The sequence below is a fragment of the Lolium perenne genome, chromosome 2 (assembly GCF_019359855.2).
Source record: "Lolium perenne isolate Kyuss_39 chromosome 2, Kyuss_2.0, whole genome shotgun sequence".
NCBI lineage: Eukaryota > Viridiplantae > Streptophyta > Magnoliopsida > Poales > Poaceae > Lolium > Lolium perenne.
Genome location: NC_067245.2, coordinates 285,019,928 through 285,081,838, shown reverse-complemented (window position 1 = coordinate 285,081,838; position 61,911 = coordinate 285,019,928). Strand labels below are relative to the sequence as shown.

At 50.2% G+C, this 61,911-nt stretch overlaps 1 protein-coding gene across 1 annotated transcript; it reads left to right on the top strand.

Moving 5' to 3' along the window:
• Positions 1-12,906: 12,906 nt before the first annotated feature.
• Positions 12,907-25,361, top strand: LOC139835827 (uncharacterized). Its single transcript, XM_071825697.1, has 3 exons — positions 12,907-13,855; positions 13,972-14,077; positions 25,195-25,361. Exons 1-3 carry the CDS (start codon positions 13,244-13,246, stop codon positions 25,359-25,361), a joined length of 885 nt encoding a protein of 294 aa, XP_071681798.1. The 5' UTR covers positions 12,907-13,243.
• Positions 25,362-61,911: the final 36,550 nt, after the last annotated feature.

The following is a 61,911-nucleotide window of genomic DNA, read 5'->3' as shown; positions in this document are numbered from 1 at the left end:
ACCTGACCTCCGGGAAGTTCATTTCGTGGCGCGGCCGGCCAAACCTCCAAGCCGCAACGTCGTATGCGCGGGCAGCAGCCTCCTTCGTGTAGAAGGTGCCGAGCCACACACGCGTTCCACCGGCGGTGATTTCAGCCGCGAAATGCCCCGCAGGCCGCCGGCGAACGCCGATGAAGCCCGTGTTGCTACGGCGACGAGGAGCCATCTCAGCGGCAGCTCAACTCAGAGGATTTTGTGGTGCTGTTGGATGAGAGAAGTGATGAGAGGAGAAATGTTGCTGGTGCTGTTAGTGGAGAAGACATGGCTATATATAGGCCGACGAGGGGCTGAAACGGCGGGAAAACTTGGCGGGAGAAAATGGGCGGGAAAGGGTGGGCGGGAAAACTTGGCGGGAGAGAATGAGCGGGAAAGGGTGGGCGGGAAAACTTGGCGGGAAATCATGGCGGGAAAAAAGGGCGGGAGAGAAGCAGCGGGAAAGGGTGGGCGGGAAAAAAGGGCGGGATTCCTACACTTAGGCAGATTCTGCATGTATAGGGGGGAACTCCCTCGGAGGTGAACCGGAGAGAAACTTGAGATCATATGGGATGATCCTTGTTTCCACATGTACCTATGACCTAACCAAGCTCAAATGGAGGCATATGCCCACCGGGGGACCCCCGATGGGATGCAGTCAAAGGGGTAGACCGCGCGGTCAACAGAACTAGGGTTTCGTCGGAAATCGAGCATCGGATGCAGGGAAATGGCCCCAAAACTTGTGTGTGCCCACATGGAATGCACAAAAGTGATTTGAGATGGTTATATATCCAAGGCTACACCCCCCAGGTGTGTCCGGCTTCTCGGACAGGGGGTTCCTACACTTAGGCAGATTCTGCATTTATAGGCGGGAACTCCCTCGGAGTTGAACCGGAGAGAAACTTGAGATCATATGGGATGATCCTTGTTTCCACATGTACCTATGACCTAACCAAGCTCAAATGGAGGCATATGCCCACCGGGGGACCCCCGATGGGATGCAGTCAAAGGGGTAGACCGCACGGTCAACAGAACTAGGGTTTCATCGGAAATCGAGCATCGGATGTAGGGAAATGGCCCCAAAACTTGTGTGTGTCCACATGGAATGCACAAAAGTGATTTTAGATGGTTTTATATCCAAGGCTACCCCCCCAGGTGTGTCCGGCTTCTCGGACAGGGGGTTCCTACACTTAGGCAGATTCTGCATGTATAGGGGGGAACTCCCTCGAAGTTGAACCGGAGAGAAACTTGAGATCATATGGGATGATCCTTGTTTCCACATGTACCTATGACCTAACCAAGCTCAAATGGAGGCATATGCCCACCGGGGGACCCCCGATGGGATGCAGTCAAAGGGGTAGACCGCGCGGTCAACAGAACTAGGGTTTCATCGGAAATCGAGCATCGGATGTAGGGAATGGCCCCAAAACTTGTGTGTGTTCACATGGAATGCACAAAAGTGATTTTAGATGGTTTTATATCCAAGGCTACCCCCCCCCAGGTGTGTCCGGCTTCTCGGACAGGGGGTTCCTACACTTAGGCAGATTCTGCATGTATAGGGGGGAACTCCCTCGTACGTGAACCGGAGATAAACTTGATATCATATGGGATGATCCTTGTTTCCACATGTACCTATGACCTAACCAAGCTCAAATGGAGGCATATGCCCACCGGGGGACCCCCGATGGGATGCAGTCAAAGGGGTAGACCGCGCGGTCAACAGAACTAGGGTTTCGTCGGAAATCGAGCATCAGATGTAGGGAATGGCCCCAAAACGTGTGTGTGTCTACATGGAATGCACAAAAGTGATTTGAGATGGTTTTATATCCAAGGCTACCCCCCCCCCCCAGGTGTGTCCGGCTTCTCGGACAGGGGGTTCCTACACTTAGGCAGATTCTGCATGTATAGGGGGGGACTCCCTCGGAGTTGAACCGGAGAGAAACATGAGATCATATGGGATGATCCTTGTTTCCACATGTACCTATGACCTAACCAAGCTCAAATGGAGGCATATGCCCACCGGGGGACCCCCGATGGGATGCAGTCAAAGGGGTAGACCGCGCGGTCAACAGAACTAGGGTTTCGTCGGAAATCGAGCATCGGATCTAGGGAATGGCCCCAAAACTTGTGTGTGTCCACATGGAATGCACAAAAGTGATTTGAGATGGTTTTATATCCAAGGCTATCCCCCCAGGTGTGTCCGTCTTCTCGGACAGGGGGTTCCTACACTTAGGCGGTACGCATGTATAGGGGGAACTCCCTCGGAGTTGAACCGGAGAGAAACTTGAGATCATATGGGATGATCCTTGTTTCCACATGTACCTATGACCTAACCAAGCTCAAATGGAGGCATATGCCCACCGGGGACCCCGATGGGATGCGATCAAAGGGTAGACCGCGCGGTCAACAGAACTAGGGTTTCGTCGGAAATCGAGCATCGGATGTAGGGAAATGGCCCCAAAACTTGTGTGTGTCCACATGGAATGCACAAAAGTGATTTGAGATGGTTTTATATCCAAGTCTACCCCCCCAGGTGTGTCCGGCTTCTCGGACATGGGGTTCCTACACTTAGGCAGATTCTGCATGTATAGGGGAGAACTCCCTCGGAGTTGAACCGGAGAGAAACTTGAGATCATATGGGATGATCCTTGTTTCCACATGTACCTATGACCTAACCAAGCTCAAATGGAGGCATATGCCCACCGGGGGACCCCCGATGGGATGCAGTCAAAGGGGTAGACCGCGCGGTCAACAGAACTACGGTTTCATCGGAAATCGAGCATCGGATCTAGGGAATGGCCCCAAAACTTGTGTGTGTCCACATGGAATGCACAAAAGTGATTTGATATGGTTTTATATCCAAGGCTACCCCCCCATGTGTGTCCGGCTTCTCGGACTGGGGGTTCCTACACTTAGGCAGATTCTGCATGTATAGGGGGGAACTCCCTCGGAGTTGAACCGGAGATAAACTTGAGATCATATGGGATGATCCTTGTTTCCACATGTACCTATGACCTAACCAAGCTCAAATGGAGGCATATGCCCACCGGGGGACCCCCGATGGGATGCAGTCAAAGGGGTAGATCTGCGGGGCTCCCAGATTAGGGTTTCTTCTACCGGTGGGAATATTGATGTAAGATAGGGTAGCTATTGATACTACATGTTCCGATGACCTAACACAACACAAAGGAAGAGAAAAGTCCATGGGTCAGCTGTCATCGGAGGTCGGTCAAAGGGGTAGATCTGCAGGGCTACCGGATTAGGGTTTCGTCTACGGGAGAAAATATTAAGTTAAGATGGTAATTTTTTTATGCGCATAGCTTGGGAATGTAGAAGATTAAAACAAATTTATACGGACCTATATTAATATATTTTATAATATAATTGACATTAAGAAAATTTAAATAAAAAATAATTTGAAAAAGAAAAAAAGGGGGCTATGCCGAGGGCTGCCGTCGGCATAGCCTGGCCCTCGGCATAGGCTTTGGGTAGGGTTTGGTCGAGCCGGACCACGCTCCCGAGCCCGAGCCAGACCACTTCTCCCCCGCGCCTGAGCCGGCCGCCACCCATCTCTGCTCCTCCCCCCGCCCGCCGCCGCGCTTCCCGCCGCCTGCAACCACCTCCCCGCCGCCCGCCGCCCTCCCCTGCTCCCCCTCCACCTCTCCCGAACTCCCCTCCACCTCGCGCCGCCGCCAGCAGCCGCGCGCCGCTCTCCTCCTCGCGGCCCTGCCCCACCGCCGCCGGCAGCCGCCACCACCGGCCCTCTCAACTCACCGCGCCGCCGCGCCGCCCCCACCCGCAGCCGACCGCGCCGCCAGCCACACCTGCCGCAGCGCCGCCCCCGCAGCCCACTGCACTGCCAGCCCCACCGCCACACCTGCCGCCACGCCACCACCCGCCGCAGCCCCCTCACCGCACCGCCGCGCTAGCTCACTGCGCCGCCGCGCCCGCCCCCAGCCCCTGTCCGGCCCCAGCTGCTCACCCGCCCCGGCCCCGTCTCCTCCACCAAAACCCGCCGGCTCCATGCATGGTGAGTTAGTTAGTTAGTTGTTAGTTAGGATAAAATGGTTAATTTAGTTAATTAGTTAGTTAGTTGTTAGTTAGGACAAATTGGTTAATTTAGTTAGTTTGTTTGTTGTTAGTTAGGATAAATTGGTCAATTCAGTTAGTTAGTTAGTTAGTTATCTTAGTTAGGATAAATTGTTATTTTGTAGTTAGCTTAGTTTGTTAGTTAGTTCGTTATTTATTGAGTATTTTGTTTATTGTTTTAAATAGGCACCGGCGTGAGGACCCCGACGTGACGACTCGGGATCTTGACGCGATTCGCTCCGGCCATCGACCTTGCCACGCGGTTGTTCAACATCGCCACGCGATTCTCTCCATCCGCCGAGGGTGAGCTAAAACATCGCCTCCCCTTCTCCGCATTTTCTTATGTCACTAGATTCATTTTCCAAGTCCAGTTGCGTAACCTAGGTGTCACTTCCCGTCCGCGAGCGTTACGCGGATAAATATGCATTAGTGGTCCGCATATTTTGAACCGTAACGCTTGGGGCATTTACGGGACAGTCGGCGGATGCGTAGTTGTCTACGTTTTCCATGTTCTACTCCGGTTCGAGTCAGGATTTCGGCGGCGCCTCCCCGTTGTTCTCCGGATGCACATCCTCTCGGCTTTTTGCCGAGACGTGTATCGGGAGAGCAGCGGGGAGGTGCTGCCGAAATCCTGACTTGGACCGGGGTAGAGCATGGAGAACGTAGCCAACTACGGATCCGGCGGCTGCTAGGAGCCCACCTAGTAGAGATGTAGGTTGATGCATGCGTTTCGCCCGGTAAAATAAATAAAAATATGATGCATTTAATTTTCTATTTGATATAAATGCTATGTCTGTGGTTTGGCTCCCAATAAAGCAGAGGATGGCTGATAATGGATGGATGTACAATGAGCGTGTTAGTGCGACAGAGAAAACAGATGAGTGGACAAGGAAGATCCATTTTCTAGTGAATGAGTTAGCGCGTGGTACAAAGGGGCTGGTTCAGGCACTTTGCCCTTGTGTTCGCTACGTGAAGCGTCTCCGTCGTGGAAAGGATGAAATGTATAAACACCTTCTGCAATATGGGTATATGCATGGGTACGTCCCGGAAGTCGACTTTGATGAGCGCGAACGTGACAGAGGTGAGGTGATGCGGCAGCGGCTCAATGGCAATGAGTACGATGGAATTAGAGACTTTCTAGATGATCTCGTCCATGCCACCTCCAGAACCGGAGGCGCCGCCAGAACCGGAGGAACCTCCAGAACCGGAGGAACCAGAGCCAACCGCGAAGGCCTTCTATGGTATGATTGCCGCGGCTAAGAAGCCTCTGTACGAGGGCGCCGCGATTTCTCAGCTCGATGCCATCTCCCAATGTCTAGCCGACAAGACCCGGTACAACACCACCCGTGAGGGCTTTGAAGCAAGTCTGAAAACAACTGGTAACATGTTGCCCAAAGATCATTGTCTGCCTCAAAGCCTGCACGCGACGAGGAGAATGATGAAGGACCTAACATGGATTATCAAAAGATAGACTGTTGTCTGAAAGGGTGCGTTCTATTTTGGAGACAGTATGCGGAGGAGAAGTACTGTCCCATCTGTAAGCAGTCTAGGTATGAAGAGGTAACGGGAAAGGATGGTCAGGTGAGGCAGTCAAGCACCGCAAAGTCGATTCTTCGATATCTCCCATTCATAAAAAGAATCCAGCGGCTTTACATGCACGAGGAGACAGCCAAACAGATGACGTGGCACAAGTATGGGAAGAGATTCGTGGACGAAAACAAGAAGTTGAAGATGGGACATCCATCCGATGGTACGGCATGGAAGAACTTCGATACAAAACACCGCCTTAAGGCAGCCGAGGCTCGGAATGTCAGAATTGCGATAGCAACAGATGGCTTCAATCCATATGGTATGTCCAATGCCAATTACAGTTGCTGGCCCGTGTTTGTTATTCCGCTCAATCTCCCTCCCGGAGTCCTAATGACGAGGAAGACCATGTTTCTGTCGCTGATCATTCCAGGCCCTCATTACCCGGGGAAGAATTTGAGTGTCTACATGCAGCCGATTGTGGAAGATTTGAACCACTCTTGGCACCACGGGACATTGACATACGACCGAGCATCGAAGACAAACTTCTACATGAGAGTTTGGTTGCAGTATACCATGCATGACATGCCCGGGTACGCCCTAACATGCGGAAGGTGTACAGCTGGTAAGTGGCCATGCCCAGTGTGCAGGCATCGGCTTGAGTTCCTTTGGCTACAGAAGGGTCGCAAGTATGTTGCGTTTGACACGAATCGACAGTTCCTCAAAAGGAGGCATCCGTTTAGAGAAGACAAAAAGAACTTCAAGAAGGGCAAAGTTGTGCATGAAAAAAAAGATGTGCCGAAGTTTGATGGTACACTTGTTGAAGCCGAGCTACGTGCTCTCGTGCCGGCAGCGACGCCAACTGGCCATCAATTTGAGGGATATGGTGTAACGCACAACTGGACTCACGAGGCGGCCTTAACGAAGCTCGAGTATTACAAGGACCTCGAACTTCCCCATAACATCGATGTGATGCACACTGTAAAGAATGTCGCGGAGTCCGTCTTTCACACATGCCTGAACATTCCCGGGAAGTCAAAGGATAATGTCAAGGCTAGAGTCGATGTTGAGATCCTCTGTGATAGGGAAAAATTACACATGAAGCGTCCTATTGGCCGTCAAAAGAATTGGTTCAAGCCGCATGCCAACTTCTGCCTTGATTCCATCCAAAAGAAGGAGGCATTCAGGTGGCTCAAATACGTCATGATGTTCCCTGATGGTTATTGCTCGAATATGAGTAAGGGAGTTAATCTTTCGACGGGAAAAGTCACCGGCCTCAAGAGTCACGACTATCATATATGGATTTAGCGGCTCATGCCGGTGATGCTTCGAGGGTATATCCCCGAGAAAGTCTGGCGAGTGCTTGCGCAGTTGAGCCATTTCTTCCGCACGCTCTGTGCTAAGCAGATATGTCCCAAGGTTATTGCAAAGCTACAAGATACAGTGCCGGAGTTGCTATGCAATTTGGAGATGATATTTCCGCCAGGCTTCTTTACTCCGATGGCACATCTCATTGTGCACCTCGCCAACGAGGCACTCTTGGGTGGCCCGGTGCAGTTTCGTTGGCAGTTCTGTATTGAGAGAGAGTTTAAGTATATTCAAAAGATAACTGGAAACAAGGCCAAGATTGAAGCATGCATAGCTGAGGCAATATGCCTTCGGGAGATGGCAGATGCCGCGACAACGTACTATCCCGATGATGTTCCCACTCAGCATAACCCGGTCACTCGTTACAATGTCGACGTGCCCGAGAATGACCCCAAGCTACAACTATTCCAATTCCCCGGTGGCAAGGCTGGTAAAGGAACAAAATATAAATTGGATAACGAAGAGAAGGATTGTATAATGCTATATGTGCTTATGAACATGGAGGAAGTGATCCCATTCGTAAGGTAAAATGGTGAACAAATTACTTTGCAGCTAGTAACCTCGTCTCGGTCTAATGCTTATTTTCTCCTTTCAGCGAATTCACGGATGAAATGTGGCCGTATGATGAATTGCCCCAAACCTCGGAGATGGACACTCTACTGAAAGAGGGTGCTCCCGGAATTAATAAAAACTTTGTGACATGGTTCATGGAAAGAGTAATTTCTAATCTTTCCTCTTACATTGCAACATGTGACTTGTCCCTCTTATTACACGTAACTAATGCACACAACAAATTTGAAATGTTCTTGTAGGGCCGTGAGAGAAACGTTGATATGATAGATGAGTTGAAATGTGTTTCCCAAGGTTGTAGCCGTGAGGTGACCAAGTATGAGAAGTATGATGTGAATGGGTTTCGCTTCCACACAGAGACGCACCAGAAGGGTCGGCCGAATCCCAAAACGATAAATACTGGGGTCTTCACCAAAGGAGCCAACAAGTTTGATTACTATGGAAGGTTACAAAGTGTATACGAGTTGACATTCAATCGTACGAACGTGCAACTCAATATCGTCGTGTTCAAGTGTCATTGGTTCGACCCAATAGGTGGACAGAGAAGTGATAAGTCCATTGGGTTAGTTGAAGTTAAGCCTTCAACCACCTGTAGCGGAGCCGATGTCTTTGTTGTGGCTCACCAAGCCAAGCAAGTTTATTATTTGCCCTACCCATGCCAGAAAGCGGAACTCAAGGGTTGGGAAGTCGTCTTCCAGGTATCGCCACATGGTAACCTACCGATTCCCTCTGAGGATAATTACAACAACATTGACCCCGTGACATACGAGGGGATTTTCTATCAAGAGGAACAGGACGACGGGGAATATATTTTAGAACCGTTTGTTCAAGAGGACCTCGGGAACGATGCAGAAACTCGTGGTGAGTCAGTGGTGGATCTAAAGGACATATCTATGCTCGAGATGTTACTTGAGGCGAATGACAATTATGATGAGCCTCCACCCGTCGACCCTTCAACTTTGTACTCACAAGATAGTGATAGTGAGCCAGAGAAAGAGAAAGAGAAAGAGAAAGAGACGGAGTATGAGAGTGAGCGTGAGAGCGATGATGGCTGGTGAGGGTCTTTTATTCTTACTATTTATTTGTCAACATGCTTCTTAATTGCATTGTGCCTTTTATTCTTAGTATCTTCATTTTATTATGTCAACATGATTCTTAATTGCATTGTGCGTTTTATTCTTAGTATCTTCATTTTATTATGTCAACATGCTTCTTAATTGCATTGTGCCTTTTATTCTTCGTATCTTCATATAATATGTCTTTGTGCTTAACTATTTTATTCTTCTCAATGCAGGTGACTGGACAATATGAGCAGCGGCAAGGCAGACTCCGAGAGCTTGCTTAAGACGCTGGCGCAGGTGAAGAGGAATATTCCTAGACCCACTAGACGGAGTGATCGAGCCCCGGTGCAAAATCCGCGTTACGCCGATGGTACCGATGGAGGACGAGGATGACGAGGTGGAGGACGAGGACGAGGAGCACGAGGTGGAGGACGAGGTGGTGGTGGGGTACACATGGACTTTGACGAGCCACCCTCCGCTTCTGGTGACGTGGCTCCTGAGTTGTACCTAGAGGGTCCGTCTAGTGGGGACGTGGAGATGGAGACGGAGTCTACACACGAGTTGGACTCTAGGGCTGAGTTGGAGGTGATGGAGGATGGGGGTGCACCGAAGCCCTTGAAGATTCGTGGAGAAGCTAGAGTCCCCGATGCGAGGAAGGAGCCGAAGACCCATGATGACAAGGCCCTTATCATTCCTTCGAGCGATGAGTAAGTGTACTACTTCGGAAATTTCGAACATGTATTTTCATCTTGGGCATAATAAAAAATTTGGCATGTGTACTAATGTGTGATTTATTTGCAGCAACTGGACATGGGATGCCAAGCCCCCCGCATGCCTAACAGCTTGCTTGGGGCTCTGATTAAGAAGTTCTGGCCCGGCAAATACACTCCCCTTAGCACGGTCCCCGGTGGCGAGACGAAGCTAGCCACTACTTGGGCGGACTATGAGGATGCCCCTGCCGTAGGCTTCGCTACAGCTGCTGAGGCTGTGACCACCAAGTTCTGGGTAAGGCATATATTTCTCGAGCACCGTTCATAGTTAATGACCCTAATGTGCTAACTCATGACTTTCACAACTGATTTATGCATGATTGAAGTGCTTCTATCGTGTGGACCCGGAGCATGAGACGAAGGCGCGTCTCACTTTGCGTGGCGCTTGCGAGAGGTTGACACCGCAGCAGTGGTACAACCAAAAGTTCACCAGCGCTAGTGCCTTCTGGGCTAACAAGGGTAAGAGGGTCAAGAAGGAGTACTATGTTTGTCATGGTATCGTCACGGCATATGCCATAGGGTGGCTAATCGAAGTGGTTCCTGAGGGATCTCACGGCGGTATCCGGATGCGGGTATGGGCACGAGCGACACGGCGACGTACCCAGGTTCGAGGCCCTCCGATGGAGGTAAAACCTCTACTCCTGCTATGAGTGTATATGATGATCACACAATACAACGGTGCTCCTAGAGCTGTGTCCGGCTGCTCCTGAGAGGCTAAGGGAGACGATGGTCTCTCTTTCTCCGGGCAGCTCTGTAGGTGGGTGGAAGCAATAAATGATCGATCCCCTGCACGAGAGGGGGTAGTGCGGCTTATATAGGCGCCGGCACTTTACATATAAGACCCTATAGTTTACTGGCCGGCTTGGCCGGCTCCGGCTTCCGCTCCTTCCCGAGGCGGTGACGTCAGGAGCCGTTGAGGCATCGTGGCCTGTCCCATCCGGTCGCCTGCGGTCAGCGGTATGGAGAGGAGGTGTCCCTGTCGCCGTCAGCCACTGTAGCCAGTACGGATTGTCGTAAGCTCTGACGGCCTGTCCGGCGCGTGGCACTATTGCTCCACAGTGCCCCGCGCTTTACGGAAGATGGAGTCAGCGTGGACTTTAGGAACCCGGACGACCAACCCGGTTCCTTCCAGTGCAAGACTCGCCAGCCTCGAGTCGGTCTGAGGTACAAACCCCAGTCGGATATGGCTTGTAGAAGCCGGCCCAGCTACAGCATTGGTGGCCGTAGCCAGGCCGACTAGGACCTAGAGCCAGCCGGCTTCCGGACCAGCCGGCCACGGCGCCAGCCGGCTGCTCCTCAGCCGGCCTTTGCCGCGAGCCGGCCAGCGGCCAGCCGGCTGCTCCGCGTCCATTGCCCTATCCGGGGTCTTCCCCCCGACATTAGCCCCCGAAGCTGGCAAGGTCCTGCGTTTAGAAGGACCTAGGCAGGTTTTCCTGGCTTCTCGAATATATTTGACGGCACTTGGAGGGGCCGACTGAGAATTTCCATTCAGCCGGCTGCGCCCTCATCCGGCTCGTTCCTGCCGGCTGCTCCTAGCCGGCCGCTTTTCATACTTGTACAGTTTTTGCTTTCTCGCAAGATCTGATGGCGTCTCCGCCTCGCTAATGAATTTTGGTTCGAGCGGAACTTGTTGTCCGACTCCGGCTTGCGGCGCGCCGGAGTCTCCGCCGCCTCGGGCCCTGCGCCCGACTTGACCGGTCTGACGCCTGGCCTGGCGGTCGGTTCGTCTGGTCACATCAATGTTCCTCCGGATCCGGTGCGGTAGTGGGCGACGTGGTGTGGCCGTTTTCGGTAACCGTCGTGGTCGTGGGAGGAGTTACGGCGCAGTAAATCCTGATCGTGGCCCACGATCGCCACGTGGCCGCGTAACGGGTGCGCCAGGCGGCTATAAATGCCCCCGGTAGCGGTACCGAGGCGCCCTTCTTCTTCCTCGCGTGCTTTGCTCTCTCGCTCAAACTTTCTCTGTCGCACGCCCACGCTTCTCCTCCAGCAACCTCCTGGCGAACTCCGGCGAGCCGCTGCCCCGACGATCTTCCGCTGGGCCGCCGCCGCCACTCCATCAATCCGGCGCCACGGGGCCGCGTGTTTCGACGGAGCGTCCTCAGCCGCCGTTGTCGCCGCCGCGGTCGCAAGGCTCTTCCTCGCCGTTTCGCCTCTCTTGGTCATCTTCTTCCTCAACCTCGACAATGGCGTCTCCCAGCGGATCGTGGAGGGGCTCGTATATGCGGGAGGACGACATCGAACGACTGGTGCGCCTCCGGCGGATCCCGCAGTCGGTGGTCACGCGGGTGCCCGGCGAGGAGACGGAGCCCGCGCCGGAGCCCGGCGAGCGCGTCGTCTTCGGCGCGCACCTCGATCGCGGGCTGGGCCTGCCGGCTTCGACATTCTTCCGGCAGTTCCTCGACAACTTTGGCCTGCAGCCGCACCACCTGCCGGCCAACGCGTGCGTCCTCCTGAGCTGCTTCGTAGCGTTCATGGAGGCTTACGCCGGCTTGTGGCCCGACATCGACTTTTGGAGCCGGCTCTTCTACTTGAAGGCGCAAACCACCGACGGCCACCTGCGAGCCTGCGGCGCCGCCTCGATCTACACTCGGCCCGGTAAGCCTTTCCCCAAAATCCCCACCGTTGACTCGGTGAAGAACTGGCAAATGTCGTTCTTCTATGTGCGCAACGAGGGGCAGCTCGTCGACCGGATCAACTTGCCGGAGTTCAACCCGGCCCCTCCAGTCGGCCGGATCAACTGGAGCTATAACGCCCGCTCGACGGATCCGGACGCTGAGGTGAACCTACTCTGGGACCTCCTGGCGACAGCCGTTCACAATGGGCTGACAGCCGAAGACCTCCTCTGCACCATCGCCGAGCGCCGGGTGCTGCCGCTCCAGATGCGCACCCACAAAATCGGGCACATGTCCGGCCGGTTCGATCCGAACCGGACGTCCAAGGCGGTGCTCACCAAGGGCCAGGTGGCCAGCCGGGTGAATAACATCACCAAGGCGAACCTGTCGGAAGACTGGAACTACGGGCTGGCGCCCCACGACAGGGACCATCCGCCGGAGCGGGTAAGCCTCGTGTCTTTGCCAATTTCCGGCTTGCGGCTGCGAGGCCGACTTCCTTTTTCTTCTGCCGACTTCCGGCTTGTTATTTGCTCATGCTTTTTCTGTCTTTCTAGCTCTTTGAGCGCCAGAACGCTGAGGACGGCGACCTGGCAACGAGGAGGTGGACGCCGAATCACGTCGATCCGGCTGACCAAGCCGGCGACCAGGCCGGCGACGATGACCTGCTGCAGGCGCCTGATCTAGGCGGCCAGGGGGAGCACAATCCGCCCCCTTCACCAGAGCAGCAGGAGGAGGAGGAGCCGGCGACGTCCGCCACGGGGCCAATCCCCGCCGTGCCCCTTCGCACGAGGCCGCCCAGCACCACGGCGACTTCGGCGCCCAAGGGCACAAAGCGAGCCGGCTCCACCGCCGCCTGGGAGGCGAAGGCGAAGAAGCAGCGCCGGCTGCAGCCGAAGAAGGTTCCGGAGCAGGCCGGGTGAGTTCTCCTTCTTTTTCTTGTTTGATTCCTTTTCTTTCCTTACTTTTATGCTTATCTTTTCTCTGTTTATCCGGCTAGGGCCCCTATCAAGTTTGCCCAGGGCGGCGGCTCCCGGCAAGCTCCACGCGTTGTGTCGCCGCTTCCGCGCCAGAGGAGGGAGCAGACGCCGCAGCCTTCCTCGCGCGCACCTACGCCGCCGCCGCCTGCGGGTACTCCGCCTCCCGCGAGGCACCTTCCTTTGCCGTGCCGCTGGCCTCAGCGCCTGATCGCGGCACGCGGGCCGACCCGCCGCGGCAGCCGACGCTGGACGATATGTTCCCGCGCCGGACACGTCTTCTGGACCCAGCCGCAGGGGCCGGGCGGGGCATGCCGCCTTCAACCGGAGCCGGAGCCCGTGGGGCTGCTCCTGGAACTGGAGCCGGCAGGGCTGCGCCGCCTGCGGCCGGAGCCGGCACCCGGCCCAGCGTGGTGGAGCTGGATGAGAGCCCGGAGGGGGCGCCCCAAGCGCCGGAGATGACTGCGCCGGCTGGGCCATCCGCTGCGCCCGGAGCGACGCCACCGCCGCAGCCGACGACAGAGGAGCCGGCCAGGCAGGGACTGGCGAGGGACGAGCCGGCGCGCATGGAGGGCGCCGACTCGCGTGCGCTGGTGAGGACGGAGACCCCATCGGCGTCGCCGCAGGGCCTGCATGTGGCCAAGGGCGCACTTCTTCTTCAGGTGCCGTCCGCCTCCGACTCCAGCCTCGGCTCGGCTGCCACCATGGAGCAGGCGTGGCTCCGCGCCGACTCCTACGAGGTGACCAGCCGGGAGGGGAACCCCGGCCAGGCGTCGGTGGAGATGTTCTTCTCCAGCCTGCAGGCCAACCTCAAGGCCAGGGCAGCCGAGGCCGCGGCTAATGTTGCCAAGGTGGAGGAAGCCGGCAAGGTAAGCCTCGTTTGTTTTTGATCTGATTATTATCCTGGTAGCCCTCCGAGGCATGGGCCGGCTGCTTGAAGCCGGCACGGGTTTCGCCTGTGCGACTGACTTTCTCTTTTCCTTAGGCTGTGATGGACCGGCGCACCACTCTGTATAATCGCGCCGTCACCCATTACCATAAGGCCAAGCTGGACCGGGCCGACTTGGCCCGCGAGCTGGAAGCCGCCAAGGGTAAGCTCTTGCTTCTTTCGACTCGATGTCTTATTTTCTTTTTAGTCTTGGTTGGCTGACATTTCTTTCCGGCCGCCTCGCAGTTGAAGCCGCCAAGGTCCCGCAGCTGGAGTCGGATCTCCGAGCCGCTCGCGCCCAGTGCGCCGAGAGCGAGGAGGCGGGCCGATCCGCCGCCGGCAAGCTCAAGCTGGCTGAGCAGGAGTTGACGCGGCTGCGCCTGCTGGAGCAGAACCATCTCGCCGAGCTCAACTCCCTCAGGACGGCGGAGAAGGAGAAGGTGGATGATTTGAGCCGGCGGCTGACGGAGGTGGAGAAGCAGCGGCTTGTGCTGCAGGAGGAGGTCACCGCTAAGTCCACGGAGCTGACGGCTACCGCCAAGCGCTGGACCGACGAGTTTAGCGCGCTTGATTGCGGCTTGGCGGGTGAGTGCATCTCTATGTTCCTTTCCCCTTTGCCGGCTTTCGGCTGTCGGCTGCCGGCTTTCGTTGGCAGTCGGCAGCAGAAACTTCTTTCTTCGCTATCGCCATCTTCGGGCTGGTGGCAGTCGGTTCTTGCCGGCTGCCGCCAGGCTTTTCCTTTTGGCTTAGGACTTCGAAAATTTGCATTTTTCAGCTTATTTCGGCTTTGATGGTTTCTGACTTGCTCCTTCTTGCAGCGGCCTTCCCGGAGACGCAGGACGCGGCTTTAGCAGCCGTTGGCGTCGCGCGCGACTCCAGGAGGCGGGAGACTGGCGAGGGCAGCTCAGAGTACTTCTCCATGGAGGACCACATGGCGTCCATGGCTGCCCGCATCGAGCCCATCACCAAACTCGGCTGGGAGCTTCGGAAGGCGGCTGAAGAGCTGGTGCCGATGCTGTGGCCTGAAGAGGCGGTGCCGCAAGATATCTCCGGCCTCATCTCCTCGATGGAGCGGGCGCCGGACCGCTTCCTCGACTGGAAGGAGTCGGCCACGCGCGCTGGTGCCGACATGGCGCTGTCCTTCGTCCTCTCTTGGTACAACGAGGTGGACCTGGGGCAGCTCCAGTTCCGGCGAGCCGGCGTGGAGGACAAGCTCCCAGCCGATCTCAAGGCTGCCCGCCTTGCCCGAGCCAGCGCCATCGCCGACTTCGTCGACAAGGGCGCCTTCGTCGCGGACCCGAACCCTCCTCCATCCGATGAAGATTACATGGAAGATGAGGAGGCAGAAGACGCGCCCGAGGACGACCCGGCAGCCGGCTCCGCTGACGCCCCTCCGGCTTAGATTACCTGCTTTTCAGTTGTTCTTTTGCCAAGACAATTTATTAAATCCCCGGGATGCCGGGTGCAGATGTATGAATATTATCGCCCTTTAATTATGTCACACTTTAATGTGTTGGTTATTCATTTGTGTGCCGAGTTGCTTTCTTTCGACTCGTTCGCTTTTTCCCATCTGCCCCACTCTTTGGCTGTGCTCTTGCCGGTCATACGTCCGACTTGCGATCCGTCGCCGGATCAAGAGCGGGCCGCTGGGTGAGGCCGACAGTATTTCGGTCGAACGAGCTGAATTCGGCAATCCGGCACTTATATGAAAAGTTGCAAGTCAACTCGCTCTTACTCTTTCCCTTAGTCGTTTTTCGCGTGCCGGCTCCCTAGGCCTTACTCCCGCCAGCTGGACAGCCGGGTTGCGGTCTGTAGCTGGATCGGAAGCCGGCTGTCGGAAACCGGATCACGTTACAGAGCCGACCGCGTGAGAGGGTTCAAGCCAATTGGCGAAACAAGGTAAAGTGTGCGAAAAACTTGTTGGAAACGGCGCTCTTGGCGCATGCTTTTTCATAGCTTACAAAAGGGATACAAGGGATACATACATTCCTGCTCTCATGTGTAAAATGGGCGGAGTAACCTGACATTCCAGGGACGTTTAGTCTCCTCGTCAGCCTTGTCCGGCTTGTTTTCTCTAGCCTCTTGGGCATCTATGAGATAGTAGGAATCATTGCCTACTGCCTTGCTCACGATGAAGGGACCCTCCCATGGGGATGACAGCTTATGCTGTCCGGCTGTCCGCTGGATCAGCCGGAGCACTAGGTCTCCTTCTCGGAATGCTAAGGGCTGGACCTTCCGGCTGTGATAGCGTCGGAGGCTTTGCTGGTAGATAGTAGATCTAGAAGCAGCCAGCAGCCGGGCCTCTTCGACCAGGTCAACTCCATCTTCGCGAGCTTCTTTGGCTTCGGCTTCTGTGTAGAGCTTGATCCTTGGCGCGTCGTGCTCGATATCAGTCGGCAGGACGGCTTCGGCCCCGTATACGAGGAAGAATGGTGTGAAGCCGACTGAGCGGTTTGTCGTTGTGCGCAGGCTCCACAGCACATTGGGCAACTCTTCAATCCAGCAGCCGGCTGTTCGCTCGAGCGGCTCCACCAGCCGGGGCCGGATGCCGGCTAGGACTAAGCCGTTAGCCTTTTCCACTTGTCCGTTGGACTCTGGGTGCGCCACAGAAGATAGGGCCATCCGGATCCCCATTTCCCCGCAATAGCGAGAGAAGATGCCTTGGGAGAAGTTGCTGCCATTGTCAGTGATGATGGTGTGGGGGTAGCCGAATCTTACAATGATTTCCTTGAGGAATGTGACGGCTGTGGACCCGTCCAGTTTCTTGATTGGCTTGGCTTCGATCCACTTGGTGAATTTGTCAATCATCACCAAGAGATGTGTCATGCCGCCTCGCGCCGTTCTGAATGGGCCTACCATATCCAAGCCCCATACGGCAAATGGCCATGTGATGGGGATGGTTTTCAAGGCGGAAGCCGGCTGGTGTCTCTGCTTTGCGAAGCGCTGACAGCCGTTGCACTTCTTCACCAACTCTTCTGCGTCTCTGAGCGCAGTCGGCCAGTAAAAACCGTGCCGGAAGGCTTTGGCCACTATGGCTCTGGATGAGGCGTGATGTCCGCACTCTCCTTGATGGATTTCCCGTAGGAGTTCAATCCCTTCAGCCGGCTCGACGCACCGCTGGAACACCCCACTTACGCTGCGTTTGTACAGCTGGTGGTTGATGATGGTATAGGCCTTGGCCCTTCTCTCAATCTGCCTGGCCTGGACTCTATCATCAGGCAGCACACCGTCGGTGAGGTAGGAGAGGAATTCTTGTGCCCATGAAGGTACGCATCTTATCTCGAATACGCTGACCAACAGGGCCTCCTGCGTGGGAGCTTCCGGATTCGACTGTATGGTCGCCGGGTTCGGCTTGCTAGCCGGCGGGTTCGGCTTGCTAGCCCCCGAGTTTGGCGATGAAGCCCCCGGGTTGGACTGAGAAGTCCCCGGGTTCGGCGTGGTAGCCGGCGGGTTCGGCTTGTTAGCCCCCGACTTGGGCGATGAAGCCCCCGGGTTGGACTGAGAAGTCCCCGGGTCAGCCGGCACGAATATTGAATCCGAGTCCGGTGACGGTATGATGGACGGCTTCTTGAGGACCGCCAAGGCGACACCCGGCGGAATGGCTTGCCGGGTTGAGCCAATCTTGGACAAGGCGTCAGCCGCCTCGTTGTTTGCCCGTGGCACGTGGTGGAATTCGCAGCCGTCGAAGAAGCCGGATAACTGCTGGACATGGAAGCGGTATGAGGCCATGTTGGCGTCCTTCGCGTCCCAGTCGCCAGATGCTTGCTGTATGACCAAGTCGGAGTCGCCGAAGCAAAGTATGCGACGCACGCCAATCTCCTTGGCCAGCTTCAGCCCATGAATGAGCGCTTCATACTCCGCCACATTGTTGGATGCGGCGAAGTGGATCTGCAGGACGTAGTCCAGCCGGTCTCCCTTAGGAGAGGTGATGACGATGCCGGCTCCCAAGCCGTTGCGCATCTTCGAGCCGTCGAAGTGCATCTTCCAGTGTGTGGAATCCGGCACAGGCGGCAGGTACTGCATCTCAGCCCAGTCGACGAAGAAGTCCGCGAGGATCTGCGACTTGATGGCTGTGCGTGGCTCGTAGAGGATGGTGTGGGCGGCTAGCTCCAGGGCCCACTTGGCAACCCGGCCGTTGGCATCCTTGCTGCCTATGATTTCCGCCAAGGGCGCTGTGGCAACCACCTTGATGGGGTGCTCTTGGAAGTAGTGCTTCAGCTTCTTGGCTGCCATGTAGACGCCGTAGGTGACCTTCTGGTAGTGGGGGTAGTTTTGCTTCGACTGGGAGAGTACTTCGCTAAGGTAGTAGACTGGGCGTTGGACCAGCTGCTCCCTGCCGGCTTCTTTGCGCTCCACCACCAGGACGACGCTAACCACTCGGTTGGTGGCTGTGATGTACAACAGCATCGGCTCCATTGAAGCCGGCGTTGCAAGGATTGGCGCGGTTGAGAGCACGCGCTTCAAGTCACGGAAGGCCTCATCCGCCTGCGGTGACCAAACGAATTTGTCCGCCTTCTTCATTAGTTGATACAGGGGCAGTGCCTTCTCCCCCAGCCGGCTGACGAAGCGGCTCAAGGAAGCCAGGCAGCCAGCAAACTTCTGGACGTCCTTGAGGCACTGCGGCAGTTCCATCTTCTCCAGGGCATTGATCTTGTCCGGGTTGGCTTCGATCCCTCGCTGAGAGACGAGGTAGCCAAGGAGCTGGCCAGACGGCACGCCGAATGTGCACTTGGCCGGGTTGAGCTTCATCCGGAATCTTCTCAGATTGGTGAAGGTTTCTCTCAGGTCATCAAGGAGGGTAGTCGTCTCCTTGGTCTTTACAACGACATCATCCACATATGCGTGAACGTTTCTGCCGATTTGATCCTGCAAGCATTTTTGCATGCACCTTTGGTAGGTGGCGCCTGCATTTTTCAAGCCGAACGGCATAGTCGTGTAGCAGTAAGCCCCATACGGGGTAATGAACGAAGTCTTTATTTGATCATCCGGATTCAAAGGAATCTGGTGGTAGCCTGAATAGGCATCTAGGAAAGACAACAGTTCACAGCCGGCAGTCGAGTCTATAACTTGATCTATGCGCGGCAGGGGGAAGGGGTCCTTCGGGCACGCCTTGTTCAGGCTGGTGTAGTCGATACACATGCGCCAGGAGCCATTCTTCTTCAAGACCAGGACCGGGTTCGCCAACCAGTCCGGGTGCAGCACTTCCATGATGAAGCCGGCAGCTAGGAGCCGGGCGATTTCTTCACCGATGGCCTTCCTTCGTTCTTCGGCGAAGCGCCTGAGAGGCTGCTTCACCGGCTTGGCTTCAGGCCGGACGTGGAGGTGGTGCTCAGCCAACTCCCTCGGCACACCCGGCATGTCTCTTGGAGTCCATGCGAAGATGTCCCGATTCTCACGGAGGAAGCTGGTGAGCTCGCTTTCCTATTTCTTGCTCAAGCCGGCACCGATGGTGACGAACTTGTCCGGCTGCGCCGGGTCCAGCAGGATCTTCTTGGTGTTGTCGGCCGGCTGGAAGTGAGTCGTCCCAGCCGGGTTGCCCGCAGCCGGCATGTCTGTCTGCGCGGCTTTGGCGAGGGCGACGGCGTCGTGGATGAGCTGCTTCTCGGTGGCGATGACCAGCGTCTGGGCCATCTTGGAGCTCTGCGTGGCGCAGTCCATGGAGCGGCGATAGTCGCCGGCTACGGTGATGACCCCCTTGGGGCCGGGCAGCTTCATCTTCAGGTACCCATAGTGGGGCACCGCCATGAACTTGGTCAGGGCCGGCCTGCCCAGGAGCGCGTGGTAGGGACTCACGAGGTCCACCACCTCGAACTCGATTCTCTCGGTGCGGAAGTGGTCCGGCTTCCCGAACATCACCTCCAGCGTGATCCGGCCGATCGGCTGGCAGCAATGGCCTGGCACGATGCCATGGAAAACGGTGGGGGTGGGGCGCAACTCGGCCTCCTGGATGCCCAGCTTGCGGGCGGTGTCGCGGTAGAGGATGTTGATGCTGCTGCCGCCGTCGATGAGGACGCGCGAAAAACGCACGCTGCGCCGGGTTGTGCCGATGGTGGGGTCGAGGACCATGGCGTAGCTGCCCGGCCCGGCAGGACAGCCGGTGTATCGCGGCGATCAAAGGTGATGGCCTGCTCTGACCAGTTTAGGTACTGGGGGACCGGCGGTATGACCGCGTTGACCTCAAGGGAACGGCGCTCTTGGCTCGTCCTGTCCTCGGGCTCGGAGGTGAAGATGATGTAGGTGGCGTCTTCGGCCAGATATCGGCCGCCATGGTGCACTTGGTTAGCCTCGTGGTGCTCGAGGTTGGCGTTCTCTGCGCCGGCTTGGCCACCCGGCCCGCCAGCTGGTGGGGGCGGGGGGGGAGGCGGGAGGGGTTCACCGCTTGTCAGCCGCTTCATGAAGTGGCAGTCGCGGGTGAGGTGGTTGGAGGGGTTCTTGCCGCTGTGGTACTTGCACGGCGAGTCGAGCATCTGCTCAAAGGTGTACTTCGGCTTCCACTGCCGGTCTTGCTTCTGGCGGCGGCTGCCGCCTGCCGCGTTGTCTGCCACGGCGGCTACGTGGGCGGAGCCGTACCGGCGGTCCGGCTGGTCGCTGTGACGCTTGCCGCGGTAGTTATCCCGCCGGCTGCCATGAGAGGCGCCGTCTGCCGGCTTGTGCTCAGCCGACTTGTGATGGTCCCGCTTGGAGGGAGCCGGTGCTGGGTCAGCCGGCGCCTTGCCGGCTTCTTCAGCCAGCGCGTATTTGTCCGCGATGGCCATCAAGGCGGCCATCGACTTGGGGTCACTGCGGCGCAGCTTGTGCCACAGCATGGTGTTTGGCCGGCAGCCTCCCATGAAGAAGCTGATGGCCTGGATCTCGTGCACGCCCTCGCAGGAGTTGCGCATCTCGCACCAGCGCGTCAGGTACGCGCGATCCGTCTCGTCCGGGCCCTGCTTGCACATCTCCAGCTGCTGAGGGCGACCCGGCCGGCGGTAGGTGCCGGTGAAGTTGCTGACGAAGGCCTCTTCGAAATCCAGCCAGCCGTTAATGCTGCCGGCTGGCAGGTTGTTGAGCCAGGTGCGGGCGGAGCCGACTAGCATCAGGGGGGAGTAGCGTACCGCCCACCGCTTGTTGCCCCGCGAGATGCCGACTGCGGTGGAGTAGTCCAGCAGCCAGTCCTCCGGCTTGGCGGTGCCGTCGTACTTGGGCGTGTCGCGGGGGAGCTGGAAGCCGTCGAGCACGGGCTCGTTGGCGATGCGGGGCCCGAAGCACTTGGGGCAAGCCGGCGCTTCCTCTTCCGCGATGCGGGATTCGACCAGCCGGTCGAGGCGGTCTCTGGCGTCGGTGGGCTCGATGCGGGGGCCCAGCCAGGAACGTGCCGGCTGGCGTGTGCCTGCTGCTTCTGGAGCCGGCCGGTGCTGGCGGCGGGGCTCGGAGTCTTGCTCCTGGTATCGGCTTGGTGGAGGCCGGCTGCGGCTGCTGCCGCTCGGCTGGTGGCTCGGCCGGCCCGAACTTGCGTGCGTGGCCCGGGAATCATGGCGCCGGCTTGGTGCTGGGGAGGCGGACTCGGCCGTGTCCCTGGCGCCTTCCCTGTCGTTGCCTGCGGCGCCACGAGCGTGAGAAGCTCTGGGGGCATTGACATACCTGGGGTCGGCGATCTGCCTGTTGGCTGCATTGAGCAGCTCAGTCACCCGCTTGGTCTGGCGGCGTAACTCTTCGCCTTCAAGGCGGTTCAGCTCTTCTGCGGCGGCTTCTGCCGCGCGCATGTTCTTGTCGGGGGTGTTGTAGACGGGCAGCTCTGCGGACGGAGCCGGCGAAGGAGCGCCGTCGCGGGCGATCTCGGCGCCAAGGTCGCGGCCCCTGCGGCGGACGTGACCGGCTCGGCTTGGCTCGTCGCCGCCTGGAGTGAGGCCGTGGGCGCGGTTGTACTCGCGCTGGGTGATCTCCATCTGGCGCTTAGCAGCAGCCAGTTCTTCGGTTTGCTTGAGGAGGAGCTGGCGGTGCGCCTCCAAATCCGCCTCGATAGCGGTGGGGTCTCCGCCAGGCGTGAGCGGCGTGCTCAGCTTTGCCCGGACTTCGTCCAGCCGGGACGGTGGCGGTGGCGGCCTGGCGCCTGAGCCGGAGGCGTTGGGGTCGATGTTGCGCTCCAGGCCGGGGCCACGGATGCGCGGGTTCTTGACGGGGGGCTCCTCGCCAGCCATCATGACTTGCACGACGGCGGGGCTGGTGGGAGTGCTGCTGCCGGCTCGCGGAGGAGGGCTAGCGCAGCGCAGCACCTGCCGCGGGTAGCGCGGCGGCGCGATGGTGACGACGTAGACGTCGTGGCCGCCGAAGGAGATGACGCTGCCGCCGGCTGGGAAGGGCCGGTCAGCGAAGCAGCCAGCGTTGTCGCTGACGCAGTCGAGGGAGCCGAATCTCCAGATCAAGCCTGAAGCGACTCGCTCGCCGGTGGTGATGGTGAGGCCCGTCCGGATGAAGACACCGGCCGAGGATGCTGAAGGCCCCACGGTGGGCGCCAAATGTCGTGGTATCGTCACGGCATATGCCATAGGGTGGCTAATCGAAGTGGTTCCTGAGGGATCTCACGGCGGTATCCGGATGCGGGTATGGGCACGAGTGACACGGCGACGTACCCAGGTTCGAGGCCCTCCGATGGAGGTAAAACCTCTACTCCTGCTATGAGTGTATATGATGATCACACAATACAACGGTGCTCCTAGAGCTGTGTCCGGCTGCTCCTGAGAGGCTAAGGGAGACGATGGTCTCTCTTTCTCCGGGCAGCTCTGTAGGTGGGTGGAAGCAATAAATGATCGATCCCCTGCACGAGAGGGGGTAGTGCGGCTTATATAGGCGCCGGCACTTTACATATAAGACCCTATAGTTTACTGGCCGGCTTGGCCGGCTCCGGCTTCCGCTCCTTCCCGAGGCGGTGACGTCAGGAGCCGTTGAGGCATCGTGGCCTGTCCCATCCGGTCGCCTGCGGTCAGCGGTATGGAGAGGAGGTGTCCCTATCGCCGTCAGCCACTGTAGCCAGTACGGATTGTCGTAAGCTCTGACGGCCTGTCCGGCGCGTGGCACTATTGCTCCACAGTGCCCCGCGCTTTACGGAAGATGGAGTCAGCGTGGACTTTAGGAACCCGGACGACCAACCCGGTTCCTTCCAGTGCAAGACTCGCCAGCCTCGAGTCGGTCTGAGGTACAAACCCCAGTCGGATATGGCTTGTAGAAGCCGGCCCAGCTACAGCATTGGTGGCCGTAGCCAGGCCGACTAGGACCTAGAGCCAGCCGGCTTCCGGACCAGCCGGCCACGGCGCCAGCCGGCTGCTCCTCAGCCGGCCTTTGCCGCGAGCCGGCCAGCGGCCAGCCGGCTGCTCCGCGTCCATTGCCCTATCCGGGGTCTTCCCCCCGACAATGTTGGTAACCAGCCTACGGAGGAATGGGCAATGACGATTGAGGAGTACATGTCGGTGAGTAAAATGTCAATGAGATTCTACATTGCTGCTAAGTTTTCATTGAATTATCTTGAGCTGAGTATTGCGTTTTCAGGTTTGTCCCGAGTGGGCCGAGCAGCATAGGGAGGCATGGGAGGAGCTGATTAGGGCGATGTGGCTCAGGCAGGACGAGGAGTTTGCAGCCGTGTCGAGGCGTAACATGGAGAACCGAGGCACCGGTGGCACACACTGCACGGGAAACTGCGACTACACCCGCTTCAAGGGGAAAAAGGTATGTATATACATGGAACGACCTTCTTTCATTTCCCTTCATGTCTCATTTGTGGTACGCATAACTTTTCTTTTCGCTATGCAGGTGGCCGAGGCAGCACCTGGGGTGGTGCTTCATGATGCCCATATATATGACATGATGCGGACGAAGCAGAAGCCCAATCCCGCATTGCCTCAGCCACAATACTACGGCAATGCCAAGGCCGCCAAGGAGGACTACTGCGACATGGTCAAGTCTCATCACCCCGAGGTGGATGACCCCTTGAGCATTCCGGTCGACGAGGAGTCGTTGGTCCTGTCGGGGCACGGGCGTCCGCATGGCCGTTTCCCCTTTCTGAATAAGGCGGTCAAGCCTACCCCAGCCACGAGCTACACGCGTCTCAAGCATACCCTCACCGCCGACAGCCCCCAGCCTCGTCCACGGCCTGCTCGTCCACCCACCTACGATGTAAGTTTTCCTCATTTTCATCCTCTTTCCGGTTTTCCTTCCTACATGGCTAAGTGTTGACGAGATTCATTGTTTCTGAAATTGTAGCCTGAGTTTGAGGCGGCCTTCGAAGCCTGTAATGAAGCGTATCAGCAGGCCGCTGCGCAGTGGAATAGGCAGAATACGGCCTACATGGCGTATATAGGAGTAAGTCTGAATCTTTCTTCTCGCGCAAGTAGATGACAAGTCTCAGTTTGATGCTTTATTTCTGCAAAGCCTAGCTTGTAACCTATCTTGCAGGAAATGATGATCTCTATGTCTACTGGTACACCGCCACCGGCTCGAGTTACCGTGGCGGGGGACATGCCTATCATGCCATTGAGGGCAGCTTTCGCTGCGACTTACTACGGATCCACACCGGAGGTAAGTTCTTTGCCAAACCGGTAGTTACCACTTGTCTTTGCCTCGCAAGTTGCTAACATGTAGGGAACGGGATGGTCCGGGAACCAGGCATCGCCGGGTGGGCGCGAGGTCACACCGGTTCATGAAGGTGGTCGGTCTCCTGGGTGTTCTGCTGGTGCCTCTCCGTCGACTACTCCTGGGACTACTCCCGGTGCCTCTCCGTCGACTTCTCCTGGGCGTAGCACCGGTCCTTCTCCAGGTGGTTCTTCTGCAGCTTCTACCGGAGCGCAACCCCGGGCTGCTCGTTTCGCCAACGATGTGGGCGGACACACCCCGCCCGGTTCCTTCCTCCGCTAGTCAGCTTAGAACTAGGGTTTGCTTGCTACTACTATGTATTTGGATGACATGGCACTCTCCGCTCTCCGCTTGTATGCTATTATGTGCACCATGTATGGTATTATATGGATTATATGATATTTATGTGAATTATGACGAATTTGGATGAACTAGACCTGCTGAACTGAATTTGAAATGCAACAGGGAACAGAAAATGAAACTGGGAAAAGAAAAAAAAAATTGTGCAAGGCCTACGCCGACGGCATTGCCGTCGGCATAGACTCTGACATGGACCATATGGTCAGGTCTATGCCGACGGCAATGCCGTCGGCGTAGGCCTTGCGTCTGGATGGCCGCCATGTGGCCATGCATGCACGTCGATATGCCGAGGGTGAGGCCGTCGGCGTACCAGCACAGGTGGTGTCGCCAGCTCGCGCCACGTCGCCCCGCTCCTCGCCAGGTCGCTGACCTACGCCGAGGGCCTGGCCGTCGGCGTCTGCCGATGCGCCGTTAACGGCGACGGCGCGCCGCCAGGAGACGCCGAGGGCGGCGACGCCGAGGGGCTCACCTGGCCGTCGGCGTAGCGCGCATACGCCGAGGGCCGGCCGTACGCTGACGGCGCACCTGGCTACGCCGAGGAGGCTATACGCCGAGGAGCTAGGCCGAGGGCTGCCGTCGGCGTAGCCTACGCCGAGGGCAAGGCATGGCTACGCCGAGGGCAGCTGGCCGTCGGCGTAGACGACGATTCCTTTAGTGACTTATTGAGGAGGTCTTCTGTTATAAAAGCCACAAGCAAATAACGAAAAACGATAAAGATAAACGCAGCGGAGATACAAGATTTAACGTGGAAAACCCCTTCCAACATAGAAGGGGAAAACCACGGGCATCAGCCAGCAAAATTTCACTATATCGGGGAGTGTTTACAAACATCGTGGGTTATCTTATAATCTGATAAATCCTAGCCGACGGCTTACAAGATGTATATATAGGCGGTGCCAACGATATACCAACCAGAAACATGAACTGGCTTTATCATCATATCAGCAGATTTATCATGAGTACTTATCTTGCATACTTTCAGTTTACCTTGAGCAACAATGTCGTGCACATAATGGTACTTGATATCAATGTGCTTTGTCCTCTCATGGAACATTTGATCATTAGTAAGGTATATTGTACGTTGACCGTCAGAAAACAAGTTAATGAAAGAATCATCGATCTCCACAAAGCTCAGCATACAAATCTTTCAACCAAACAGACTCTTTGCAAGCTTCATTAATTGCTACATATTCTACTTCGGTCGTAGATTGGGCAACAATAGGTTGTAAAGTTGCCTTCCAACTCACCGCACATCCACCAATAGTGAACACATAACCTGTGTGGGATCTTCTCTTATCCAAATCGGCAGCAAAATCTGAATCCACATAGCCTACGAGTCCCTCACCGGTCTTGCCAAACTTCAAGCAAGCTTTGGATGTGCCACGAAGGTACCTAAAAATCCACTGAATAGCTTTCCAATGTTCTTTACCAGGATTAGCCATGTATCGACTGACCAAACTCATAGCATATGACAAATCCGGGCTAGAATAGACCATGACATACATCAAGGAACCAACATCACTAGAATATGGAACTCATGACATGTACTCAATATTTCCATCAGTACTAGGATATTGCAATGCTGACAATTTAAAGTGAGGAGCAATAGGTGTACTAACAGACTTTGCATCATGCATATTAAAACGATGAAGAACTTTCTGAATGTAATTTTGCTGACTAAGAAATAACACACTAGATTTTCCGTCTCTTGTAATTTCCATACCTAGTATTTTCTTAGCAGCACCAAGATCCTTCATCTCAAACTCACTACTTAATTGTGACTTTAAAGTAGTGATCTCTTTCTTGCTCTTGGCAGCACTCAACATATCATCAACATATAACAACAAGTATATATTGGTGATCCATTAACAAACTTGATATAAACACAACTATCATATTGAGATCTCTTAAACTTATGTGCAATCATAAACGAATCAAACCTTTTATACCACTGTCTTGAAGACTATTTCAAACCATAAAGGGACCTCTTTAGCTTGCATACAAGATCCTCCTTACCAGGCACAACAAAACCTTCAGGTTGTTCCATGTATATCTCCTCCTCAAGCTCACCATGCAGAAAAGCAGTCTTTACATCTAGCTGCTCAAGCTCAAGATCATGCATAGCCACAATACCAAAGAATGCACGAATGAAACTATGCTTCACAACCGGAGAGAATACATCATTATAATCAATACCTGGAATTTTGCTGAAACCTTTTGCTACTAACCTTGCCTTAAACCTTGGAGGCTCATTAGGAGAAAAACCTTCATTTCTTTTAAATATTCACTTACAGCGAACACCCTTCTTTTGTTTAGGCAAGGGCACAACATCCCATGTGCCATTCTTGTCAAGCGATTGCATCTCCTCTTGCATAGCAGAAATCCACTTCACGTGGTCAACGGATGCAACGGCCTCGGCATATGTAGCAGGTTCAGTATCATGCTCCAACTGTTCAGCACAACTCAAAGTATGATGAATAAGATTACATTCTTCAATTAAACGAGGACATGGACCTTTGTTACGCCTCGGTCTATCAGCAGCAATGGAACTATTTGTTTGCTGCAAAACAGGTGGTGAGTGCTGAACAACAGTGTCATCATTTTCAACAACATTATTTTCTTTCTCCTCCACGTGTTCCACCTGCACGCTAATCCTCTGTTGTTCATCATCAGAATTATCAGAAAAATCAACAACATCAGTAACATCTATAGATGAACTCTTATAAAACATGACAGCCTCTTAAAGACTACATTCCTGCTATGCAAACCTTTCTTAGTTTCGGTATTCCATAACTTGTATGCCTTAACTCCTGAACCAAAACCAAGAAACACACACTTAACAGCCCCAGGCTCTAGCTTTCTATTATCAACATGAGCATAAGCAGTGCAACCGAAAACTCTGAACTGTGAATAATCAGCAGATGAACCAGACCATACCTCAATAGGAGTTTTCTTATCAAGCGGAATGCAAGGTGACCTGTTTATCAAGTAATAAGCGGTGGAGGCTGCTTCAGCCCAAAAATGTCTATGCATACCAGCATTGGACAACATGCAATGAGTGTGACGCCCCGGAACCGGTACCATGAGGATTCCAGTGACCCCGCTGAAATCCGCACGATATTGATCCAGAGACGCCCTCCGACACGACGTGAGCGACAAATCACACACGTGATGCCAGAGGAATTAACACGGGCGGTAACATTGCAACATGATTACAATAGAACCCACAAGAAACATATATTACAACAACGACTGCAAGGAGTCAAGATACAAATGTTCCATACAAGATCCAAATCATACAGAAGATCAAAAACATTCGAGTACGAACAAGATACAAATTGGACTAAGAGTCCTGAAGATAACCAGTGGCGTCCATAACCCTGCCCAGGCCAAGCCAGAAGGGTAACCTTGCTAACATCGTCTTCATCGAACATAAGTTCATACCAGCCCGATTATGTCCCAAAGAAGCAACAATAAGTACGGGTTCGTACTTAACAAGACTTCAAGACGTATAAGCATTCGTCAACCAGTCGTCCTTTGTATTTGAGGCACGCAAGGGACTTAGCGGACGCAAGAGGAACTTCATAGACAATATGGTGGGGTTAAGCGGCAGCGCGCAAGCACTAAAAACGTATAGAGACACTCTACAACATTCGTCTATCAGAGAAGATGAGAGAGCGCATAAGCTAACAATTCTATACTCTGCGAACATAACTCGACCGATGTGTTCCCCCCTCACAAGGAAGTACTTGCAAAGGCACTCACACGGTGGACAAGTTTTATTAAGTAACCGTTGTAGTAATGCTAATTTACTACGCAAGTTATTATCAAATTATTAACATCAGCATAAAGGTGTAAGTTGTTCTATGATCGAGCTATACAATTCCAAGTCGTCCATAACCGCGGACATGGCTTATCGATAAGATGTACACCCTGCAGGGGTTGCCCAAAAATAACCATATGCATGCTCGATCTGGGGCTTCGCTGTCTCCGGCAACCTCTTGCTGATCCGGGGCGTCGCTGTCTCCGGTAGCTTCGACCTGCATGGGTCCAGCTCCTTCCTGAGGAGGGGTGGTCCCTGCGGTATGTGCGAGGAAGTGCACAAAGTGGCACCTTTGCTTCTCTAACACCTGGGAGACCCAGGCGGATCTGCATTGGTCTTCCACCGTAATTTCCTGCTCAGGGGTGGATTGGGTGGGCTTTGAAATCTCTAGATCTATGGCGGAATCCTCCTTAGGAAGCTCCTGCAGCTCAGATCGGATCTTCGCGACGTGTCCTACTCAGCGGCGGTCGCGTCAACGTTACTTACCAGGGCGTTTCCGTCGGAATCGACGGTCTCGCCGATTAAGACGTGAATGCCGCCAATTGGGACGATGGAGAGCTTGATGGGGTTGGTCCTAGCCGGAATCCAACAATCGTCCTGCGGGACGATCGGAAAGTTCCCGGCGTAAAGAACACACCCCACAGCGATGGATTCGTCGTAGCTTCCCGTGGCGGAACCCTCCCGGTTCTAGCCTCCTGACGCCGCAGGCCCCACGGTGGGCGCCAACTGTCGTTGCCTAATCGACGGTACCTCGGAGGAGGGATCCTCACGAGGGGGAGAAGAAGTAGGGGCCATAGGGCGGAGAGTCCTCGGGGCGGTGGTACGCGATTTACCCAGCTTCGGAACACCTGCTCGATGATAGGACCTACTGCTGCTTGTCTGGAATTATCTGGGCGCTTTCTTGTTGTTACAATAAGTTGTCGTTGTGCCTCTAGGGCTCCCAAGATCCGGCTTATAAAGGTGCACGGATCTAGGGTTTACATTGGAGAGTCCTAGCCGGAATACAAGTTACCTAACTACGATACAATATCTTGCCGTGTACGTCAAGGATCCGCCTTTCTGCAAGGTCGTACTGGATCCGGATACTTCATGGGACTTCACGGATCCGGCCTCCTTCGTAGGTCGGTTGAGATCCGGCTCCTTGCTCCTGGGCTGGACTTCATCCATCTTGATCTACAGCAACTGGGCCGCCCGATGGGCCACATGCCACATCACCGTCTGTGGGCCACCCGGGCTTGCCGGATCTAGGCCATGCCGTTGATATACCCATAAAGTATACCCACAACAGCCGGGGAGCAGTTGCCCCGATCGGAAGAGATGGCCGGGGAGAGAGGTTGGGGATGTTCAACCACGAAATCTTTTATAAACCATTCACCACTTTCCATAGACATCCCGATCTCCATCCGAGGACCACATCCACAACGCGACGGTGGACGAGGTGTTCGTTTTTGTTTAGTTTTTTCAAAGTGCTTCCTTGCCCGGTATCCTTCTTTAGAGCACACGTAAATACGCCAGAAAGCTATGTCCGTGCCTGGCTACTTAGTCAGATCTTCTTTTCTAACACCAAACCCCTTGGTCTTAGCATATGCATTGTAGTACTTGTAACCTTCTTCCTCGCTACTAAAAGTTTCATTAACCACCATGTCGTGCTCTTCATTGTCCTCCATGCCCTCCATGACGTAAACTGCTGTTATGAATCAAAGCCATATTATGACAAGTCTGGTAGTAAAATTAACACATGTTTCAGTATGAATAATGTAGTATCTGTACTATTCAGTGCTTGAATAATTTGCTTCAGGATTATCCTTCTAAACTGAACAACCTAGCCCATACTTAATTTAACAATGATTCTGACTTGACAAAAAGTATATGCAACACATTACAAATCACCATATACATTCAGCTTCAAGTGCTTTTATCAGCATCTGGGCAAAAAGTAAAGAAGAAAACTATTCACATGGTTTGCAACATGTTGTCTGGCACATCCAGTTATTCTATTATGTTGAAGTTATGCTCTATAGTTTTTAATGCGAGAATAAACTGTTGGCAAAAAAATGTAATGCTAGACCACTCATGCTGCTACCCTTACATGATGTCATGAATTAAATGTTCCTAAAACATTGCGGCTACTTATGGAAAATAGCAATTGTTAAATTCTCAAGGTTTCAATTGGTCACACCATACTAATCTCAAGTGAATTTGTTGTCAGATACCCTGGTTGAATATTTGAAAATGGTTTATGTTCCTCTTTTTGTGGCATTCCTATACAATTTTTCTGGGTGTGTGACAGAAGGATAGATTGATTAGGGTATGAACCGTGCTCCTCTAGGGCCGGCGTGTATTGATATATATAGGGTAGTTACATGGGTATATACGGTAGGTTTATACATGACCTAACCGTATGTATACAAGTTAGGTATTAGACTAGATTACATAGTTTATCACCCTCCCTCAATCTCAACCGTTCCAGAGAGATTGAGATTGCGTTTACAAGCTTCAAATAATGGCAATGGTAATGGCTTGGTGAATATATCAGCTAGCTGATCCTTGGAGGAAATAAACCTGATTTGGAGCATCTTCTGAGCAACCCGTTCTCTCACAAAGTGAAAATCAATCTCAATGTGTTTAGTACGTGCATGAAACACCGGGTTGAAAGAGAGATACATAGCTCCAATATTATCACACCATAGCACATGTGGATTCTTCTGTATTATGCCAAGTTCACCAAGGAGAGCTTGTACCCAAATAATCTCAGCAGTAGCATTAGCAAGTGCCTTGTACTCAGATTTTGTACTGGAGCGGGAAACTATAGCTTGCTTCCGAGCACTCCATGAGATGAGGTTACCTCCATAGAAGATGGCAAAACCCCCCGTGGATCGGCGGTCATCAACATCACCAGCCCAATCCGCATCTGAGAAGGCAGACAAGAGAGGTGTAACTGTAGGGGAGTAAGGAGACAAGAGTAAGCCATGTGACAATGTAGCCTTCACGTAGCGTAGAATACACTTGATCGCCGACCAATGAGTGCAGCGAGGAGCATGAAGGTATTGACAAACCTTATTGACAGCAAAGGACAAATCTGCCCGTGTCATAGTGAGGTATTGAAGGCCTCCTACAATACTGCGATAGCGAGTAGAATCTGCGGCTGAAAGAGGAGAACCATCTGTAATGGAGAGCTTATCTGTAGAGGCCAGAGGGGTGGACACAAGAGTGCACTTGTGAAGCCCCGCTCGATGCAACAGTTCGGTAGCATACTTCTTTTGACTCAAGAGAAGACCAGGTCCTTTAGTGTATACCTCAACACAAAGGAAATAATGAAGAGGACCAAGATCTTTGAGGGCAAAGGAAGCACCAAGTTGAGCAACCAGGCGATCAGCAGGAGTAGTCGAGGAGCTCACCAATATGATATCATCCACATAAACCAGCAGGTAAACAGTAATACTGGGACACCGCAGAATAAACAGAGACGTATCAGCTGTAGAGGGAGTAAACCCAAAGCCAGTGAGAACAGAATGGAGTCGAGCATGCCAGGCACGAGGAGCTTGCTTAAGCCCATAGAGAGCTTTGTCCAGTCGACACAAGTAACCAGAACGAGAGGGATCATCAAAACCTGGAGGTTGTCGCATAAACACCTCCTCCTCAAGAACTCCATGGAGAAAGGCGTTCTGAATATCAAGCTGACGAACATGCCACCGCAGCGAGAGAGACATGGACAACAACAAACGAATGGTAGTAGGCTTGACCACCGGACTGAACGTGTCCTCATAGTCCAATCCATAGCGTTGCTTAAACCCCTTGGCAACCAAACACGCTTTGTATCTGTCAATAGACCCATCAGCTTTACGTTTGATCTTGAAAACCCACTTACAGTCAATTATGTTGATGCCAGACTGAGGAGGAACAAGGCGCCAAGTCCGATTATGCTGAAGAGCATTGAACTCATTCTCCATCGCAGTACGCCAATGGGGCGAGGAGAGCGCAATACGGTAATCGGACGGTTCGGTAGTGAGCATCATAGGATCAGACTTGCGCATAGTATTCCAAGCGACCGTACCATCTGCGCGGATCTTCTCTTTGCGTATACCACACTGTAGGCGTGTCGTGACTCCTGTTGGAGCAGCAGGATGGGACGGTGCAGCAGGAGAGTCCGTGGTGGTAGCGGATGATGAGGTGCTGTCGATCACGTCCGTAGTAGACGAAGCCGAGCCAGGTGTAGGCGCTGGCGGCGACGAGGCTGGCCCAGGCGAGGATGGGCCGCCAGAGAAGCGAACGGGGCTGAGAGGAGACCCAGGCGACGGGGGGTTGCTCTCTGCATGATTCCCGTCCGATCCATGCATGCGATCGACGTGAGCATCGGCGGGACCCGGATCACCAGTAGGCGAGGCACTAGGAGGAGCATCCATGTCATCAAGTAACTCAAGACGAGCGCCACGCCCCGAACCTGCACCATGGTTAGCAAAAAGCAATGGAGTATATGCAGCATCAACAAATTGGTCAGGATTTGGTGGAGAGGTGGATGACGACGGAGCGGTAGAGGAGGATGGAGTTTGAGAGAAAGGAAAGACAGTCTAGTCAAAAACAACATCACGAGAAATATAGACTCGATTGGTAGGAATGTGGAGACACTTATAACCTTTGTGTAAGGACCTATAGCCAAGAAAAGCGCACTGTTTGGAGCGAAACTGTAGCTTGCGATTATTGTATGGTCTAAGATGTGGCCAACAGGCACACCCAAACACTTTAAGAAATGTGTAATCAGGGATTTCGCCTAGTAGACGTTCTAGAGGTGTTTGCATGTTGATGACACGACTAGGTAGGCGGTTTATAAGAAAGCAAGCAGTAGTGAAAGCATCGCTCCAAAAACGTTAAGGCGCACTGGCATGAGCTAATAGAGTAAGACCAGTCTCAACGATATGGCGGTGTTTGCGTTCAGCAGTTCCGTTTGGTTGATGTGTATGGGGGCATGAGACTCGGTGTGTGATGCCAATGTCAGCAAATTTTTTATTGAGGCGATGGTATTCACCACCCCAGTCACTTTGAACATGTATGATCTTCCTACCTAGTAAGCGCTCAACATGTTGCTGAAACTGAAGGAAGACTTTGAAGACATCAGATTTATGCTTTAATAAATAGAGCCAGGTAAACCGACTATAAGAATCAACAAAGCTCACACAAAATTCATGACCACTAACTGAAACTTGGGCTGGACTCCAAACATTTGAATATATAATCTCAAGAGGTGCAGTGGTTACACGAGTGGATAAAGAAAAAGGTAACTGATGACTTTTGCTTTGCTGACAGGCATCACAAACTAAATCTTTATTAACTGACATCGATGGAAGCTCATGACGGTGTAAAATATGCTGAACAATGGGATTAGCGGGGTGTCCTAGACGCGAGTGCCACTGAGCTCGTGACACCTTGAGACTGCTGAAGACTTGCTTTATTGAAGACATATCAAGATTATAGAGACCACCACGACATCCCCCTCTAAGAAGAACCTCCCTGGAATCCCGATCCTTAACAAGAAAGTACCAAGGATGAAATTCAAAGTAAACATTATTATCATAGCAAAAACGTTTAACTGACAGGAGATTGCGAGTAACAGAGGGTACATGGAGGATATCTCTAAGACGTAGGGAATGTGATGAAGTAGGAATTGTATATTGACCAATATGTGTAATGTGCATACCTGTACCATTGGCAGTTTGGACATTGTCCTTGCCATGATATGGTTCCCTCATAGTAAGATTGTTGAGGTCGTTGGTGAGGTGATCGGTTGCTCCAGTATCGGCATACCACGCAGGGTCGACGGGAAAGGATGAAGCAGATCCCGTGGTAGAGGTAGAAAACGCAGCAAGTTGGCGCTCCTTGTTACGGCCATCATTGCCAACACCGAGGTAGTTCTTGTCGTATCGCTTGAAGAAGCAGGAGGCGACGTGACCTTGTGATATGTCTCCAACGTATCGATAATTTCTTATGTTCCATGCTACTTTATTGATGATATCTACATGTTTCATGCATACTTTATGTCATATTTATGCATTTTCCGGCACTAACCTATTAACAAGATGCCGAAGAGCCAGTTGCTGTTTTCTGCTGTTTTTGGTTTCAGAAATCCTAGTAAGGAAATATTCTCGGAATTGGACGAAATCAACGCCCAGGATCTTATTTTTCCACGAAGCTTCCAGAAGTCCGGAGAGGAAACGAAGTGGGGCGACGAGGCATCCACACACCAGGGAGGCGCGGCCCAGGCCTTGGCCACGCCGGCCTGTGGTGTGGGCCCCTCGTGGCGCCCCCTGACCTACCCTTCCGCCTACTTAAGCCTTCGTCGAGAATAACTCCAGTACCGAGAGCCACGATACGGAAAACCTTCCAGAGACGCCACCGCCGCCAATCCCATCTCGGGGGATTCAGGAGATCGCCTCCGGCACCCTGTCGGAGAGGGGAATCATCTCCCGGAGGACTCTTCACCGCCATGGTCGCCTCCGGAGTGATGTGTGAGTAGTTCACCCCTGGACTATGGGTCCATAGCAGTAGCTAGATGGTCGTCTTCTCCTAATTGTGCTATCATTGTTGGATCTTGTGAGCTGCCTAACATGATCAAGATCATCTATTTGTAATGCTACATGTTGCGTTTGTTGGGATCCGATGAATAATGAATGCTATGTTATGTTGATTATCAATATCATCTATGTGTTGTTTATGATCTTGCATGCTCTCCGTTGCTAGTAGAGGCTCTGGCCAAGTTTTTGCTTGTAACTCCAAGAGGGAGTATTTATGCTCGATAGTGGGTTCATGTCTCAATTAAATCTGGCGGAGTGACAGAAACCTCTAAGGTTGTGGATGTGCTGTTGCCACTAGGGATAAAACATCAATGCTATGTCTAAGGATATATTCGTTGATTACATTACGCACCATACTTAATGCAATTGTCTGTTGTTTGCAACTTAATACTGGAGGGGGTTCGGATGATAACCTGAATGTGGACTTTTTAGGCATAGATGCATGCTGGATAGCGGTCTATGTACTTTGTCGTAATGCCCAATTAAATCTCACAATACTCATCATAATATGTATGTGCATGTTCATGCCCTCTTTATTTGTCAATTGCCCAACTGTAATTTGTTCACCCAACATGCTTATTCTTATCGGAGAGACACCACTAGTGAACTGTGGACCCCGGTCCATTCTTTTACATCGAATACAATCAACTGCAATACTAGCTCTACTGTTTTCTGCAACAATCTTCATCCACACTATACATCTAATCCTTTGTTACAGCAAGCCGGTGAGATTGACAACCTCACTGTTACGTTGGGACAAAGTATCTTGGTTATATTGTGCAGGTTCCACGTTGGCGCCGGAATCCCTGGTGTTGCGCCGCACTACACTCCGCCGCCATCAACCTTCAACGTGCTTCTTGGCTCCTACTGGTTCGATAAACCTTGGTTTCTTACTGAGGGAAAACTTGCCGCTGTACGCATCACACCTTCCTCTTGGGGTTCCCAACGGACGCGTGCTGTACGCGTATCAAGACCGTTTTCTGGCGCCGTTGCCGGGGAGATCAAGACACGCTGCAAGGGGAGTCTCCACCTCCAATCTCTTTACTTTGTTTTTGTCTTGCTTTATTTTATTTACTACTTTGTTTGCTGCATTATATCGAAAACACAAAAAAATTAGTTACTTGTTTTACTTTACTTAATATCATGCATGTTTTTATTTCACTAGTTAAGCATAATGGAAAGTAACAGTGAGCTTTTGAAGCTATTTCCTGAGTTAAGACATGGATTGTTTGATGCGAAAATTAAAAAACCTATTGAACCTTATTTGCATGCTAGTAGAAATGTTATTAGTATGAACACTATTATTTCTAAAGCTATGGAAGAATCTAAGCTTGGGGAAGCTGGTTGTGATGAGCATGATATTTTTAGTCCCCCAAGCATTGAGGAGAAAATTTTCTTTGATGATACTTTGCCTCCTATTTATGATGATTATAATGATAGTGGTCTTTTGGTGCCACCTACTATGGAGAGTAAATTTTATTATGATTATACTATGCCTCCTACACTTGATGAGAATAATAATGATAGCTACTTTGTTGAATTTGCTCCCACTACAACTAATAAAATTGATTATGCTTATGTGGAGAGTAATAATTTTATGCATGAGACTCATGATAAGAATGTTTCATTTGATAGTTATATTGTTGAGTTTTCTCATGATGCTACTGGATATTATTATGAGAGAGGAAAATATGGTTGTAGAAACTTTCATGTTACTAAAACACCTCTCTTTTTGGTGAAAATCTTGAAGTTGCGCTTGTCTAGTCTTTCTATGCTTGTTGCGTTATGCTTCATGAACTTGTTTATTTACAAGATTCCTTTTCATAGGAAGTGGGTTATACTTAAATGTGTTTTGAGTTTGCTTTTTGATGCTCTCTTTTGCTTCAACTCTTATTTCTTGGGAAGGCATCATTAAAATTACTGAGCCAATCTTAATGGCTATAAAGAAAGCACTTCTTGGGAGATAACCCATGTGTTTATTTTACTACAGTACTTTTGTTTATATTTGAGTCTTGGAAGTTGTTACTACTGTAGCAACCTCTCCTTATCTTAATTTTGTTGCATTGTTGTGCCAAGTAAAGTCTTTGATAGTAAGGTTCATACTAGATTTGGATTACTGCGCAGAAACAGATTTCTTGCTGTCACGAATCTGGGCTTAATTCTCTGTAGGTAACTCAGAAAATTCTGCCAATTTACGTGAGTGATCCACAGATATGTACGCAACTTTCATTAAATTTGAGCATTTTCATTTGAGCAAGTCTGGTGCCTCCTAGAAATTCATCTTTACAGACTGTTCTGTTTTGACAGATTCTGCCTTTTATTTCGCATTGCCTGTTTTGCTATGCTTGATGGATTTCTTTATTCCATTAACTTTCAGTAGCTTTGTTCAATGTCCAGAAGTGTTAAGAATGATTATGTCACCTCTGAACATGTGAATTTTGATCATGCACTAACCCTCTAATGAGTTGTTTTAAGTTTGGTGTGGAGGATGTTTTCAAGGATCAAGAGAGGAGGATGATACAATATGATCAAGGAGAGTGAAAGCTCTAAGCTTGGGGATGCCCCGGTGGTTCACCCCTGCATATTTCAAGAAGACTCAAGCGTCTAAGCTTGGGGATGCCCAAGGCATCCCTTTCTTCATCGACAACATTATCAGGTTCCTCTAGTGAAACTATATTTTTATTCCATCACATCTTATGTACTTTGCTTGGAGCGTCTGTTTGCTTTTGTTTGAATAAAATGGATCCTAGCATTCATTGTGTGGGAGAGAGACACGCTCCGCTGTTGCATATGGACAAATATGTCCTTAGTCTTTACTCATAATGTTCATGGCGAAGGTTGAATCTGCTTCGTTAAATTGTTATATGGTTGGAAACGGGAAATGCTACATGTAGTAATTGGTAGAATGTCTTGAATAATTTGATACTTGGCAATTGTTGTGCTCATGTTTAAGCTCTTGCATCATATACTTTGCACCTATTAATGAAGAAATACATAGAGCTTGCTAAAATTTGGCTTGCATGATTGGTCTCTCTAAAGTCTAGATATTTTCTAGTAACGGTCGAACAACAAGGAAGACGGTGTAGAGTCTTATAATGCTTACAATATGTCTTTTATGTGAGTTTTGCTGTACCGCTTTATACTTGTGTTTGTTTCAAATAGCCTTGCTAGCCTAAGCCTTGTATCGAGAGGGAATACTTCTCATGCATCCAAAATCCTTGAGCCAAACACTATGCCACTTGTGTCCACCATACCTACCTACTACATGGTATTTCTCCGCCATTCCAAAGTAAATTGCTTGAGTGCTATCTTTAAAATTTCCATTCTCTATCTTTGCAATATATAGCTCATGGGACAAATAGCCTAAAAACTATTGTGGTATTGAATATGTACTTATGCATTTTATCTCTTATTAAGTTGCTTGTTGAGCGATAACCATGTTCCTGAGGACGCCATCAACTACTCTTTGTTGAATATCATGTGAGTTTCTATGCATGTTCATCTTGTCTGAAGTAAGTGCGATTTACCATGAGTTGAATGATTTGAGCATGCATATTGTTAGAGAAGAACATTGGGCCGCTAACTAAAGCCATGATCCATGGTGGAAGTTTCAGTTTTGGACAAATATCCTCAATCTCATATGAGAATATTAATTCTTGCTAAATGCTTATGCATTAAAGAGGAGTCCATTATCTGTTGTCTATGTTATCCCGGTATGGATATCTAAGTTGAGAATAATCAAAAGCGAGAAATCCAATGCGAGCTTTCTCCTTAGACCTTTGTACAGGCGGCATAGAGGTACCCCTTTGTGACACTTGGTTAAAACATATGTATTGCGGTGATAATCCAGGTAATCCGAGCTAATTAGGACAAGGTGTGGGCACTATTAGTATACTATGCATGAGGCTTGCAACTTGTAGGATATAATTTACATGATACATATGCTTTATTAGTACCGTTGACAAAATTGTTTCTTGTTTTCAAAATCAAAGCTCTAGCACAAATATAGCAATCAATGCTTCCCTCTGCGAAGGGCCTTTCTTCTACTTTTATGTTGAGTCAGTTCACCTATTTCTCTCCCATCTCAAGAAACAAACACTTGTGTGAACTGTGCATTGATTCCTACATACTTGCATATTGCACTTGTTATATTACTTTACATTGACAATATCCATGAGATATACATGTTACAAGTTGAAAGCAACCGCTGAAACTTAATCTTCCTTTGTGTTGCTTCAATACCTCTACTATGAATTTATTGCTTTATGAGTTAACTCTTATGCAAGACTTATTGATGCCTGTCTTGAAAGTACTATTCATGAAAAGTCTTTGCCATATGATTCAATTGTTTACTCATTGCATTACCATTGCTTCGAATCGCTGCATTCATTACATGTGCTTACAATAGTATGATCAAGATTATGATGGCATGTCACTTCAGAAATTATCTTTGTTATCGTTTACCTACTCGGGACGAGCAGGAACTAAGCTTGGGGATGCTGATACGTCTCCAACGTATCGATAATTTCTTATGTTCCATGCTACTTTATTGATGATATCTACATGTTTCATGCATATTATATGTCATATTTATGCATTTTCCGGCACTAACCTATTAACAAGATGCCGAAGAGCCAGTTGTTGTTTTCTGCTGTTTTTGGTTTCAGAAATCCTAGTAAGGAAATATTCTCGGAATTGGACGAAATCAACGCCCAGGATCTTATTTTTCCATGAAGCTTCCAGAAGTCCGGAGAGGAAACGAAGTGGGGCGACGAGGCAGCCACACACCAGGGCGGCGCGGCCCAGGCCCTGGTCGCGCCGGCCTGTGGTGTGGGCCCCTCGTGGCGCCCCCTGACCTACCCTTCCGCCTACTTAAGCCTTCGTCGAGAATAACTCCAGTACCGAGAGCCACGATACGGAAAACCTTCCAGAGACGCCGCCGCCGCCAATCCCATCTCGGGGGATTCAGGAGATCGCCTCCGGCACCCTGCCGGAGAGGGTAATCATCTCCCGGAGGACTCTTCACCGCCATGGTCGCCTCCGGAGTGATGTGTGAGTAGTTCACCCCTGGACTATGGGTCCATAGCAGTAGCTAGATGGTCGTCTTCTCCTAATTGTGCTATCATTGTTGGATCTTGTGAGCTGCCTAACATGATCAAGATCATCTATTTGTAATGCTACATGTTGCGTTTGTTGGGATCCGATGAATAATGAATGCTATGTTATGTTGATTATCAGTATCATCTATGTGTTGTTTATGATCTTGCATGCTCTCCGTTGCTAGTAGAGGCTCTGGCCAAGTTTTTGCTTGTAACTCCAAGAGGGAGTATTTATGCTCGATAGTGGGTTCATGTCTCCATTAAATCTGGGGGAGTGACAGAAACCTCTAAGGTTGTGGATGTGCTGTTGCCACTAGGGATAAAACATCAATGCTATGTCTAAGGATATATTCGTTGATTACATTACGCACCATACTTAATGCAATTGTCTGTTGTTTGCAACTTAATACTGGAGGGGGTTCGGATGATAACCTGAAGGTGGACTTTTTAGGCATAGATGCATGCTGGATAGCGGTCTATGTACTTTGTCGTAATGCCCAATTAAATCTCACAATACTCATCATAACATGTATGTGCATGGTCATGCCCTCTTTATTTGTCAATTGCCCAACTGTAATTTGTTCACCCAACATGCTTATTCTTATCGGAGAGACACCACTAGTGAACTGTGGACCCCGGTCCATTCTTTTACATCGAATACAATCAACTGCAATACTAGCTCTACTGTTTTCTGCAACAATCATCATCCACACTATACATCTAATCCTTTGTTACAGCAAGCCGGTGAGATTGACAACCTCACTGTTACGTTGGGACAAAGTATCTTGGTTGTGTTGTGCAGGTTCCACGTTGGCGCCGGAATCCCTGGTGTTGCACCGCACTACACTCCGCCGCCATCAACCTTCAACGTGCTTCTTGGCTCCTACTGGTTCGATAAACCTTGGTTTCTTACTGAGGGAAAACTTGCCGCTGTACGCATCACACCTTCCTCTTGGGGTTCCCAACGGACGCGTGCTGTACGCGTATCACCTTGCTTGCCGCAAATCTGACAAGTTGGGCGGGTACCACCTGTACCCGTAGAACGGTCCTGCTGCCCTTGCTGACGAGGAGCATACCCCTGCTGTCGGCTACTGTTCGGCGCAGGTGCTGGCGCAAAGTTTTGCGGCTGTTCTTGCTGACAAGGAGGGGCGCGGCCACCTCCTGATCGCGACGACAGGTTGGCATGGTGATTGTCCAGGCTAATCTCGGAGCGACGAGCTTCAACACGCTGCTCAGTATTGAGCAGCTGTGCATAGACATCTCTGACCGGCAGTGGGTCGTAAACAGGGCGAGCGCCGATGCGATCTGCGAGAGCATCATACTCGCTAAGCCGGCGACAAGGAAGGTGTTGAATTCGTCCGGCCGCAGAGGTTGCCCAATGGAGGACAGTACGCCAGACAAGGATTTGACCTTGTTGAAGTAGGCAGTGGCGTTGGGGTAGTCGCGCTTCTTGATCTTGCCAAGTTCGGCGCGGATGTGCATGACGCGTGCCATGGACTGGGAGGCAAAGCTCGCCTCTAGGGTTTCCCAGACCTGCTGCGACGTCGGGACGAGAATCACCATGCCGATCACCCCTTCGGTAAGGGAGGCAACCAGGGCTGACAGTATCGCCTGATCCTGTTGATGCCATGCGGCATAGAGAGGATTTGCAATGGTAGGGCTTGCACCACCTTCGGAGGCCGCATGATTGGTGATCTCGGCGGCGGGACAGGGTAGACTGCCATCAACGAAGCCGAACAGCAGATTCGTCCGTAGGATCGGATCCACCTGGGTGCGCCAGTAGAGGTAGTTATCCGCAGTAAGGCGGATCGTGATCTTGTTGTCGAGGGAGATCGGCGTAGTCGGGATCCGTGACGCCATGACGCTCATCGTCGACGTGGTACCAGTGGAGGCCGACGGGGTAGAGAGCGTGGTGCGCGGGCTTGAGATCGAGAGTGTCAACACCCGGATTTTTAAGTCCGAATGCCTATTATGTCATACATCGCAATCCCAGGAATATTGTTGTTGCGAGGCATAATAGTTAAGTATCACAGTCATCATTCATTACAAACCATAAGTCTTACAAAATGGAATCACATGATCCATATTACACGAATAGTTGATCTATTGATCAACGAACAAACACAAGTTCATAGTTCAACATAGCGGAAGCGTAAGATACAAGGACTCTCTAGTCCACAGGCCAACGCTTGACGTCGGGAAGCGCTCAGTTGTCGTAGGCGTCCTGCTGGTCATCTCCTTGTTCATCTTCATACTCTGGCCATTTGAATAGCCAGGGACAAAGCCGTGAGTACGTTGAGTACTCGCAAACTAATACTAAAGTAAGTGCTAGACATTCTAGTATGGTTTGCTAAGCTCTAGTTTATTTGCATAAAGCTATTTTTATTTCACAAAGTTTTGAGAAAAGCTTACTCAAGTACTAACTAACTCAAGTGGGAACATTAGTGTCATTCCCACCATTCAAGTGGTGATTTCAATTCAATCCACCACAAGTCATTTCACCATCACCTTTCAACATCATTTTCAAAGATATGACATCGGAAACTGTATGGCCTTTCCAACCGTCCGTAACCGTGGACGCGGCTATTCGAATAGGTTTACACTCTGCAGAGGTTGCACACTTGTGCCACAACATTTGATTTCATCCGTCGGGATTTCCCCGAATCATCGTAACACAGTACGCGGATCATCAACCATAACCTTTCACTTACGAACCCTAGTATGAGCACCTCTCCCCATGAGCTTGGCCTCCCAGTGAAGACAGACAGTCAGCCTGGGAACTGCACAGGGCTTGGGCCGGACATTCACCTCAGTACACATCATATCGTATCGTTTCTTTGGTGGTAGAGGCAGCTTTCGGCATAACCCCGATGACGCTTGTTTAGAGGGAACTCATACTAAGACGCATAAACTTCCAGTTAAGCCCTACCCATAATCAGGTATTGTGGGGGTACTTAATAATTGGAAAGGTATCGCATTCAAACCAACATCATTGTTTTATCAAAAATCACCATCTTCTCTTGGTCATATTCACCTTCAAAAATCATTCAATGGAATGCATCTCCATTCCAAGGTTTAAAAAAAATCCTTTCAAATTCACAAGGTTCCCATCTAGAGTAGTCAAGTTTTAATTCATTAGCACTAGCTCTAATTCATGAGGGGTGCTACCTTGCTTTGCTTTGGGAAGACTAACTCACTACTCTAGGACTCAACTTGTACTTTGACCAAAGTTAACTATAAAAGTAACTCATTTGGAAAACAAGTAAAAGCTTGTAAGGTAAAAACTTGGGATGGGTTCATATAAGAAAAGGTAGGAAACATGGTGCCTTGCCCCAAGGGGCTTTGCACTCTGCAAGAATATTAGCTTGCAATGGTAGTAGCTTGCCTTGGTAGTTCTCAAACTGTTCCTCCTCCTCTTCTTGGTAGCAACCTTCTTCTTCGGCGTACTCTCCGGTGCTACCGTCTAAATTTGAATACGAGTATAATTACTCACTAATTCAATGGCTATTCCACACATCACAAATAAACACACAAACTACTCTATGCACACCACATAAATAAACTAGGGTGCATGGGTTGTGGGATTTAACGAGAATTTGTATTCCATATGTAAAAGATAGTTTCCATAGGGTTCTTGAGGAATAATTTCCTCTCATTGAAATCTTCTTAAGATTTAATTTCTCCAACAATCATGGATGAACTCATATTGACCTAAGTCAAATGTTCATCATCATCATTTGGGAAAATGATTTAAATGAGGTGGGTCACCTCATACCATTTAAATAACACTACCTTTGATTTAAATCTCAAGTAATTCATATAAGAGAGTTTGGAACCAGGGTCCAAACATCCCATGAATCCATGTGAGACAAGTTTAAATGAAGTGTAAGACTTCACACAATTTAACTTCAATAGTTTTGGACAATATCAACTAGTTAAACTAGTCAAAATATCCATTCCTTAAACCATGGCATGATCATGCAAAGTGACCACACCATTTTATTGCATAAACAATTAGTGTAAGTCAAATGTGAGCTATTAGAGTTGGAATTAACTTAATATCTATTTTTGTTGATTTTTAAGAATTATTTGAATAGGGAAAAGTCCCTGCCTTGTTATTTTTGTCACATTAATTCTGCAAAGAATTTGACCATGAGGCCAGTGGCATATTATAGAGAATTTTAGTGGCTTTCTAACAATATAGAATTCACTAAATTAGGTTTAGCCAATTTGAAATGGTTGAATTTCAAAGTTTGGGCAGTATTCAAATTCATTTGAATTAATTAAACTAAGTTTGAATTAAATGGGCCGGCGGGAAAACTAGTTGGGCCAAATGTTTTGAAAACGGCCCGAGCCAGCCCACCACGGTCCACGGACGCGCGGGCTGCCTGACAGGGTGGGGTCCGCCTGTCAGCGGCTCATAACGCCCGAATCGGTACGTTTTAAGGTGGGACGTTGGATTAGACTGGGATCGGACGGCGCTGGTGCGTCGTCTTCTCCGGCGAGAGGCAGGGAGGTTGGCGGCGAGGGTAGGGGGTCGGAGAGCTCACCGCGGCTCCAGCAAGGGTTGGCAGTGTGCGCGGTGAAGGTGTAGACGACGGCGAGTCGACTGGTACCGGCGGCAACTCCTGGATCGGCTTCAATCGGCGGCGAGCTTCCGTGGCGTCCGTCGGCAGTGAGGTGGCGATTGGGTGGCTACGGCGTCGAATGTGGATGGTGGAGTGGCTCAAGCGGTCGAGTGAGAAGAGGGGAGTGTGCTGGTGTGCTCAATTCGACGAATGGAGCTCTCCTTTTATAGGCTTGAGAGAGGGTGGCGGGGCAGTGGCAACGTCAACCATGGCGCGGCTTCTCCGGTGGCTGGTCGAGCTAGGCGAGGGCGCTGTCGGGTTCTCCTCGTCCAGGCGAAGCTAGAGGTGGTGCTGGTTTGGTCGGGGGACGTCTGGTCTGGTCGCATTCCTTCCACGACAGCCGCGGCGCGTACGGGATGTGGTCGTCGTCTCCGGCGCCGTCGGTCACGGGTCTGGGCTGGGCGCGTGTCTGGCGCGGCTGAGATGTCACGGCGGCGTGCTTGGTGAAGAAAGGGGGTCCAGTGCGTGAGCAGAGGGGCTGCGCGGCGCGTGGCCAGTGGGTGCCCGTGGCGCGCTCTCATGCGACGTCCACGGCATGGCGTCGCCGTGCTGGGCGCGTGCATTCCGGCCAGTGTCGAGCTCCTCCTCGACCGTGGCCGGTGCTAGGTGATCCAGTAGAGTGAGGTGGAGGGCAAGGGCATGGTGGCCAGGGTTGGGAAGCAAGGGGAAGAGAGGGGGTGCGGCATGGTGGTGCCATGGCCGGCATGGCCATGCCATGCAAGCTATCCCCTCCTCCTTAGCTCCACTATGTGTCATTGATGTTTAGAGGGAACCAGGGGACCAAATGGGCTAGGTTTGATGTAGATTAGAGGTGTAGATCACTATAGCAAATAGTGTCTAAATAGTGTTCAATTTTGGAAATTACAAAATTGTCCAAATTTGAAATAATTCAAAAGGTGAAAGTGTTTGAAATGTGAGTGTTGAGATAAGTTGTAAATGACCAGAGGTGATTTGAGATGGTGATGGAAAAAATAGAATTCAAGAATTGCAAAAATTGACAAGTGTGAGATTGTTCCACTTGTTAAAATGTTGCAACTTTGGATGAGCATAGTTATTGATCAAGGATGAATTTGGCAGGGTGATCTTCATCAAAGTTGTTCACCTTGATGTTGACTTTGAAATGGTGCAAAGAGTTAGCAAGAATTGGTTTGGGAAAATTGATTTGCAGGGGCTCAAAGTGGTGATCAGACTATAAATTTCAGTTTTGACCATTATCATATGTGAGTGGGAATTGTCTTTGAATTTTATTTGAATTGTGCAACCTTGATTCCAAAAGTTGTAATAAGTGTTTAATAACATTATCCAACTAATGGTGAAGACCAAATAGGTCTAGGGTCAAAATTTATAAAAATGCCATAGGGCATATGTGGGGGTTTTTAGGGTTTTGCCTTTTATAGATTTGTCTTCCTCTTTGATTTATTTGGTTGGTGATCTTCATATGATCACACTAGGGTTTTAGAGCATATCAAATACAAGTAAAAACAATCATCATGGCATATCACTCAAATGCACAAGTCCTATGCATGGTACTATATGCAAAAGAAAAGTTTTTGTTGGTTTGAAAATTTGCTTTCTGGAATTCTCTAACTTTCTTTTTATTGAAAATTTGGGGTGTTACAAACCCTTCCCCCTTACAAAAGATCTCGTCCCGAGATCGAAAAGAAAGTTAGGTACTAAAGAGATCTGGGTACTCCTTCTTCATGAAGTCTTCGCGTTCCCATGTGGCTTCATCCTCGGTATGATTGCTCCATTGGATCTTCAGAAACTTGATGCTTCGGGTGCGGGTGGTTCGGTAAGCTTCTTCCAATATGCGAATCGGCACTTCGCGGTAAGTCAGATCCTTGTTGATATCCACCGATCTGTGATCGATGTTCTTGAACACTTCGGTCTTCTCAGGGACTTCGAGGCATTTCCGGAGGAGTGAGATGTGAAACACGTCGTGCACAGCCGACATTTCTTCAGGCAACTCCAGTTGATAAGATACTTCACCTCGGCGACTGAGGACTTGGAAAGGTCCGACATAGCGGGGTGCAAGCTTTCCTTTCAACTGGAACCTTTGCATCCCTTTCAAGGGGGATACTTTGAGATAGACGAAATCTCCGATCTCAAAGGTCATCTCCCGACGTCTCTTGTCGGCGTAGCTCTTCTGTCTGGATTGCGCAGTCTTGAGGTACTCGCGGATCTTGTGGACTTTCTCTTCGGCTTCACGAAGAACATCTGGGCCGAAAACTTGGCTTTCTCCGACTTCTGACCAGTTCAGGGGGTACGGCACTTCCTTCCGTACAAGGCTTCAAAGGGGGCCATCTGTAGGCTGGCTTGATAACTATTGTTGTAAGAGAATTCTGCGTATGGTAGGCAGTCTTCCCACTTGGATCCGTATTCCAGTACGCATGCTCTAAGCATGTCTTCCAGTATCTGGTTTACTCTCTCAGTCTGTCCGTCGGTCTGAGGGTGATAGGCTGTGCTGAAATTTAGGCGAGTGCCTAGTCCTTCATGCACTTTCTGCCAGAACCTTGAGGTGAACTGGGATCCTCTATCTGACACTATCGATTTGGGGGTTCTGTGCAAAGCGACTATTCTGGAGATGTAGAGTTCAGCTAACTTGGGGCCTTGGTAGGTGGTTTTGACGGCGATGAAATGGGCGACTTTGGTCAATCTATCGACCACTACCCATATGGAATCATTGCCTTTGCTGGATTTGGGCAGTCCGGTGATAAAGTCCATTCCTACGGAGTCCCATTTCCATTCCGGAATCTGAAGGGGTTGCAACAGTCCGGCGGGTCTTTGGTGTTCTGCCTTGACTCTCTGACAGATGTCACACTTAGCGATATAGCTACCGATCTCTCTCTTCATTCCGTGCCACCAAAATTGTTCTTTCAGGTCCTGGTACATCTTGGTACCTCCGGGGTGGATTGAATAAAGGGTGTCATGGGCTTCTTGCAGAATGACTTGTTTCAAGTTAGAGTCCGATGGTACGCAGAGACGTTCTTTGTACCAAAGCACTCCGGCTTCATCTACGGTGAATCCGGGGGCTTTTCCTTCGGCTATCTGTTTCTTGATTCCGTCAATGCTAGCGTTGTCCTTCTGGGCTTCCTTGATCTGACCAACCAATGTGGGTTGCAGTTCTATGCTGGCTAGGAATCCTTCACTCACAAGTTCAAGTCTGAACTGTTCAAACTCCTGGTGCAAGCTGGGCTATTCGGTTGCGAGCATGGAGTTCAACTGACACGGCAGTCGACTCAAAGCATCCGCCGGGGTGGTAGTGAATCTCCATGTCATAATCCTTGATCAATTCGATCCATCGGCGTTGTCTCATGTTCAACTCTTTCTGGGTGAATATATATTTGAGGCTTTTGTGGTCGGAGTAGATCTCGCATCGATTACCCATGAGGTAATGACGCCAAACTTTCAGGGCTAAGACCACGGCTGCAAGCTCGAGGTCATGGGTTGGGTAATTCTGTTCATGTTGCTTGAGTTGTCTTGAAAGGTAGGATACAACCTTGCCTTCTTGCATAAGCACGCATCCAAGTCCAGTCTTGGAGGCGTCGCAATATACGTCAAAGGGCTTTGCGATATCTGGCATGATCAGGATTGGGGCTGTTGTCAGTCTACTCTTGAGCTGCTGAAAGCTCTCTTCACATTTGTCGGTCCACTCAAACTTTCGGTCCTTTTTCAGCAGTTGGGTCATTGGTCGAGCGATGCTCGAAAAACCTTCTACAAATCTGCGGTAGTATCCGGCTAATCCAAGAAAAGCGCGGACCTCGGGTTGTGTGGTTGGGGCTTTCCATTCCATAACAGTTTTGATCTTGGCGGGATCTACAGCAATCCCTCCTGCAGACAAGATATGTCCGAGGAATCCAACTTCTTCCAGCCAAAACTCACACTTGCTAAACTTGGCATACAACTTGTGCCGTCTAAGGGTTTCTAAAACAATCTCCAAATGCTGTTCATGTTCCTCTTCGGACTTGGAGTAGACGAGGATGTCGTCGATGAACACAACGACAAACTTGTCCAAAAAGTTCATGAAGATCTTATTCATGAGATTCATGAAATAAGCGGGGGCATTGGTCAGTCCAAACGACATGACGTTGTACTCATACAACCCATATCTGGTGGTAAAGGCAGTTTTTGGAATGTCGGTGGCTCGGATCTTCAGTTGGTGGTATCCAGTTCTAAGATCTATCTTGGAGAACACTCGGGATCCGGTGAGTTGGTCAAACAAGTCTTCGATCTTGGGTAAGGGGTATTTGTTTTTGATGGTGACATCGTTAAGCTTACGATAGTCCGTGCATAAACGATTTGCACCATCCTTCTTGTCGACAAACAAGACGGGGGATCTCCAGGGCGATGCACTTGGTCTAATCAAACCTTTGGCTAACATGTCGTCTATTTGCTTCTTCAGCTCCACAAGCTCGATTGCGTTCATGCTGTAGGCTCTCTGGGCGATGGGTCCAGTTCCGGGGATTAACTCGATGATAAACTCGATATCCTGATCCGGGGGCATACCGGGTAGATCATCCGGAAACACATCAGGGTAGCGACAAACGACCCTGATTTGATCCAGAGTTGGCTTGGATACACTTTGGTTGCAGGTAAATTTTCTGGGTAGTTTTTCAGAGACGTGCTCAACTACGATACCGGTGCTGCTAGTCATGGTTATGGCTTTCTTGGCGCAGTCTATCAATCCATTGTGCTTGGACATCCAGTCCATTCCTAGGACAACTTCCAAACCTTTGGTTCCAAGTATGATTAGATTTGCAAAGAAATCTACATCATGGATTTTGATTGGTACATTTTTGCAAAATTTTCTGGCTTTGGTGGTTGATCCGGGGATTTGAACTATCATAACATGCTTCAAACTGAGGGGTTGAATTTTACTTGTTGATGCAAAATCTTCGGTGACAAAGGAATGAGATGCTCCAGAATCAAACAACACTCTAGTAGGGGTGTGGTTGACAGAAAACATACCCAGCACAACATCTGGTGCTTCCTGGGCTTCTTCGGCGTTCATGTGGTAGAGGCAGCCATTGCGGTTGTTGGGGTTGTTGGGGGCGAACTTCTTGCCGGTGGAGACACGGCGTTGCTGCTGAGCAGGGGCAGCGGTGTTCCCGGCGAGCTTGGCAAGACGCTTGGGACACTCGTTGGAGTAGTGCCCCACTACACCACACTCATAACAAGTGATAGTGCTCTTGTCCTGCTTGTTCGCAACGGGAATGGCATTGCTTCCGGTTCTGGGAGTGGTGTTGGTGTTGGTGTTGTTGTGGTTAGGGGCTCGGGGTGGAGCGCGGTTGTAGTTGTTGTTGTTGTTGTAGCCTCCTGGCTTGGAGTTTCCTCCGCTCCGGTTCTGATAACCGGGGCGAGAGTTCTGCATCTGGGGTTTGTTGTTTCTCGGAGGGAAACCTCCGCTTGAGCTAGGGCGAAACTTCTGGGGGTGACCTGATCCACTCTGACTTGCCATGCGGCGATTGCGGTTCTCATTGGCTTGGTTTAACTTGCCCTCCATCTGGATGGCGGAGTCAACAAGGGCTTCGAGGTCGGCGAAGGGGATGTTGACGAGGACAGTCTGCATCTCATCATGCAGTCCGTTCAGGAATCTCTCCTTCCTCTTCTCAACGGTGTCGGTCTCATCAGGGGCATACCTTGACAAGGTGAGAAACTTGTCGCGGTATTCCACCACCGTCATGCGACCTTGTTTCAGCTCACGGAATTCATCCCTCATCTTCTTGATAAGACCCGGGGGTACATGGTACTTGCTGAACTTGAGTTTGAAATCCTCCCAAGTCATGAATTGACCTCCGTTCATGGCACGGGTGCTTGTCCACCAAGCGCGAGCTGGTCCAGCGAGATAGTGAGTGGCGAACAACACCTTCTCGTTGGCTTCCACTCCAGCTACCTCCAGATTGTTCTCCATAGTCTGGAGCCAATCGTCGGCGTCGAGGGGCTCCTCGGTCTTGCTAAACACCGGAGGGTTGGTGTTTTGGAAGTTCTTGAGCTTGGATCCGGGGTGGTCATGATTTCCATGGCCTTGGTTGGCGATGTTCTGCAAGGCGATGAGGTTAACTTGGCGCTCGGCTCTTTCGGTTTCCCGGTCTGCAAGCAGGGTTTGCAGAAGTTGCAGCATCGCGTCGTTGGTGCGATTTGGAGGGGCCATCTGAAGATATAGAAGATCATGAGATAAGAGGGAACATTCTATGGTTCATTTTGGTTAAGTTTGAAAAGCATTTGAAAACTTGTAATCTTTTCATGACAAACATATCATTCATTCATTCATGCAACACATAGTACAAACTACACACATACTCCAATGGTTTTAAGAACCATTCTCATGCTACGATACAATGGACGGGATACAACTCACACCTACTATAAGTGGAACTAGTGCAACTACTCCTCATCATCGATATCAATCGGGACGTAGTCATCAGGTCCTGCCTCCAAGAACTCGTAGTCCTCCTCCTCGGTGTTCTCGTCCTCCTCAAAGTCGTCGTCATCGCTCAGGAAGGCGTCTCCTCCCTGAATGTCGATGCCTCCATCGTCATCCTCCAACTGACGAATCTGATCCTCCTGGGCCTTGACAGTGGCCTCAAGTGACGCGATCCGGGCGCGAAGGCGGCGAATCGTAGCGTCCTTCTTGGCACGCTGCTGGCGAAGGCTCCTGCGGTCGTTGTTGAGTAGCTTGATCGCCTCACCCTGCTCGGTGATGTGAGCATGGGTCTGGTTCGCGGAAGCGCGAGAGGCGTCGAGGTCCCTCTGAGTCTGATAGAGCATGAAGTCCAAGTGATCCACATGGTGCCTCAACTGGGGGTGCAGTGGCACATCCATGGGTCTTCCGTCAGAGTTACGCCTCGCGAGATGCGCAAAGCGTTCCTCACGAAGTGCTTCCACATTCTGTCCGCACAGACGAGCAAGTGCTTCCTGAAGAGCACGTGCAAGCCCGTCGAGCCAGTTGCTTTCCCTGAAAGAGAAAAGGATCCTCTCCGAGGTGGGAGGCTCCAGCTTGCCCCTCAAGTCAGCGGTGATAATCCACTGCAGTTCCCCTCCCGGCTGGTCGTCCACCTGAATCCCGTGAAACTCGGGGTGTGGGCGGCCAAGGTGATCCGACAGGGAGTCGAGGTCATGCTCGAAGATCAAGCTTCCTCCGTTCCCAAGTTGGTAAAACTTGGTGTTGAGGGGTTCATTCGGCTCCATCTGAAAGAGAATTGGATAAGTAAGTTAGAGAGTGCAAAGTGTGGCAAAGTTTTAAGTTGATTCAAATAAGATAGAACATGATTCATCAAATTTTGGCAAAGTCTCAAAGACAAGGGTGTAGTAAATTTTCACAAATAGTTTCTCTCATTTGATTTCAAAGTTCAATTTTTCAGAACGCCCATTCTAACTAAGGTTCCCTAAGGTCAAACAATGGCTCTGATACCAACTTGTCAACACCCGGATTTTTAAGTCCGAATGCCTATTATGTCATACATCGCAATCCCAGGAATATTGTTGTTGCGAGGCATAATAGTTAAGTATCACAGTCATCATTCATTACAAACCATAAGTCTTACAAATTGGAATCACATGATCCATATTACACGAATAGTTGATCTATTGATCAACGAACAAACACAAGTTCATAGTTCAACATAGCGGAAGCGTAAGATACAAGGACTCTCTAGTCCACAGGCCAACGCTTGACGTCGGGAAGCGCTCAGTTGTCGTAGGCGTCCTGCTGGTCATCTCCTTGTTCATCTTCATACTCTGGCCATTTGAATAGCCAGGGACAAAGCCGTGAGTACGTTGAGTACTCGCAAACTAATACTAAAGTAAGTGCTAGACATTCTAGTATGGTTTGCTAAGCTCTAGTTTATTTGCATAAAGCTATTTTTATTTCACAAAGTTTTGAGAAAAGCTTACTCAAGTACTAACTAACTCAAGTGGGAACATTAGTGTCATTCCCACCATTCAAGTGGTGATTTCAATTCAATCCACCACAAGTCATTTCACCATCACCTTTCAACATCATTTTCAAAGATATGACATCGGAAACTGTATGGCCTTTCCAACCGTCCGTAACCATGGACGCGGCTATTCGAATAGGTTTACACTCTCCAGAGGTTGCACACTTGTGCCACAACATTTGATTTCATCCGTCGGGATTTCCCCGAATCATCGTAACACAGTACGCGGATCATCAACCATAACCTTTCACTTACGAACCCTAGTATGAGCACCTCTCCCCATGAGCTTGGCCTCCCAGTGAAGACAGACAGTCAGCCTGGGAACTGCACAGGGCTTGGGCCGGACATTCACCTCAGTTCGCATCATATCGTATCGTTTCTTTTGTGGTAGAGGCAGCTTTCGGCATAACCCCGATGACGCTTGTTTAGAGGGAACGCATACTAAGACGCATAAACTTCCAGTTAAGCCCTAGCCATAATCAGGTATTGTGGGGGTACTTAATAATTGGAAAGGTATCGCATTCAAACCAACATCATTGTTTTATCAAAAATCACCATCTTCTCTTGGTCATATTCACCTTCAAAAATCATTCAATGGAATGCATCTCCATTCCAAGGTTTAAAAAAAATCCTTTCAAATTCACAAGGTTCCCATCTAGAGTAGTCAAGTTTTAATTCATTAGCACTAGCTCTAATTCATGAGGGGTGCTAACTTGCTTTGCTTTGGGAAGACTAACTCACTACTCTAGGACTCAACTTGTACTTTGACCAAAGTTAACTATAAAAGTAACTCATTTGGAAAACAAGTAAAAGCTTGTAAGGTAAAAACTTGGGATGGGTTCATATAAGAAAAGGTAGGAAACATGGTGCCTTGCCCCAAGGGGCTTTGCACTCTGCAAGAATATTAGCTTGCAATGGTAGTAGCTTGCCTTGGTAGTTCTCAAACTGTTCCTCCTCCTCTTCTTGGTAGCAACCTTCTTCTTCGCCATACTCTCCGGTGCTACCGTCTAAATTTGAATACGAGTATAATTACTCACTAATTCAATGGCTATTCCACACATCACAAATAAACACACAAACTATTCTATGCACACCACATAAATAAACTAGGGTGCATGGGTTGTGGGATTTAACGAGAATTTGTATTCCATATGTAAAAGATAGTTTCCATAGGGTTCTTGAGGAATAATTTCCTCTCATTGAAATCTTCTTAAGATTTAATTTCTCCAACAATCATGGATGAACTCATATTGACCTAAGTCAAATGTTCATCATCATCATTTGGGAAAATGATTTAAATGAGGTGGGTCACCTCATACCATTTAAATAACACTACCTTTGATTTAAATCTCAAGTAATTCATATAAGAGAGTTTGGAACCAGGGTCCAAACATCCCATGAATCCATGTGAGACAAGTTTAAATGAAGTGTAAGACTTCACACAATTTAACTTCAATAGTTTTGGACAATATCAACTAGTTAAACTAGTCAAAATATCCATTCCTTAAACCATGGCATGATCATGCAAAGTGACCACACCATTTTATTGCATAAACAATTAGTGTAAGTCAAATGTGAGCTATTAGAGTTGGAATTAACTTAATATCTATTTTTGTTGATTTTTAAGAATTATTTGAATAGGGAAAAGTCCCTGCCTTGTTATTTTTGTCACATTAATTCTGCAAAGAATTTGACCATGAGGCCAGTGGCATATTATAGAGAATTTTAGTGGCTTTCTAACAATATAGAATTCACTAAATTAGGTTTAGCCAATTTGAAATGGTTGAATTTCAAAGTTTGGGTAGTATTCAAATTCATTTGAATTAATTAAACTAAGTTTGAATTAAACAGGCCGGCGGGAAAACTAGTTGGGCCAAATGTTTTGAAAACGGCCCGAGCCAGCCCACCACGGTCCACGGACGCGCGGGCTGCCTGACAGGGTGGGGTCCGCCTGTCAGCGGCTCATAACGCCCGAATCGGTACGTTTTAAGGTGGGACGTTGGATTAGACTGGGATCGGATGGCGCTGGTGCGTCGTCTTCTCCGGCGAGAGGCAGGGAGGTTGGCGGCGAGGGTAGGGGGTCGGAGAGCTCACCGCGGCTCCAGCAAGGGTTGGCAGTGTGCGCGGTGAAGGTGTAGACGACGGCGAGTCGACTGGTACCGGCGGCAACTCCTGGATCGGCTTCAATCGGCGGCGAGCTTCCGTGGCGTCCGTCGGCAGTGAGGTGGCGATTGGGTGGCTACGGCGTCGAATGTGGATGGTGGAGTGGCTCAAGCGGTCGAGTGAGAAGAGGGGAGTGTGCTGGTGTGCTCAATTCGACGAATGGAGCTCTCCTTTTATAGGCTTGAGAGAGGGTGGCGGGGCAGTGGCAAGGTCGACCATGGCGCGGCTTCTCCGGCGGCTGGTCGAGCTAGGCGAGGGCGCTGTCGGGTTCTCCTCGTCCAGGCGAAGCTAGAGGTGGTGCTAGTTTGGTCGGGGGACGTCTGGTCTGGTCGCATTCCTTCCACGACAGCCGCGGCGCGTACGGGATGTGGTCGTCGTCTCCGGCGCCGTCGGTCACGGGTCTGGGCTGGGCGCGTGTCTGGCGCGGCTGAGATGTCACGGCGGCGTGCTTGGTGAAGAAAGGGGGTCCAGTGCGTGAGCAGAGGGGCTGCGCGGCGCGTGGCCAGTGGGTGCCCGTGGCGCGCTCTCATGCGACGTCCACGGCATGGCGTCGCCGTGCTGGGCGCGTGCATTCCGGCCAGTATCGAGCTCCTCCTCGACCGTGGCCGGTGCTAGGTGATCCAGTAGAGTGAGGTGGAGGGCAAGGGCATGGTGGCCAGGGTTGGGAAGCAAGGGGAAGAGAGGGGGTGCGGCATGGTGGTGCCATGGCCGGCATGGCCATGCCATGCAAGCTATCCCCTCCTCCTTAGCTCCACTATGTGTCATTGATGTTTAGAGGGAACCAGGGGACCAAATGGGCTAGGTTTGATGTAGATTAGAGGTGTAGATCACTATAGCAAATAGTGTCTAAATAGTGTTCAATTTTGGAAATTACAAAATTGTCCAAATTTGAAATAATTCAAAAGGTGAAAGTGTTTGAAATGTGAGTGTTGAGATAAGTTGTAAATGACCAGAGGTGATTTGAGATGGTGATGGAAAAAATAGAATTCAAGAATTGCAAAAATTGACAAGTGTGAGATTGTTCCACTTGTTAAAATGTTGCAACTTTGGATGAGCATAGTTATTGATCAAGGATGAATTTGGCAGGGTGATCTTCATCAAAGTTGTTCACCTTGATGTTGACTTTGAAATGGTGCAAAGAGTTAGCAAGAATTGGTTTGGGAAAATTGATTTGCAGGGGCTCAAAGTGGTGTGCTCAATTCGACGAATGGAGCTCTCCTTTTATAGGCTTGAGAGAGGGTGGCGGGGCAGTGGCAAGGTCGACCATGGCGCGGCTTCTCCGGCGGCTGGTCGAGCTAGGCGAGGGCGCTGTCGGGTTCTCCTCGTCCAGGCGAAGCTAGAGGTGGTGCTGGTTTGGTCGGGGGACGTCTGGTCTGGTCGCATTCCTTCCACGACAGCCGCGGCGCGTACGGGATGTGGTCGTCGTCTCCGGCGCCGGCGGTCACGGGTCTGGGTTGGGCGCGTGTCTGGCGCGGCTGAGATGTCACGGCGGCGTGCTTGGTGAAGAAAGGGGGTCCCGTGCGTGAGCAGAGGGGCTGCGCGGCGCGTGGCCAGTGGGTGCCTGTAATGTCCCAGGTTTAGAGACGATCGAGGGGTAGATTTTAGAAAGGGATGTGCATTGCATAGTAAATTCTGGGGAAATTTCGCGCTTTTAAACAAAAACTGCATCGAAGGGGGACAAGTTTCTCTCTCGACACCTTACAGGGTTAGGGTTTCGAGAGTGCGACAAACTTGCATCTCACTTCACTAGTTTAGGGTTTTGAGAAGAGAGGGGAGAGTTTGCATGATTGGATTCTAAATGAAGTGACATGGTTGAATACAAACCAATGTTGAATTTGAAGTTCAAATTCAAACATTAAATAATTACCTAAATAATTCAATTGAGGAAATTCATTAAGTAAACAATCAATAATAAACAAGATGAATAATTATAATAAAGTAAAGCTCATTAGAGAAAACTTTGAGCTTTATTGATCATCACACAATATACATTGTCATTACAATATTCATAAGAGAAAATAAAATGAATTACAACACATTACAAGAATTGTTGAAATTGAAAAATACAAGAAAATGAAAAGAAAAATACAAGTAAGGACCTAGTCTAAATTCTACAAGATCATCTTCACTTGATCTTGGATTTGATGAACTCACTGTCCAATATGATCAATTGATAATTCCTGTACATAAACACAACAAATAGAAGTTATGCCAAGTGGCATAGCCACTTGGCAGGTTAAAAAGAAATGGAAAATTATGGATATGGATCAGCTCTGCCGAGCTGATCATCTCCAAACCAAGTTCAGAGTATCAGGTGCACACACACACAGCCACACTGCTCACCAGGCAGTGTGCATGCTCAACAGCACACACAGTCAGGGAGAGTCACCAAAGTGACCAGGCCAAGCTGTCGACCAGAGAGAGCAAGAGGGCATCATATATAACCTTTTTGAGCCAAACCCTAGCTCATTCATCGGCAGGCATCTTGGTAAGTCATCAGCAAACAAGAACACTTAGAACAGGAAGAACACATAGCCAGAATTTCATCCAGGAACAGCTCAAGCAAAGAACTGTTTCCTGTTGAGAAGTAAACCATGGAGTAGATCAAGCACAAGCCACAAGGAGGAGCAGGGCAAGCCAAGAAAGCAGCACAGAAGCAAAACCTCTACACCAACACACCATTTTCTAGGAGCTGGAGTGAGGTATAAACAGATCAACCTGAGCAAAACCAAGTTTTGCTCATAAATAAGCATACAATGCATCACAGAAACACAAAAGGGTAGAATACCCAGATTGTATCATCATCTGGCTACCAAGTCGCTTGGTGCAAGCAAAAATGGGTGAAGCCAATAGGAAATCACCAAGGGAACACTGGCTATACCAAAACAGTGGCATAACCAAGGCAATCCAGCAAGGAAATGATCCTATCTATTCAACCAAAGCCACTTAGCACCTAAAACCTAGCACACCATCAGATAGATAGACAATATGTGTCTATTCTTGTTTGTCAACATCAAAGATCACTGGAAATCCAACAAGGAATTACCCAGTGATGCATTCACTAAGCCATAGCAAGCCAACAAGGGTGGGAGCTACCTAAACAGCAATGAATTGCTGTCAAGGTCACCTCAACCACTGAACCAGCCCAAATTAATAAGCCATGCACAGTTATCATCACCCAGATGGGTTCAAAAGGAGGGCTAGGGTACCCAACCAAGTGGTGGCATCCATCTAGCCCTGCCAAACTCAATGAAATGATCATTACTGCAAGCGCTCACATCACTTATCCATTTTAGTAAGATTCAGGCAAATACAGATAAGTGAACTAAGCAAATAAATCAAAACACCAGAGCTCTGCAGTGATCCAATGGATCACTGCAAGCAACAGCAGTTGCTTAAGTCAGCAATAGTACACACCAGGCTAAGCCTGTATGAAGCACAAACAGCACTGGTGAGCACCAGTGAATCACAGAGAGAAGCACACACTTGATCACAAGCAAGTAATGCTCAATTGATCATCAAAGTATCACTTGCTCTTGCTACAGATCACTATAGCCAAGCATAGTATCATCACAAGGCCTGCATAGTTAAGCTAACCATATAATTGAACAATTGCATCACGAGATAAGTGAATAGAGCATATCAATTGTATCCAGAAGCACTCCATCAAGGGATGGAGTTGATAATGCAACAGTTAGGCTCAACTGAGCATATCCATGAACTAGAGCACAAATAATAGCACATCATAAGCATTGGCACTTGCCAATGGCAAGGATCATCACAGAATGATCAAGCCAAGAGCAATTCATGGCATTCACAGGAGAGGAATATTATACAGAGAATCAGCAGGAGCTACTAAATTACACATAGCACCACAGCATGCTCATGAGCAATAGTTCATGAATTGCAACAGCAAGCAATTGAGCAAGAACAGCACAGCACAACAAACTGGAACCATGACAGATGCACAGCAGCAGCAGCAGCGGCACAGCAACATAGCACAACAGCATACGCGTAAGCTAGCAAGGCGCAGCAGCTAGCACAGCACATCGGCACAGCGTGCATCCCCACAGGGAGAAGCAGGCCAGTGGCCAAGCTAGACGAAGGGAAGGGGAAGCAGTAGAACAAGTAGCAGAGAAGGACGGAGGAGATGAGCACTTACTGGTGAGCGGAGAGAAGATCGACCATGGCGGCACGGTGGCACACGCCGGGCGAACGGCGACGCCAGGCCAAGCCTAGCCAGGCACAACTCGCCGCAACGCCAGCATCACCACGGCGAGGCACACGGCCTCGACACCAGGAGCGTCGGCGGCGACGAACTCGCCGCAGCACACCACGGTAGACGAGCAGAGGCGAAGGGGGGCGCGTCGAGGAAGCGATGAAACACAGATCGACGCGGTGGATCTGAATCGCCGTCGAGTGGCGGTTCAGATGCGCCACATCTCGCCGGCGGCGATGGCCGGAATCGGCCGGAGAAAATCGGCGAAGGCGGCGGCGACACGGGTGTCGCCAGAGCTCAGAGGGTTAGGGTTAGCGCGTGCGCGAGAGGAAGGGGACGGGTGCGTCCGACCGAGCCAGACGAGCGGCCCGGGTTAGGGTTAACCCACTGGGCCACCCTGACAGGTGGGCCCAGGGGCAAAAAGGACCTTTTACAATTTAATAAAAATGTGAAACTTTGAAATTCAATAGAAAATTATTAAAAGCTCTTAAAAATAACTTAAAAATATGAAAAATGATCAGCATAAAATTCTCTATTTAAATAAAATATCAAAGAGAAATTTGAAAGACAATTAAGAATAAGTCCTATTCTAATGATTTAAATAATCATTTAAATCACACACCTAATTTTCTATAAATGAAATTAAGTCCATTAATGTATTTGGACTTTAAAAAAAAACACCTTGATAACATTTCAAGGTAGTATTTTACTTTTAAACAAGTATCCCCAAATTATTCTTAGTACTAACCTCTTACATAAAATAATAACGACATCGGAAGGGGGGAACAAACCCTAAAAATGGAATCATGCATAATTGCTTCTTTAACCATTGCCCTTATCGGACAATGATGCTATTTTTCAGAACAAGAGGACAAGGGTCAGTCCACACCTTCCAACTGCAAAACTTTGCAGTGTTCAGGAAAGTTCATCACTTGCTCATGTCATTTGAGTATTTTTATCAAATTACTTGCAAAGTATTATGGTTATCACTATTGCACAAAAATCAAAACCACTACTTTCATAACTATGAATATGACTATGTGGTGGGCAATGGAACCATGGATTGTGTTGATATGGTGGAGGTTCCATTGCACGGGTTTATATCCATCTAGGATTAAACAACAAATGTCGCCAGTGATTCTTGTGCCGTAATACCCGTGTTAACCATAAGATCCGGAGTGGGACGGAGTAGTCAAAAGTGTTTCCACCTCTCGTTCATCAACGGATGCTCATTACCGGGTGCTCATGATCTTGCGAGACTTGATGCAGGGGTGGGAACCCGTAGAAGTCCCAACGGTAATGAGGTCTATGATGGGTTGCATCTGCCGGCGTAGGAATGTATGGTAGAGCCCTGCATTGACGTCGTGGTCGGAGTCCACCCTGAAATTTATGGGAATAATGGGGCCGGCGTGGACCCAGGGTCGGAGTATGCAACAAAGGGTGGGTGTTCGAGGTAGCGGAGGAACATGATTGGCTAGACCTTATACCGGGCCTCACACCAAAGGAAGTGTGGACGGGAAAGCTGCCCGGTTGGCATCAAGGTTAAGATCTCTTATGGGTAAAGCAACACACCTCTGCAGAGTGTAAAGAACTGTGACCTGTCACTCCCTGTTCCGGGATTGAGGAACTGCGAACGCGGACGGAAAGGAGCTCCATGAAGTTCTAGTAAACCGGTGAAGGCTGACGGACATAGCTCTTTGAAATAAAAGCAATCTATTGAAGAAATGTTTATCAAAACTTGCATTGGTATTAGACTTTCTGGTCTAATATCGTAGTTAGTGCATTAAACACCTCTTACCTATAATGAACTTGTTGAGTACGCTCGTACTCATACCACTCTTAAATCCCATGCTTAGATTGTCTGAACCGTCTGGAGGAGGACTACGACAACAATGAAGGAGCCGAGATTATCGGCTATGATGAACCTGACCTCTCAGGAGGAGTTGAAGGCGTAGACTACATCATCGTCTACGGATCCGGGGAGGCTTCCGGAGGAGAACAAGCCTAGAGATATCCGATCGTAGTAGTAACCGAGCAGCCCGAACTCTTAGTATTAGCTGCTCGAGGAAATAAATGTTTATCTTAATGAGACACTTATATTGTAAGTTAAGTTGGGTTCGCCTCGAACCCAGGAGTACTTCTCTTAGGACCCAAGAGGAGCTCCAAGATGACATGTGTATGTTAACTGTAATATTATGTGAATGAGTTATGGACCTGCTATGTTCTGTTGTACTACTCTGAGGGATGTAACATTTGCGGAATGGTACTTCGTGAATGCTATATCAACGACTGGCATACTACAACATGCAGTGGTATGCAGGGTCACCACAGTTGGTATCAGAGCAAAAGCTTTGACCTTAGGTTGGAACCTAGTAAATGGGACCAGACGTTAGGAGTCAAATAGGATTAGTAAAGAATTCTCTAAAAATATGGTGTATATTCAATTGAGAATACAACAATCATATCTTTTAGTGCGATAATTCTTTATTATCTCTATTATGATGCATTATTACTAATCTTATAATCTTTCTATTTCTACAGCCAACATGGCAAGTTCACGACCGGGAAGAAACGTGAAAGTTATGGATTCCACACTGAAC

Coding starts and splice junctions, on each gene's coding strand:
- LOC139835827 (XM_071825697.1), top strand. CDS start 13,244: ATGTTCCCGCGCCGGACACGTCTTCTGGACCCAGCCGCAGGGGCCGGG. Junction 13,856..13,971: donor AGGTGGAGGAAGCCGGCAAG/GTAAGCCTCGTT, acceptor TCTTTTCCTTAG/GCTGTGATGGACCGGCGCAC. Junction 14,078..25,194: donor CGAGCTGGAAGCCGCCAAGG/GTAAGCTCTTGC, acceptor GTACCAGCACAG/GTGGTGTCGCCAGCTCGCGC.